The 70,761-nt window shown below is 47.0% G+C and overlaps 2 protein-coding genes across 2 annotated transcripts; both read right to left on the bottom strand.

The window, feature by feature from the left end:
* Positions 1-25,310: 25,310 nt before the first annotated feature.
* Positions 25,311-53,021, bottom strand: LOC141929259 (E3 ubiquitin-protein ligase RBBP6-like). Its single transcript, XM_074838457.1, has 18 exons — positions 52,856-53,021; positions 45,541-45,640; positions 43,552-43,590; positions 42,840-42,876; positions 40,713-40,757; positions 38,293-38,381; positions 38,080-38,176; positions 37,089-37,228; positions 36,005-36,180; positions 35,141-35,244; positions 34,365-34,693; positions 33,170-33,272; positions 33,013-33,091; positions 32,862-32,919; positions 31,332-31,694; positions 30,874-30,975; positions 28,191-29,471; positions 25,311-27,055 (listed from the first exon to the last, which is right to left on the bottom strand). Exons 1-18 carry the CDS (start codon positions 53,019-53,021, stop codon positions 25,516-25,518), a joined length of 4,848 nt encoding a protein of 1,615 aa, XP_074694558.1. The 3' UTR covers positions 25,311-25,515.
* An 11,061-nt stretch (positions 53,022-64,082) lies between these two features.
* LOC141929225 (uncharacterized) lies at positions 64,083-66,612 on the bottom strand. The gene is made up of 4 exons (XM_074838408.1): positions 65,752-66,612; positions 65,318-65,660; positions 65,062-65,241; positions 64,083-64,920 (listed from the first exon to the last, which is right to left on the bottom strand). Exons 1-4 carry the CDS (start codon positions 66,308-66,310, stop codon positions 64,083-64,085), a joined length of 1,920 nt encoding a protein of 639 aa, XP_074694509.1. The 5' UTR covers positions 66,311-66,612.
* Positions 66,613-70,761: the final 4,149 nt, after the last annotated feature.

The raw sequence follows: 70,761 nt of genomic DNA, 5'->3' as shown, positions 1-70,761 counted from the left end.
TGCACTGAGGGATGTTCCAGGCAGAGATTTGGTTCACCCAGCAAGTGGGAATTCCTCCTTTTAAAACACTCGCTTTGTTCTGGATGGCTGAAGGAATTTTTCTCCTGCAAAGGTGGCACCAGCCCCAGCCCCAGCACTAGTGGTGGTGTCCCCGGCCTAGCAGTGGGTGAGCGCAGGGCCTGGGGCCGATTTCCCTGGAGGGTGGGATCGCCAGGGAAGGGGAAAGCTTTTGTCTAAGAACCCAATTAATTTTTCATGGTTCTGAATTTTTTTTCAAAAAAAAGATTTGTTGTCACAGTTTGGGCTGTTCAGACATTCTGATGTGTGACTGTGCTTGTCCTTTTACCTTGAACTTGGTGGGTTTTGCTGTCTGTAAGGGTCTGTTGTGTCTGCGGGGTTTATCTGTCAGGTTACCCCAGGGAAAGTGAATTTTAGCCCTTTATTTTTACTTCAAGTGTGAAAGAAGTGATGCATTTAATATTTTCTGCTCTCTGTGGTGATTTGGGCTGGGTGGGTTCACTCTGCTGAAACCCCTCAGAGTGGTGCTTCAGAGGGTGCCAGTCACCAGAGCCAACAGGTGCTGATCACAAACCGGCATTAAGCCCGAGGGCGAGAGCTGGCCCAGGCGGGCTCTTGCCTTCTGGCTGTGGGACAGTTTTTCCCAGCTCGGAGGTGCTGGGAGAGATGTGGGGGGGTGAGCAGAGGGGTGTGCTGGGGCCCAGCCCCTTTGCAGAGCCCTGCTGCTCCTCTGGCTTTCTGGACAAAGTTCAGTTTCTGAGATGAGCTTCTAATTTGCACCTTTGCCAAAAGACACATCCTGTTTTTTTCAAGTGGGAACAACCTGCTCCGCTTTCAGAAAAGAATCTCTTGACATCTGCAGACAGAGCAGAAACCTCACACAATGAAGGTACAAGAAGTAATTGAAAAGTAATTAAAGGACAAGTTTCTGTGTGCTGGGATCCTGGGAGTGCTTCTGGTTGGGAAATCCGGCAGCACCACTTGCTCTGAGACTGCAAACAGCTGGCAGAGCTCCTGCTGTGGGTGGCACTGCTTCAGCCTCCCCCGTCAGCTGCTCCTTCATCTCCACCTCTCTGCTCTGCACCAGCTCTGCATAAAATAGTCGCTTTTCTCTGCATGTGGCTGTGGATTGCTGTAAACGTGATGTAACCGGTTGCCATCGTGTTTCTTTGCAAGCTTGTCCTGTCTGATGTGCTGTCAGTCTGCAGATCATCACCTCATTCCTAGGTGAGTGTTGGGGCTTCTCCTGGGGTCTCCGGTGCATCCATTGCATTTTTGCATCCTTGGTCTGGGCACAGTGCAGTGACAGGTGTTTGCATCTGGGGGAGGGAAACTTGTCCAAGGGCTGTCAGGGCTTGTGGTCCTTGGTGGAGCTGTTATGCCCTTGGGGTAGTTTTACTTGTGTGGTGCTTCTCATTCCCCTCTCAGGTTTTCCCATTCATGTTTGCTCTTTGGTTAATTTGTCTTTACAGTATTTTGTAAATGTTCTCAATTCATAGCTGGAGTACATTTGTTTGGTTTTGGTTTTTAAATGGCAGGTGAAGGACATTTTCTTTTCTTTGAAAATCCATAAACAGCTCTGGAGTTTTCCTTGGGAGCTCAGAAAATGGGGATCCCTTAGAGTAGAGAAGAGAATTTAATATGAGAAGCACTTCAGTGATATGCTTCATGTGAGGATAAAAGTACCTGCTATAATTTTTTTGGTTGCTTCTGCATTATTTAGCAATAACTACTTAAAAGTCTACTTGCTTCAGCAAAGGAAGAAGAGATCGTTGCTGATTTCTGTGTCTGACTATAAAAGAACTAACCTGAACATAGAGAAAACTGATGTGAAGAGATGTATTTTGTCATTATTGGGTCCAATGTCTGAATTGTAGTTCTCCCAACAAGAAGGGAGAAGGAGGGGTGTTCCTGCATCCATTGCTGCTCTCTGCTCTGGGATGCTGGGTCCACATCCCTGCCAGTCACCAGGTGCAAGGCAAAAGGTCTGTCTTTATTAAAATGACTTGTCTAATTTCAGAAACTGTCCACATAGAGTTCAGAGTTAAACTTTTCATATTCTGTTTGCACACTAGTAGAGAAGCAGTGGGGTTTTTTTTCAGGGCTGTGCCTGTGAAAGAGGCTTTAGGAGATTCATGATCCTTGACTCTCAGATGGGGCGATGAAGAGTTTGAGAAAGTCATGGATATTTTTGGTGTTCCCCAAAGCAGTTTGCTTTTATGTAGCTTCTAGCCAGAGGTTGAATAGTCGCAGTCTGATTTTCCATCAGCCTAGAAGCCTTTTTTTTTCCTGTATGATCTTTGTGCACAGGAGCTGTCTGTTCCATTGTCACGGTTCTCTCTGTAGGTAAATGCTGAACACGTTTGTACAGATGCTGGACAGACTAGAAGCTGTAGTGCCAGCACGCAACGGCAGCTGGATGCTGGGATCCTACTGTAGCTCTCACAAGTAAGGAGATTTTTGTTTGTTGGTTATTGATGTGTTAGAGGAATTTCCCAGGTTTGGTATCTAATGGGAAACCCCGGGGATCCTTCAGTGTGTCAGATCTGGTCCATATTAGAGTGGCTGCCTGAGTCTGGGGGTTTCAGTCCACTCTCACTGAATTGCTCGGGGGCAAGTAGCACCCTGTGGGGGAGTAATGCAGTTCAGGCTGTGCTGGATCTGTGCAAGGGTCTACAGCTGCAGCAGAGCCAGGATGCTCAAGCCTTAGGTGTAAACCCTGAGTAAGAACAAAGTAGGGGGAACAAGGGTCTTCAGAGGCTGTAGTCTGGGTCAGATTTCTTCCCAGGGACCCTGGTGCTTTGTGGGCAGAAAACTCTCCCTGGAACTCGTCTTCCTGAAAGGGCTGTTCTGCACTGTACCTCCTGCTGCCTTTTGGACTTTCTTTAAAAGACTATTGGTTTTTTTTAGTTTTGGGTGGTTTCCCCCCTCTCTAGGATGTGACATGCTTCTGTTTTGGAGAAAAGCAAGTAAAAGAGCAGAAGCTGGGGCAGGACTAGGTAAGTAGGAGGAGTGGTAGAATATTATGGGCAAAAGTGGGTTTGGATTTTGATCTGCTTCAAAATTTTCATACCAGCCTTCAAATTCACTTGTATTAATGTGAAGGTGATAGTGAATGAAGGGGGGGGAGGATGAGGCAAGGAAATGGAGGGAGTGGGAAAGGCTCAGAGAATTTGCAACACCGCGTGCTGTGTAATCCATTCAGCAAGAGATCCTCTCCCCTGCTCCCACAGCTTTAATGTGCTGCTCCTCCAGTGTCAGAAGTGACTTGTCAGTGACACAGTTGTCACTCCTCATCCCTGGCTTCGTAATTCCCTTGAAAGATAGGGCTGCAGCCTTTCTCTTAAGAAGGCACGTTAGAGGTACGAGTGCACAGGGGCAGCGATGTGAACAGTGGGCAGTGAGAACAGGCAATGTCTCAGTCCATGGACAGGGAGCTTGTTATTCCTGTCTTCTGATAGTGGGATGTGGTGGGCTTTAGCATCGTGTGGAAGGTTGTTCTTGAGAGGGTGAGAAACAGGGAACTGCTTGTCTCTCTTCCTAAGATGCGGCATTAGGGAGATACAGTTGGGTCCCCAGTGCATGGGAGAATCTGCTTTCATACTAATTAGTTAGTATGTGTTAAAACTGAATAACTTCATTTGCCCATGGAAAATCAAAGTGGGCAGGTCCCCACGTGGAGCTATTCCAGGCAATGTTGTGGCAGCCTATGACTTCATCACCAAGGCTTTTCCTTATTTAGCTTTTTGGTTCAGACTTCCCACCTTGTTTCCTGAAGTGTAAGACCCTCCCAAGTCCATGTTGCCATAACAGTGGTTTGACGAATACCTGGTGTTCTTGCAAGTGGTTGCAGAAATTGTTGATGCAGTGCCACGCTTCCTTGTTCAGTGCTGGAGTAGAGGTGGGGAAGATGACTATTCCTGTCCTGGAGTTTTCCTGGGGAAACTTTTCAAAACCCCACATATTAAGTTTGAATATTTTCATGGTGGAAATTAATTTAGAAATAATCTGGTTCTCCTGAAATCAAAGCACTTTGTGTTATTCCTCAGTTTTGATGTCTTTCAATGTGGGTGAGTCACTACAATGTTAAAGACATATTTTGGTTTGTGGCACACTTGCTGCCCTCTCACGCTTTCCCCCTCCTGGTCCCAGGCTGTGCCTTCCTCCCTGTTACCACCTGCATGAGGGTCCCTGCAGCAACGTCCGACAGAAATGGTGTGCGGGTTTGTGTGTTGCAACGCCTCTGGCTAGCCTGGCCCACAGTGGTGTGTATGAGCCAAAACTCTAATTTTCATAGGGCAGTGGAGGTGATTTGGGAAAAAATTTCCGCTTTTTCATGAAACCTGATATGAAATTTTCCAAGCTGTTTCAGGAAAGGAAATCTGATTTGGAGCTACTGTGTCAAGTATTTCTGATTGGTGAACGTCTAATGATTTGCTCTCAAATTTAAAACTTCCTCATGAAAAGCTTAAGCTTTGCAGAAAAATCTCTTGTCAGGAGGATTACTGGTTGGTAATCTGCTCCCATACTCTGCATGTACATGCTCGTAGCACAAATTGGTTTATTCTATCATTCTGCATCCACTAGTTGAGCATTCTAATCTCATTTCAAGTGCAACCAAGCATGTGTTCATAAGATGCATAAGTGAGAGTATCACATTTGTGACAGCAAATAACCCTGTCCTGGCCCTACTGCTCAGAGGTGGGCCTGTTTGCAGAGAGGTGCAATTTGAAATGGTAGACACCCTGCTTCAGAACAGGAGTAGACACCTGGTGCATGGTGGAAATGGTGGCAAGCTTTGTTTACTTATTCATGTCTAAGCCCTGCAGTGAGTTCCTACTTTAGGGATGGCAATTTCAGTCCCAGCAATAAATGCAGGACAAGGTTCTTGTTCTGGAGGTGCAGCAAGGTCAGTGAGGGACCCAGGCGAGAAGTGTCTCTGGCTGTCTGGGCTGTTGTTCCTCAGCTGACGGTAGGCCTTTGGCAGATCTGGAGTTGTTGTTGGAAATCCCTACCTATTCTGCTCAAATGTCCAGGAGCAGGCAGCCTGCCCCTGTTACAGTCCCAGGTGGAGCAGGTCTTTGCAGCCGAGCAGCAGTGCTGTAACTCCGCCTCTACCTCCTGCCCAGCCTGTCTGGCCATGGTCTTGTCTGGGGCAGGAGCCTCAGTTCACATTTGGGGGTTGGACAACTGGGTGCAGGCTTTCTGTCCTTGCTTTGGGTGAGACGTGACATGCAGGAGGCTTCAGCCACTCTGTTTGTCTTGGTGGCTGCATCCCTGCGAGGAAGCCTCATCTGAGGGCAAAGGTGTGCAGGTCCATGCATCTGGACCCCGCTCTCCTCACCTGTCCTCTTGCGCTTGGAGGAAGGCTACATTTTTAGAGTGAGAACTGAAATTCTGCATTATCTTTAATCAATAAAAGGAGAATTCTGTAATTACAGGATTTTGGAATATTTCGCATCCTTGAGATAAGGACATGGATCACCACGTTAGAGGATTTCTGCCTCTGTTCTGTGGATCGTGCAGTCTTAAAATAGCCCTTTTATATCTTAATTTTTCCAAGTTATGTCCAGGTCGTGTGTGCGACATGTGATGCAATCCTCTAACGGGCGGCTGGGTGCCATTTGTGTGCTCTGTGTGCTGTTGGGCTGCAGGTCCCTCCACGGGGCTCCTGCCCCGCCTGCCCTGCTGTGGGACGTTGCACCCGAGGCAGGTCTGTGGCTGCCGACCCTGCAGCGGGGCCATGTCCTGCCCTCGGCTGCAGCCCCGGTCCTGTGGAGAACTGGACCCCGTGTGCAGTGGGGATGGCCATCACGTGCATCCTGCAAATCGACAGCATGGCCAGGGGACCAGAAACATCTGCTTCTGCAGTTGGTGCGCTGCTGTGGTGGTGGGGTTGCACCGAGTCAGGCTGGAGAGGGGGTTGTGTTACTGGGGACCTGCTTCCGGGGGTGCACTGCCTGCTGCGCTGCTTTTTTGCCATTCAGCCCTGCTGAGCAGGAAGACCTAGAAGATGGGGAGTTGATTCTTACCTTTTTGCACCATCACACATAATTGTTCAATTTGTGCTTCTGTCTGCTGTGGAAGGGAGTGAAGGCATCGCATAGGAAAAGCAGCAGCACCCTCCTGGCTGCAGGGTACACACCACGGTGGGATTGTCTCTTTTCTCCAGAGCTTGCCAGTGTGTGGCATTAGACAGAGCTTTAGTATGGGACAGCTTCCTGTGCTGAGGAGAGAGGGAAGAGGAACTGAATCCATTGCTGGGATTGCTCTGACCTGCCCCAGCGCTCAGAGGTGTTGATGTTGGAGGAACTTGTACCAGACACCACATGCAGGATGCAGAAACTCAGCATTTCTGACCGCTGTTCACACTGAAAGCGTAGGGGGGAAAACCTGTGTGATCCCCGCCTACCTCCTTTTTTTTTAATTCCCCTTGTCCTCTTTTGTCTGAAGCATTTTTAGTCACTGATTTATTTCCCACTTTCCCCTTGCCTTCTCTCAGAGGCTTTGAAGCAGCATGGTGGCAGATGAAGCAAGACTGGTGGCTTCTTCTTTCCTGTATGTGACCACCTTTTTGTGCTGGCTGTTTCCCTGGCAGACGGTGTCATACACAGGGCGCCTTCTTGCTCGGGGCAGAGCTTACTCTAAGGCTTTACTGTGGAGGGAATTCACTCCTTAGTGGCACACGCCTGTTGCGTGCAGCTGCTGCTTGTGAAAGGCCATTCGGTTTTGTAGGATCCTCTAGTTCTGCTCCTTAGGTATGGACTGCAGTGCACGCTTCTGTCTCTGCTTTCCTCACGACCATTTAACCAGCAGCCTTACCTGAGCATGGATCAAAAGCTGGGGGCACTACAAAACTGAATTCATCTCCTCTCTGACTTTAAATTTCAGCAGCGTCCTGTTTGGTGCAGGTAGTGCCCAGGCTGAGGACCCTGATGCTTCCAGCACTGAGTGCCGCTTGCTCCCGTGGTGGGTGCCTGGGATAACCAGGGGCAGGAGTGCAGGCAGGATGCCTGCTGTGACTTTTGGGCTAGCACGCAGGCCATGAATGATTGCTGACTCTTGCTTTGTTTCTCCCACCAGCTGGGATGATTCCCCAGTACGAGGGTAAAGAAGGGAAGGGAAAAGTCCGATGCAGGTCTGAGCACCTCCTCTACCCATACGGGCGTCTCTGCCTGGGGACAGACACATCGGAAAGCACAAGGGGGACGTGTGCTGGCGGTCTGTGAGCAGAGGCTGGTAAGCTGATGTCGTATTCCCTCTCCATGCACTAGTCTTACCCGCTTTCTGCGGCAAATTCTCTGCAGCAAGTTGAGGAATGGAGATGATTTCTGAAGTCTTCCAAAGGCCTGCTTCACCTCTTCTGCTTGCATGTGCCTCTTCTTTGAGGAGACTCTGCTTTTATCGTTTGGCCTGCTCTTTCTCAGATCAGAATGAGCTCTTCACCAGTGGCTTGCTTGGGACATTTCTGGTTCTCCAGGCTGGATTCTTCAATCTGCACTTGATTTGCTTGGGGCAGTATTTAGGGAGTGGGGAAGAGTAAACTTGCCTCAAAAGGCTGGAAGCAGGTTTTGGTTAGAGCTGCATCTCTGGTTCTCTTCTAGTGGATTTTAGCTTTCTAATGAGACTAAAATCCAAATAATATTGAATGAGCTTAATAGCAGTCGTATTTGCCATGACCATATTTTTGTAATAATCCATGCTCTAAGTGTTCAATGTGTTTTGCTTGCTGAGCACTGCTCTGAGAATAAGGGTGTTAAAAAGCTGGTGTGCTTTTCTTCAACAGCTGGATACGAACATAAGCAAGGAGAAGCAGCCATCTCTGAGGGAGAAGGACATTACAATCAAGAGGGAGATGGTGTCCTGTTACCTGCACACATCCAGTGCTGTGAGTATTTCTGACCCTCGTTGCTGCCTTCGGTGGTGGGGTCATTGGGAGGAGGCACTACAGGCTCTGCAGTGGCTCCAGCACAAAAACTCCAGCCTGGCTTCTAAATCAACATTTCAGGAGTTTCTTGAGTTAAAGTATGACCTAAAATGGAGTCCCTTTGATATGTCAAAAGAAATGTGCACACATGTTAAGTATTGCTGGCAGTAGTATATAACACCACAGTTACTCATTTGGTTGGTTACTGAAGACTTGCAGGAAGCTTTCAGCAAAGTGGTTGATGCTGCAGTAATTAAACCAATCTTAAATGGTGATAAAGATTCAGTTGTTAGGCATTTCATCACTTGGCCAACTTTCATAGCTTGGTTTTTACAGGAACAGAGGGAACCATGGTGTTCTGTAGCCAGTGGTGGCATCTTTGCTTTGAATACAACGTTTTACAAGTTCCTGAAAATTCACTTTGTTATTCAGACTAAGGTTTTTACTGCAAAGAAAACATTGATGTTTTATGAATGCTTTTGATATCACTTGATATGCTCAAAAATCTCTCTTTGCAAGAGAGAAAACTCGTGGAGAATCAGTACATTATACCTCAAAGATATGTCAAAATCTGAAGAAATAAAAGACAATTTTGCAGGACGACCTTATTGCCAGATACTGGGCTGGAGAACTCTGCTTTGCTAAAAGGAACTTTCAAAATTGGAAACACACTGCTTTCTGTTCTGCTGGCTATTTCACCCCCACACCCCCCAAAAAAGGTGAGATAAGGCAAGCTAATTTAATTCAGGTTCTTCTAATTCTGTTTCTTGAAACTCAAGTTTCAGATTTTAAATTTTTTTGTTAAGATAATAAGTAACTTTTTTATATTAAAAAAAAAGTAAAATTCAAATTCCAATGACAAGCCCACTGGCACAGGTTTTTACTTGGGGTGAAGCCATCTGCTGTCTGCATGAAATACCTTATGCCATAAACCTGGATTAAGCCTTGACTGTTGAGATATGCTTTCAAAACTGGAGATCATTTTTAGAGGCCAGGAGGAAAAAAGGTGTCTTGGGACAAGATTTCTGGTGTAATTCTCAAGTATTGTTAAGTTGAGGACTAAGCTATTGGGTGTATCCTCTCTGAAATTTAACTTGATGGTTTTTCTGACAGTCTGAGCAGTTTGCATTGAGGTGTTGCATTTGAGAGTGAAGTATTTGTATGCTGCCGGATGAAATACCTGTTTGCTTGACCCTCTCTGCTTACTTGACTGTTTTCAACTCGCCCACCCCCCTCTTTACTCTCTTCCTCTATAAACTCTGTTTTAACAGGTTACAGCTCAGCTCTTTGGTCCCGCTCTTGAGTTCAGCAGACAGTCCCTGCCTTGGATATAATCTTGGTTCCTGCAAGTGCTCCTCTCCTCTGGCTGCTCCTGCTGCCCCATCCCTTGGGCTGTTTGCTTTTTAATGGCAGCTGGTGACATTCATACCTCCTCTGTCCTGCAGTTCTTGGGGATGACTTGCTGTCTTGGGATCCCATCATTTTTTCTCCACAAGATTTCTGGAAATTACTAAGATTTGCAATTTCCGTGTGGTGCTCTGTTCATGAAGAGAATGCACCTTTTTTCTTCCCACCCCTGTCTTTTTGTGGCATAAGTGTGCTCAGTTAATTAAACCTGCCCATCCGACTTCTGGACCCCCAGTTTCTGAAGGTGGGACAGGGAAATTGAGGTTCCAGGATATGAGCCCTGACTCTTCACTTTGAGATCCATGTAAAAAGTCACAGGGCCCACAAAGCTTTGTGCAGTTTTGTTTTTTGCCCACCTGCCTTCATCTGTGAAGGCGCTTCTGATTTCCCTTAGTGGCAGAAGGCGACGCAAAGTTAGTGGCAGTTTCCCATAGTGCAGGGCCTATGCAATTGGAGCTGTGAGCTTTGGCGAGGTGTTGCCAAGGCTGGGTGAGGTGAGGGTCAGGAAGCAGGACTTGCAGATACCTGCCCCTGGAGAAGCGAGAGCTCTCTGCAGTGTTACTGGAGCAAAATATTATATGTGTCGGAACAGTCAATTCTGACAGCGTGGTTATATCCTGTTATGGAGGAGGCAGGACGAGAGCTGACTGAACGCCATGGCTGGTGGAGTCCTGGCCGTCCTCTGTGTATTGTTTCTTTGCAGACCTGGCTCCTGACTTCCCAGCTTTAAAAGTGACCGCAGGTAGGTTTTTTGTGTGTCAGTGCCATACTGCCTCCTCCCTGGCTCACCGTGCTGGCTGTCCTGGGCTAAACTTGAGCAAACGCCCTGCTATCGGTGAGCTCTCTGGGATGAGGAAGAGCACAAGAGGAAGCAGAGGCTTAAATGGCAAAGCTGATTATGGACCTCTTGTTTGTGGAGCGAGGGAGTACATTGCTGGATGTGTGTTTTGCTGATTAGGGATATCAATTAAACTCAGACACCAGAGTGAAAAGAGCAGGCGTATTTTACTAGAAATAACTAAATAATATAACAGAGTAATACAGAAAACATACAGTAAGAAAAGACAGAATAGTGCACTTAAACAAATAGGAAAATACAGGGTAATGCATCAAATCATTACTACCTGAGAGAGAGAATAGTGATTAAGAAAGATACCTCACCACTTGCATACGCTACCATCATCCAGATCCGCAGGTGCTGGGCAGCCCCGGTTACAGCGAGGATTTGTTGAGCCTTTCCCTGCAAGTGGGAAATCCTACGCGGTGCGTGCACCCATAGGTGAGGCATCCAAAGTCGCTGTGAGCGGGGCCAGCCTTATATACCTGAAATCAGTAAGCCAGAATAGCTGGCACCTTTCGTTTTAAGTGGAAATATCTGGAGTCAGTCTCACGTTAGATTTTCCCAGAGTCTGGCTGGGGCTCAGGAAAAAAATAAGGGAGTTTTCCCAGCTTATCGAGGTGATTTATGAGCAAGGTCACACACCAGGTCGCAGGGCCAGACAACTGTCTCTGTGGCCCTGTTATTGTGGTCTTGTTATCTTGTTTACACACACAAAGAAGGATACATGTCTTATGATGTTTAAGTTACATTTTCTATACATATTTCACTAATGACTACATACTGAATTAGCAATTTTGGTTCAAGACCTATTGTTCAGGTTTCAATATTCCCACCTTTTACATCAGGATAGGTGGTTTGTTATAATTTAGTACAATACCTATTGATACAATGCTTGTCAGTTATAAAACATACAGGATTCATCTATAGGTCAACTCTGGCTTGGGCTTATTGTCCAAGCCTTAGCACTTCAATGTGGCATGTTGCAGCCATCCAAGGGTGTTGGAAATGTTGAACACACCTTTCTAAACCCGGTGCAAACAGCTACTGCTGGCCCCAGCACCTGCACCAATAGTCAGGTCTGAAGCGGCTCTGGAGCAATCTGAGGGCTGCTTCTGGCTCATAGTGTCTACAGGATGAGAAAAGCCCCTGCAAGCAGCTCTCTGGTTCGTGTCCTTGTCCCAGGATCCCCTTCAGGGCCATGTGTTGGAGATCTGGCACAGCCTAGTTTCAAAACACCCTGTGTGTCACATTCGTGGGGCTTGCTGCTTCACAGCAAAAGTGACTGAAAAAGGCCTGCCTGCCAGGGACTTGGGATTGGGGAGGGTTTGAGTTATTGGCTAGAGGGGGGGTTTGTCTGGGGCTTTGTCTTGAAATGTCCTGTAAAACAGTGACAGACATGGCTCTGCTCCTTCTTTCAGTACCCCTGACATAGACCTGCAGACAGCCCCTGTAAAGAGCCCCTTGGAGCACCGCCTGCCTTGCAGACCCCAGAGCAGGCACTGGCTGAAACACGGGCAAGTTGCCTGTTGTATTTAGTGCCCATTAAAATTCCTCGTTACAGCTCTCTCCCAGTGTGCAGGCACTGCAGCCGCAGTTTGCTGACGTAGGACCTTTCTTCCTCCCCGGTGCAGGGCACGAGCCAGGCAGAGAGCTGGAAGCCAGCGGTGGTGTGTGTCCAGGAGGTGAAATGGGACGTGGGTGTGCAGTTGCTTGGCTGTAGGGAGCAAGCAGCTTTTATTTTAATGCGGTTGAAGAAATCTCTGGTAAGGCCTCCTGAACACTGCTTCAGGGTTCAGTAGACCCCTGTAGACCAAATTAAATGTTCAGAGCTACCAACACAGAACAGGGAAATGAAGAGGCTATTACATAAAATACTATTTGTACAAGGAAACAACACACATACGAGATCTAATGATGTAAACATTCAGCCTTTTCATGTTTATCACAACTGTGATGTTTCATTCAGAAGAACATGGGAATGAGGAACAGAAAGTTACCTAGGCTGAAGGTAGAGCAGGACCAGTTAGTGAATGACCAGGGGTTGCTTAGTCCAGACAGGCCAGGAAAGAAATCCCAGGATTAGGATGAACTGCACTTCTGATGAAACAGCATCAACACCCTGGCAGTGTGAAAGCTGCAAAAGACTGAGAAGACTGCAGTCCTGGCTTTGTGTGGGACTGTTATCTTGAAATGGGCTTTGCCTTGGCAAAGCGATGGCAAATCAAACATTGCCATTGAGCGCTCTAACTACAACATCATGAGCCCGTGGGACTCTGTTCTGTAGGACTTGGAAAGATTTAGTTGGAATATGAGTCCAGCTGAACAGTATCTCCAGGAGACAGAGATCATGGTCTGAGCACAACACTACACTATGAGCTTTGCTGACTGAACCTCTGCTTTTCTACACAAATGCTAGTGATCTCCATCGAGAGAAGGCTGTTTTAGCCAGTCCTCCTGCAAAGCCCTTACACTGGTTAAATACAAACAAACAGGAGGGCCCTGCTGCAGATAGCCACAGCAAGCAGAAAGGCAATCGTTTGTTAAAGCCATCTGGAAACCCGTTCCAGCAGAAAACGAAATCCTTACCAGACTGTTGCCAAAACTTCCCACATCTCCAGGCCAGGGGGCCATCAGCAACATATCCACACCGCTGACATTTGGGGTCCACAACAAAGATGGTTTCCAGCCTATCACATCCTCTGAGCTAAAACTCTCAGCAGGAGCTGGCTCATCCCAGGACTCAGCACCAGTCAGGCACACAACCTGCAGTTCAGAAGTACCCCTGAAAAGACCCTGACAGCCTGCATTAAACACAGGCATGCATTTGAGATGTAGGCCCTGCCCAGTAATCTCTTCTTTGCATCAGATACAGAGGTGCAAATTTAGCCTTACTTCTACTGAAACTTTCCTTACAGATAGCTCATTTTCTGTGTTCATGAACTGCAGTAAGGCCCTGGTTAGCAGGTGGCCTGGACCCTGCCTACAGTGAAGAAATCATTCAGACAAGCTGCAGTTTTCTTTCCCCACTGCTGTCTTGCCTTCCAGAAATCGGTCAATATCAAAAGCTCCCCTATGAAGACTGCCTAAAAAAGCCAGCTACAAGTGCCTTACTTGCTGCTCTTTTTGTCAGACATCATGCAGTCAGTCTGGCTTCATTCAAGTGCATTAGGACAAGTTCAGTTCATATTTACAAGGAATCACAGCAGGCCCCACCTGTCCCTCCAGCCCCCAACACCACTCCTGTGCAGCCTCCCTGGGAGCAATAAGCACAGAATAAGATCCACAGCCTGCGGCTTCAACAAGATGCATAGAGCACCAGCTGGGAACAAGCTCTGCTTTAACTACACCTCGCTCTGCCGTCTACGTAAGGAGATCAGCTCCCAAATGATCCCTAGCCCTAAAGCCACGGATCTTCCCTAGGGCAGTGCTAGGTAAATACCAGAGCACAGGGACACCTGGGCATTCAGGCTAAGCTGATGGGAAGAAGGGCAGAGGACTAGAAACAGGAAAATAAGATAAGGGAGAAGACTGAGGAGCAGAAAGAGGAAGAAAGGTGCAGGGAAAAGGCTAGACAGATGGAGAAACCAAGAAAAATTAATGTAGTGCTCGAAGGCAGTTTGAACGAAGGTTTTTAACAGGAAAATCCCCACTCCTCTCAGGAGGGGACCCGGGCATCTGGGACCAGCGTAGGACCCCCATTGTCCCCTGGAACCCTGGTGCCCGGGCTCCACCTAGGAACCCTGCTGTTGCCTGGACACCCAGGCATCTGGGTGCTGTGCTTTGGGGCCATGGCGTGGTGGGTGCTCCTGATGCTGGTGCTGGCCCCTGGCTCCCTGGGGTGCACACCTGCCTGTTCTGCTTTGGGCCCGCCATTCAGTGGTCACGGCTCTGCCATGACATTACTGGGGCCCCCGTCAGTGACCCCCGATATCGACAGTGCCTTGAGGCCCTTGTCCAGGCTGCTGTGCCACTTGCCTCTGTCACCGTGGGTGCGTCATGGAACCCCAGTGTCCTGGTTTAACCAGGATAGGGTTAAGTTTCCCCAGCAGTGGGGGGGGAGCTCTAGCCGGGTTATTCAGATACCATGCAGACGTCACATCCTGGCAGGTCACATTTTTCCTGGCGCGGGAGCGCGGTGCACTCGTGGTTTTGTACATCGTGCTTCAAACTGCTGTATTTGGTAGCTATTTTGCTCTGTTCATTGCTATCACTATTACTGTTATTGTTGTTGTTTGTTGTGTTGCTATTGCATTGTTGTATTAGACCTCTCCTTATTTCAGTCTTGGGGCTTTGTATTTTCACTCCCTTTGTGGGGGAGGGGCAGTGGCCGCGTGGTCTCAGACCCCGGCAGGGGCTAAACCATCACACCCAGGGACACCCAACCCAATGGGACCCTGCCCAAGGAGCCCCATCCTGACTGGCACCTCCATCCCACCAGGGACCTCCATCCCAAGAGTCTCCCACCCTGAGCAGGACCCCTGAGAACGCTCTGGGGTTCCCCACTTCAGCCAAGGCCCTCATCCTGATGCCAGCCAGGATTCCAGGCAGTTGGGGACCCCTTTCCTAAACAGGGACCCCAGGGACCTACCCCAGACAAGCACCCTAGGGACTCCCAACCATGCCACGGTCTCCCCACTCCTAACCTGGACCCCAGGGACCTCTGTGAATCCCAACCTTTCCTGAGACTCTGAGAATCACCCAACCCTGGCCAGGGACACCCTGGGGACTTCCTGGGACCCTCTGGCCCTACTTAGGACCTCAGGAATCCCCAGGGATACCTGACCCTTCCCAGTATCCCTAAGCCCTGATCAGGACTCCAGAAACCCCTGGAAACCCCCAGTCCTTACTGGTCCCAGGGTCGAGGCAGTGTGAGGCACTTCGGGAGATCATCATGGATGCCCTGCATTTTCTGGAGAAGCAGAGGAACATGAGTGAGCAGGGGACATGGGACATGTGAGGGGGTAGGGCCAGGGCATGGGGCACAGGGGATGGAACGTGGAGGCCTTGAATGGGGAGGGTGGTGAAATACAGGCTATGTGGAGGTCTGGGGGCTGTAAGGGGATATTTGGGGAATCTGAGAGTATATGGCCTTCAAGGTATACAGCTTCTGGGGGGTTTTGAGGGGGTATTTGGGGATATATGGGACTCCAGGATGGATATATGGGGTCGAGGTGAGTTGTACAGTTGTACAGGGGTCCAGGGAGGGTTTATGGGGATTGGGAGGAGCGCACATTGTCTCACCTGGACATGTGCCCTTTGCCACCCGCTCCGACCTGCCCGTTACCTGGATGTTTGCCAAGGATGTGAGTTGCACAGGCGTGGGCAAGGGTGTATGTAGACATTCGTGAGAGGACTGAGCATGGGTAACAAGGCTTGCGTGCACACAGCTGTGCGCTTGGCGCGAGGACTATCGATAGATACGGGTATTGCTTGTACAGGAGATACGTGTGCTGTCAGCAGCACGTGTGTAAGCACGCACAGGATGCAAGCAAGTGCCCGCCCACGTGCAGGGTGCACTCAAGCAGGAGGCGGGTCACTCGTGTGTTTGCAGATTCATGTGCGCTTGTGTGCACTTGTGTGTGAAGGAAGCGACTTTTCCCTGTGCTCTGCTTGTGCTGAGCATGCGTGTGCATGAGCAAAGGGTACAGGAAGGATGAAGGGGGCATGATGGGCATGTGCAGGACACGGGTGCCTTTGTGTGCACATGTATGCTGTCTTGTGTACCTGGTGGACCAGGCTGCAGTGATGTGTTCCCCCGTCCCCAGCTGTGCACACAGGATCTGGCAGTGTTTGATGAGCTGCAGGAGAGTGTGGAGGGACCTCTCAGTCTGACCCTCCAGGACCCCGTTCCAGGAACCAGGCAGGATAAACAGACTGTTACATGGGTTGAACATCTGCTGGACCACCAGGCTCAAAAACCGACTGACAGCAGGACAACTGGCCAGCGGCTGTAACACGCGGGGCACCCTGAGGACAGGTACTGGGGCCCACACGGCTCAGCATTTTCAGGAGTTGCTGGCTTGGTGACACACAGCACAGCCAGAGCAAACTGACAGGTGACACTGCACTGGTTAAACTGGCTCGTACAAGAAACCACAGGACCTTAACAGAGACCTCTGTGCCCTGGAGGGTGAGGCAGAACCCAGCTCATGAAGCTCAGCAAGGAGCTGTGCCACGTTCTGCAGCAAGGATAAAACAAACCCAGGCACTGGTGCTGTTCCCTGAAAAGCGGCTTTGTGCCCGGCGTGCAGTGACGCCTCGGAACACGCTCAGCAGAGAGGGTGTATTTATTCAGGCCCGGGTGCTCCATGGACTTTTCCACAAATCAAGCACCCCACCAGCAGGTTTTCATGCTCCTTTTATACACAAAAATCAGAAGTTAGTACTTTTCCATAACACGCCTACTAGGTACTGATTGGTTAGTAATTAACATACAATTATAATACAGCTTACCTAACACTTCTAATACTACTAATGCTCAGGGGAAGGGTCTTAACCCGGGCAGGGTCTTTTTGACCTGTGGGTGTGTTTTTTAGTATTATAATGAAGACAGTTCACTTTCAGGGCACTTAAAAGTTGGTTTCATTGCCAAGTTAACTGATCCATTAATCACTGTCCTGGTTTCGACCAGGATGGAGTTAATTTTCATTGCAGTATTTCATACCATGTGATGTCATGCTCAGGTGGGCGGGCTCTCTCTCTCCCTCTCTCTCTCCTGCATGCCCTCTGCTCATCCGGCTGTGTTGGGGGTGTGTGTGTGTGTGTGTGTGTGTGCGCGTGCGTGTGTGTGTGTGTGTGTGTGTGTGTGTGTGTCCGCACTCGGTAAGCCACTGTTGCATTTTACCTGTTTCTTTTTGGACTCACTATGTTTATATTTATATATTTTGTATTTTATATTTAGTAAATTATTTCTTTTTATTCAACCCATGAATTCTCTTCTTTTGTCCCTCCCCTATCTTATCAGAGGGGGGAGGGGGAGGTGAATGGCTGGCCACGTGGCGTCTGGCTGCCGGCTCCACATCTTCTTCATTCAAACGTTCCAGGGCACCGAATCTGTTGTGAAGAGACACCATGGAGGGTGAGGGAGGTCAGGAGAGGATTTTCCTGCCTCCCTGAGTGGGGACCTGTTTCCAGCCTCCCCCATCTCTTAGGTCCCCTCCTTCTCTGCCTGGTAGCAAGAGGATGAGGGATTACCTGCCTTGTTTGGAGCCTCCCATTTGCTCCCGTTGCATTAGGGGTGCTAGGGTGTTCCACCACCAATCAATCTCCATTTCACACTCCCTAATACTTCTTAGTCTCTCGACCTCTTCTCTCAGCTCCACCACCAGGCTGAGCAGGTCATCCACTTGATTGCAGCGCACACAGGTGGTGTCACTGCTGCTCAGGGACGCCCTGCAGTCCGGGACCTGGACTGCTGCATGTTTGCGTGGCAGCTCCATCTGCTGCATCTTTGCCGGCATCTCTCCTGGGGTGCCCGGCTCCAGGTGGAAGGCGTGCCCATGGGGGGGCACGAGCAGGCAGTAGACAGCGTCGTCCTCACAGGGACTCCAACCTTCAAAGGTGCTGCCCACCCCGATCGGTGGCTGCTCCTGCTGCTCCTCCTCCCGCTCTGTGTCCCTGCTGGAGCTCTCCTCTTTGCTGCTGCTGTCCACCTCAGGGCTCCTTTTCCTGAGCCACCAGCAGAGACCAAGGAACAGGACCAGGAGCCCAGCAGTGGCCCAGAACTGCCACTGCTGCCAGGCAGCAAAGAGCAGGGCCGGCCAGCCAAAGCCGCTCTGCTTGGGGCTCCTCTGCTCCAGCTCATTCACCTCCTGCAGCAGCCGCGTCATCTCCTGGCTCAGCCGCGCCGCACGCTGCTGCATGTCGTCACCCACGGCCTCATCCACCTTGTCACCAACCAGCTGCGTGTGCTGGATGATGCTTTTCAGCAACTGGACGAGTAACGTTATGACAGCCATGGCCTGCAGGAGGAAGGGGAGAAGGGTTTCAGTGGGGCTGGCAGGCAGGGAGCCGGTGGCGGGGGGAGAGGGGAGGGCAGCCGTAGGGCACTGGGGGCAGGTAGGAGAGGGGGCGAGGCAGCTGCGAGGCAGCAAGGCCTACGCCCAGCCTTGGCGGGGGCGTCACCGGGCCCTGCCAAAGGTGCTTCCGCAAGCAGCTGGGCCCTGCGGAGGGGGCTGCGTTTCTACCCCGTCCCTCGCCCAGCCCAGCCCAGCCTCCCTCCCGACGCGTGTGCACTCACCGTTGGCCCAGGGCGCACTGGGGCAGCACTGCCTCTTGTAACCATCCCCACCGTGGCTCAGCCGTTGTGATGTCACAGTGGCCAGAGCGCATCACAGCCATGGCCTCTGCACAGCCCCGGCCTTCAGCCCCAGCCCGCTTCCCCGGGCGGCCAAAGACCCCACACCCACAAAGTACAGACCCACCCCACAGACGGCGCTGCCGGGGGCTCCTTTACAAAGCCCTTAGCAAGCGTACGGTCAGGTGACGTGACTCGGGGATGCTTCGCTCCTTGAGATCCCATCCCGGGAGATGGAGGCAGCTGGTGGTTGTGGGTGTCTCTGGTGCCTTCATGACACTGATGGGTGCGGGTGGTGCGTATCCTGGGGGTGGGAGAGATGCAGAATGGGAGCAAGGGAACAGCTAGGGAGGTCCCCTTGCTATCCCCCCAGGAAAGAGCAAAGGGCAGGAAAAGCAGGGAAAGAGCAACACACTCCACAGCCAAGCTCTGCAGTGATACCAACCTCCCTTGTTTCTCTGCCGGCCCTCCTAAGAAACCACATCTTTGAGGGAGAAAGCTCCTATGCTTAGCCCAACCTCCAGCACCAGAATTCTACTTCAGAAGTTCAGAGCCATGCTGGAAGAGACCGAGTGTTTTTCACCAGTGTTCTTTGTGATAGAGAACGTAGTTTCCTCAGAAATATGCTTCACTTAGAGGAAAAAGGGATTTTGTTGCATCATTAAAATACTTATGAAAATCCAAATAAATGTTTCATTTTGGGTGGAAAAGAACTCAGTCTGGGTTTTCCAGTGCTGCTGTAGTGTTAGGTAGCGTGGGACATTCGTGAGGGAGAACTAACACTTCCACAGGCCTTGTGAGGGGTCCGACAGATGTAGTCACTCACGTCACCCCAAAGTTAAGTGTTTCAGTACTTTTCAAACAAATTCAATAAGAAATTTTCATTTTGAGATGAACACGCAGTATCAATGTTAATCAGATGTTGACATCCTACTGAAATTAAGCAGGAAATACACTGGCCTTAAAAGTTTGATCAACATAATTGAAATGTGCTGTGCTCAGCAGCACCCAGCCACTCGCTCACTCCCCCCCTGGTTGGGGGTGGAGAGGGGGGGGAAGGAGAATTGGAAGGGTAAAAGTGTGGAAACTCGTCGGATGAGACAGTTTAATAGGTACATCAAAAGCTGCTTGCACAAGCAAAACGAAATGAGTTCCTTCACCACTCCCTGTGGGCAGGCAGCCATCTCCAGGAGAGCAGGGCTCCATCACACGTAACGGTGACTTGGGAAGACAAACGCCGTAACTCTGAACGTCCCCTCCTTCCTCCTCCTTTCCCAGCTTTCATTGCTGATCACGACATCATACGGTATGGAATATCCCTTTGGTCAGTTGGGGTCACCTGTTCTGGCTGGGTCCCCTCCCAAATTCTTGACCACCCCAGCCTGCTCCCCGGCTGGGCAGCATGAGACACAGGGAAGGCCTGGCCGCTGGGCAAGCACCGCTCGGCAACAGCTACAGCATCGGAGTGTTATCCACGCTGGTGTGGTCACAAATCCAAAAGACAGCGCCATACAAGCTACTGTGAAGGAAATTAACTATCCCAGCCAAACCAGTACACTCTGTTAGCGTGGTTCCATTTTGAGTAAAAAGAATCAGGTGAAGTCTTGTATTTCTGTATGTGTATCTTAACTTTATAAGCTGGGCAGAGGTTATAAAGTTAAGCAGAGGCAGAAGATGGGCAGAGGCAGCGCTGGCTGTGAAGGCGATGGCGAGGGCTGGCAGCTGGGCTGGCACTGGACAGTAACTGGGCTGCCTGCTGACAGAAGGGCAGCAGGATGCGAGCTCAAAGCTTTATACAAAAAGTTATTTAGTGATTGTTTCCTCCAGTAGGTACCATTAAAGCATCTTGGCAAGACCCTGCCCTGCAGGCCCAAACATGGCTTCTCTCTCCTGGCCAGCTTTGCCTTGAAGAAACCTGCAGTAACGACATCCCCAGAGCTCTCGGGGCCTGAGAAGATTCACTCTGCCAAGGGCAGCTCTGAGTAGCCCCCGAGATCCAGTGCAGAGGGAAGAACAGTCCCAGGGTGCAGGGCTGAGGCAGACGGGGGCTTCTCTTCAGGGCAGCTCCTCTTCCCCCGACAGACTGTCACCCTCCTCCTGCAGGTCAAAGCTCTGGGAAGGAGCAGGACAAAGAGCTGATGAGAAGTACGAAAGCAACAGCTGCACTCTGCTGTGGGTCTGTCAGATTGGGTCTGGGGCAGCGTGCGCTCTTCAGAGGGTCCCCACCTCAGCCCTTCCACCCCAGACACCAGCAGCACACAAACCCCGTGGGTCACCAGCACAAGGCCAAGCTTCCCACCCCTGCAGAGTTTTACCCTCTGCCCCAGGCTCTGCTTTTCCCGAGGGAAAAAAAGAGCAGAGCTGCGAATGACTCCGGAGCAGCGCAGGAAGTGGAGCCTTTCTTACCTCCAGTTCTCCCGCGACCTGGCCCAGGAAATGCTCAGTGATAGGGGAAGGCTGTGCCTGTTTATGTCCTTCATAGCTACTACGCCAGTCACACCACCAGCTGTTCATCACAGGCAGACAGAAGGACACAGACAATTCCAAGGAGAGCAATGGTTGTGGAAAAATACCTCTGGATCTCAGAAAGCCCCCAAATATTTGATGGACAGTGGTAGTTGATCGAGAAGAGATGTCCAAGCTGGAAGTAAATGGTAAGGCAGAGAGTTAGCTCCTCCAAGAGTTTTGCTTTGTCTGAAAGCCCTGGGTGTAGGGTTTCCTTGATGGGAGTGCATCAAGGTGTCCAGGGGGCTCAGGAACATTGGAGAAGTAATTTGTTTGTGCTTACTCACTGCTCCCACTCAGACAAGCTCTCTGCATGGCATCGGCAGCGCAGCGTAAGAATTCATGGGCGTCTTCCTGCATGCCAGGCTCAAAATGTCGTCTTATTCCTTAAGAAAGAAGTTCTGACCTACAAGAACAGCAGAAAACCTGTAAAAGCACCTCAAATGTCTTACATGTGAGAACACTGACAACAGCCCAAGGCTGGATGGCACTGCCTGAGGATTGCAGGACCTTGTTAACGTGCGCTTCTGTTCTGCACATCATGCAGAAGCCTTGCTGACAACCTGAAGAGGGAGGGAGGGAAGCAAGCTTCTCCGGTTAGCAAAATACCCGTAGTGATGGGAAACTTAATGGAGATCTTGAAGTTATAAGAACAGTCTCCACTCTTCTTCTCCCAAGCTGCCAATGTCCCAACAATCCCGGGACGTTTTAGTACGTAGAAAATGTTCTTCAGAGGGATGCTAAACTGTCATAAGTTTTCTGTGCAATAAGCAAAGAGACTTTAACTTGCAGGAATGGGGTCTAAGACCCGGGGCTAGAAAGAGGTGTCCTTCTGAAGATGAACACATCGAGATACAAGTGGCTTCTAGGCTTGAGCGTTCAGAGAACACCAACACAGGGGCTTGTCAAAGAAGGGCTGCTTTTCTCCTAAATCAAATGCCAGATTCTGGGAATCCTTGTGAAGTGCCCAACAGACTTACAGGGAGATGTTCATGAAAGCACTCACACGAGTGTTGTGCTCCCAAGAGCACTCTGGTAGTTGGCCAGAGGTGGGGTGTACGTCAGGCACTGCAGGACGGAGTTGAGGAAGCACGTATTGCCCAGGTTGTGGAGTCCCGCTCCAGCTCTCCATTGCTGCTGCCATTCCATGCAAATCTTCTCCAGGGGAAAGAGGATCCTTTGTGGCAGAGCCATTCCCTCAGCAATGACTGCAGGGAAATGACATTTGAAAAGAGATGACACAATATTATTGCATGAAAACATATTTAAAAGTCGAGTTCTCTACAGGAGCACCCAGTACAACCAGCTCTACATCCAACCCAGAAGCACTGGAAGAAGCCTAATGCTGCCACTGAAATTTACTGGTCAGGAAACAGTTTGCCAAAAGTCCAACAAACCCACACTCTGATTTCTGTGCCTCAGGCTACCTTCCTTTCCCTCTAGAGTCTTGAATTGAATTATCAGGTCAAGTCTTCCTGTTCCTGACTGTAACTTGGTGAAAAAAGCAAGTATCTAGCCCAGAAGGTAACCCTACTGATGTCAGATCTTTCCACGAGCAATGACATCTTTCCAAGTCTTGTACTAGTGATAGCGGAGTGACGAAACGCATTTTCCTGTGTTTAATGGAAAATGTGGTTAAGTCTGGCTGCGATGAGGAAAGGCCCCAGAATTCACTCTAGGTTGTCAACACAGCAACACTCAGGGCTGGAGCACCAGCCACGTCTGTTGCCTTTGGGCAGTCACACAATCCCAACCTGCTGGGGAAGCCGTTACTCACGGGAGTCATTCCCCATTGTGGCCATCGCTCCTCTCAGGAACAGAGCGGGAAGCTTTGGGTGGCAAAGGATGTCAGGGTGCTCTCCAGAGAGAGACGATCAGCACAAATCCCTGATCACAAAAAAATAATTGTAGCTCAACAAAATGTTTAAAAAACCCCAAATGCAACCCCCAGAACAGCATCCCCCATCAAAAGTGTTTCAGTGGTACCTGTAGCTGCTGCAGAGCTGCAGGCTGATGGCCCCGCTGTCCCTGTCCCAGGACCCAACTGACAGCCCTTGCGAGGCCCTTCTGAAGGACTGCATTGCTGGCACCTTCTCCGAAGAGGACCTGCTGCTTCCCTGTGGCTAGCGTTAGCAGCAGAGCCCTCTGGCTCTCCAGCCCACACTTGCTCTCCTTGTACGCAGGAGTGACCAGCTTTCAGCCGCTCCTTTAACAGCTGCCTTTGTCGTCCTCCTGTTCTGTCCCCCTTCCCACCACGTCAGCCAGGGTGGGCTTCTTGTCATTCTAGGCTGAGCCCAACGCCTCAGACTACACGGCCACCCTGCTACTTACCTATCCTAGGATATGGTAAAGAAATAAGAATTACAAGCAGGAACTGCACCCATAGCCCGTCTCTGGCCAGCAGCTACACCAGTGCCGGGTTCAGCTCCCAGACCCCTGGTGTAAGCCTGCCTTCTGCTCGGCGCAGGAGGTGCTGCAGCCACCAGCAGAATCCAGCCCAGCCCTTTATCATCCTTACTGAGCATCAGTCTTGATGTCTACCCCAGGCTTCCCTTCCTGCACAGCAGCTATTACGTAAAGAAACATCCAAAATTTTACTTCATTGCAAGTTTACTAATTATTCTGATAATAAAGCATACTTAACACATTCCAACTCAAGTGAGAATCCTATTTCAGAGTCCTAAATTTTCTGTATTTCCTTAGACCAAAGTATGTTCAGAGAATGGTGCAGAAGAAATCTGTTTTCAATGGCCTCATCGTCATGAGCACAGACGATGCAAAGGGAGAGTCTAAGGCTGCCTTAAATCCCCACACATGGACATGTTTACTCTGGTGACACCAGTTCCCCGGAGCACGCTTAGGAAACGCTAGATGAGCACATTTAATGACTATGATGGACCTGTGCTCTTTGATTCTGGGAAGTAAACATCTGAGTGGCTTCCTGGAAAGCGTGTTTTACCTTGTGCAGAAAACACCTGAAGTCCCCCAAGAATGCCTTGACATGAAAAGGCACAAACTACAGGAAGTGAAATCCAGTACTAATTCTGACTTGTTCTTGTTTTCACCACCAGAAATACAGGATGCTCAATGTTTAACCCAATATTTAAAATGTGATAATCACCTCCACTGAGAAGCAAGATGAATTATTACTATTTACTATTTCTGCACTGTTATATACCCCAGTAACAGTGCCTATAAACAATGACACCTTTTGAACAAAATGGTCTTTGCAAGCAGGAAGCTCTAAAAGGCTGCTTTAATCTATAGTGCTTTCAACCAGAACTCTTTGGGGGCAGATCCCATAGCCAAACAGTCCAGGGCTTTCACTACTGAGTTCAGTCGTTACCGGGTGTTCTGCCTTTAATGCACAACGAGAATATTTCTCACCATGCTGCCTTTCTGACAGTTGAGCAATACCAACACTGCCACCTTTGTTTCTTTTAATTTTTTTTTTTAACATCCATCTTAAAATTATCAAGTTAATTGAATTTACATTTTCTAGATTTCCTGTCATTGTTCAAAGTAGTTTAAAGCAGAAGCCTGCTTTTCTAGTGGGCTTTCTTCTTGTACCAAACTCACCTGCTGAACCCCACGTTTAATGGAAGGGGTAGTTCTGTATCATGGCATCGCCACAGGAAAATGCTAAAAGCTTCAGTTTAAAAAATACAAACATCTTGGTGGTCAGCATAGTTATGAGAGGAAATACAGTTTAAAGGGCATCTTAAAGTATATGTGTAAATGTTTGCTGGCAAATGACAACAGCTGTCTAACCGAACTGGAACAGTGTTGAAACGTGACAGCTTCATATAGAACGTTATTTTAAAACAGTCAGTACCAGCCGTTAATAGTGGCTGTATGTTTGGGGCCATATATTATCTTTTCAATGTAAAACCAAGTCCACTTGGCAAATGAAAAAAGTGCACCTCTTGGAGTACCTCCCCACATTGCAGCAGTTCCAAAGATTTAGTCCTACCCGTCTTTTCAAAATTAAACCCACGGACACGTTATTTTCCATACACGTTAGCTGTCAGCGAGCTTTTACTGGGAGCTGTTTTCTGTCACTGGTCTTTGCTAATGTTCAGCTGTCACTCAAAGTCTCATCACATTGGATATTTCACTGAAAACTTTTTATTGTAACCAAAAAGTGACATAACTGGGCCGTAATGTATTCTGCAAATCATTCTGCTGATACTTTATATCTGATACCAGCTTCTTCTGCCAGGCAACTAAAAAAAATATTCAACTGTGAAAATTTTCACAGTACAGTGAACTCTACCCAAACTAATTAACGGTGATTAAAAATAAGATGCCCCAGCAAAAACTTTCATGTTACACGGCCACAACTCACAATCCTGTACAAAATGTTCACTTTTATAAAGCTCCAATGTAAAAATCAAAGAATCAAGCAGCGCTAGAACAGCACAGGGTATTTCATGTTATTATTTGCAACACTTGAATTCATTTACATTTTAACAAAATTTAATACTTGGGAATTCAGTAATTTTTTTATAGTCTTTCATTCTATGTAGGGACAGATTTCATGTTTTGGCCATTTTTCTCTTTATCTTTGCTCTTCTTCGATTTTTTCTTCTTGTGTTTGTGTTTTTCCAATTCCTTTTTGTTCTCAATGTGCTTCTTATGCTTCTTGTGCTTCTTATGCTTCTTGTGCTTCTTGTGCTTCTTCTTCTCTTCTTTCTTTTTCTTTTTCTTGCTGTCTTGACTCTCTCCTGCACTGGCAATGCTGCTGTGGCTTTGAGTCTGACTAACTCTGTGGCTAACACTCGGACTGCTTTGACTTTGGCTTCTGCTTGCTTCAGGCTGGTCAGCTGCAGCAGGTGCTGCCATATCCTCTTTGGCCTTATCAACAGCCTTTTCTTCTGGCTCTGTAAGATTTTTTCCTGCAGCTTCCTCATCTTTTGCAGATACATTACTCTCACTCTCACTTTCACTGTAGTCTGGTACAAGTGCAGCCTCATCGGTCTCTTGAGTTAGATCAGAAGAAAGCCACGAGGAGCTGCTTACCTGAGGCTTGGGCTTGACATTTTGTCCAGCCACGTTCTCTTTCTCATTTTTTACGTCTGGTGATTCTTGTCTCAAAGGTGGTTTATTACCACCTGGCTCTTTCTCTTTATTGCTTTTTACTTCTGGTACGTGCTTCTCTTTCTCTCTTCCCGAATTCTTACCTAGAGGTTTGTGTTCCCTCAATGTATGCTTGGAATCACGAGCAGCTTTGTGATCAGACTGCTTCTGCTCACACGGAGGACTGTAGCTGCTCCTTTTGGCATCTCCTGTGCCCTTTTTGGATGGCTCTGCTCGTTTGTCTCTTGTCTTACTCTTCTTTACTAATGTAGATTCTTTATTTTGAGAAGGGGAGTCTTTTCTCCTTGCTAATTCACTCTTTTCATTTCTACACTTGGAACTAGAATGATCTCTGTTGCCATCATGGTCAGATTTTTTGTCTCGGTTAGGAATATAGTCTTTAGCAGCAGATCCACAGCCAGTACCGTGTTTCTCTGAAGATCTGCTGTCTTTGGAAGATTGAGAAATAATTTTTCCATTTCCTTTTCCAGTTGCATGTTCTGAGTGGTCTTTTTCTCTCTGAACACTGCTCTTTCTCTTCTCAGAAGTGTCCTTGTCTGACAAAGAATGATCCCAGTCTTTTGTTTTGTCTTTTTCATTCAACATCAAACTTTCTGAACTTTTTGCATCCTGCTGGGAGTTTTCATAACTCGCCTCTTTTGTAGTTTTCTGTGTTTCCTCCAGAGGCTCTGTCTCTTTTTTACTGTGTTTCACAGGGTTTGATGGTTTAGCATTCACATTTTTTACAACAGTCGCAGGTTTTCCTATGTTTGTGGACAGTTGGGTAGATTTAAAGTCTTTCTCTTCAGACTGAAAGCCATTTTTGTTCTGCTTTGACTGAGGGACCTGGACCATAATAATGACGTCTTCAGCAGGGGCTGCTATATCATTATTATGCTTCTCCATGGTCTTAATGACAGTTCCTTTTGTATCTGGCTTTATTTCAGTCTTTCTAATGGGGCTTCCCCCAGCAGAACTAGCACTATGAGCAAAAAAGCATACATTAATAATGGGTGAGATACACGCACTGCCATCTTTTGTAACACTTCATAAAATGGCTTGTGTTTCAATTTTAAATCTTCAGTATTTTTTCAAAAGATGTTCAATTCAGAGAACAGACAAGAGAAAGGAAGAGTCCACTAGCTAAGAATATGAGCTATCAATTAATTTAGTATCTTCCTACTCTACATTTAATTAACACAAACACAAGAATATCAGATTGGGCACTGTGTGATCTGCTAACTCCTTCATGTCCTACTTCTACCAATGGTAGATAAATTAGATACACATTCTTGTTTCAACATGTAAGCAAGCAGTTATGAAGAGGTATACACAACCAAAGTTTTATCCTCATGCCTCAGTGTTTGTCTCTAGAAAAATGTACATTTTTAAAACTGCAAGACATTATCTTAAGTCTCCAGTGATGTCTTAAATGTTTTAATTTTGCTCTGTCCTGCTTCTTTAGATGTTGAAATGTAATAACAGCTGCACACTAGACCACTTTTCTTTTTTCCACATGTCAGACAATGGAATCTAGAAGAGAGATCTCCAAGGTAAGTGCCAAAAAAGCTGGCACTGAGCTGGAAGCAGTGTGACTGTGTCAACATGGCACTGTGCTCAAAGCTACAATCAGTACAGTGTATTGGCAACCAAGCTGCTATTTCCACAGGGTATAATTTCATGTCGTACTGACAAAAGTAGATCATTACATTACCTTGCAATTTTAAAAATGAAAAATATTGCATGATATAGACATGTCTGTTATCCTTGCCTTTAGCAGTAAGCTGGATTTGAAGGAAGACATAGAGGGAACTCCTCAAAGAGTCAGCGTGGAATGAACAAGAAGAGAGGAAAAAAAAATTCCCAGAAGTAAGGGTCAAACAACATGTCACCAATGAATTAACCTTGTTAGCTTTCTGTGCAGTACAGACTGCTTGTTTTCTTTAACAAAATTTGATTTTGACCCAAGTACAATTTAACAGGAAAGATCACAGATTCTTCACTCATTTAACATGAATTTAGTTGTTCCTTTCATTAGTCACCATAAAGAATTTTACATCTCTGGGGAGGTGCAGGGGGAGGAGGAAAGAAACAATACGAAAAGAAATATGAGGTACCTGGTGTAATCTACAGGAGCTGAACTAGATCCATCAGCTGCTGTTACTTTTCTTCTCATTTTTCCCTTTACTGCTTCTTGTTTAACTTTGCTGCTGCTTGGCTCAGGTTTCTCAACAGGTTCAATTGCAGGTGGCACATTTTCTCCACTCACAATCTCATTGCCAGTTTCCTGGATAAGTTTAATCTTTTTGGCGGGGTTGTTAAGAAAAGCAGATTTATTCTTTTCCAGAGTTTGCTCTCCTTTTTCACCATCAGGTTCAGTCTTCCCCTTTGGTGATGTTTTTGATTCAGCAGTTTCTGGTTTAGATGCCTTTATGGAAGTGGCTTCATGTTCTTTATCAACCTTTTCCTCTACTTTTCTTTTTTCAGGTTCTACATTAGAAGGTTTGCTTTTTTCCGCAGGTTTTTTTGACTTGTCCTTTTTGTTGGAGGGCTTCTCTGACTTGGTTTCTTTTGGATGGTCTTTCTTTGCCTTTTTCTCCTTGGCTGGTCTGGTTTCTGAGTGATCTTTTGTCACTTTTGGGTGACCTTTCCGTGGACTACCAAGATACTTTTGAGAAGATGTTTTAACATTGTCTGTCTTTTGTAACTCCTCCTTCACTTTTTTTACAGGAGGTTCTGTTTGAGGAGATATTTCATGATCAGTGTCCACCTTCTCTTGGGAAGCTTTATCTGGTTTTATTATACTGTCTTTCTTAGGAGGAACAGCCACTTCTACTTTCTGCTTTGTCTTGCCAGTTTTTGCTTTTGGCTTACCCTCCTTTTTTTTCTCCTTTTCAGACACTGGTTTGACAGCAATAGAATCTGCTTTCATAGGCTCATCTCTCACAGGGGTGGCATCATCTCTGCTTGGGAGCAGGAATAGAGAGTCCATTTTAACATCTGCTACTGTAACTGGCTCTCTTCGTTTTCTCATGCCTTCTAACAATTCAGCATTGGGAACTCCTTCATTCTCATTCCCTTTTCTTCTCTTCTGGTGTTTTTTATGTTTAGTGGGAGACTGGCCTCTACATACTGAAGACCTTGAATGTGAATGGTACCTTCTGTATGGGGGTGATCTTGACCTTGAACGGTGATAACCATGTGACCTTGACCTAGAACGATTGTGATGACTCTTCCCTTTGCCTCTTCTGGGATATGGTGGCGATGGCAAGTCAGAACGAGAATGGGAGTGACTAAACGATCGAGAGTAGGAGCAAGTGCGAGAAGAACCCAGTCTTGACTTTGAGTAGGTATATGAACTTCTAGAGTAAGAAGAAGCACTATAGGGAGACTGGGACCTTAAAGAAAACAGAAAACACACTCGCACACACTCAGAGGAATTTAATTCAGAACAGTAATTTCTTCCTAAATTTGGTTTGGTTTGTTTTTTCCTCTCCATATGCTTATGTCAAAGCTTCTTTCACTGCTGACAAAATGGTACTGCAGATTGAAGAACCTGATCACATGTAAAAGTTTCTGCTTACAAGACAGAACAGCTGCTGCTTTGTTAGTTTAAAACATGCAGGAAGGGAACCTCTATTTCCATTCCCTTCTATTGCATGAACTACCATAGCTATTGCCTGATTTAAGGTGGTGTATACTGGCCTCTACTGGTATGTGAACATTTCTCACTGCACAACTGCATGCAGTGCAAATCATTTTTGTTGCAGTAAGGTGCAAAAAGAGCAAGTCTTAATGGCTACAGCACAGTATCAAACGTCAAGAAAAGACAGTAAAGCTCAATTTTACAATGCCGCCTTAGTCGATTTAACTTCACTACTTATTTGGCCATAGGTACAGGATGCAAAATACTTGTACTGCACCCTTACATACAGGCCTATTTAATCCACACTTCTAGGCAGATGTCCTAGCAAGATCTTGCACATACCTCTAGCTCTAACCAAGGATAGTGACCACATTTCAAGAAAAATCATATCTAAAAGCTTCTAAACTCAGCCTCTAGTAACTTGACTCAAGGCCATTACTCTAGGAAAGATGCTGACAGCATTACTAAGAGAGAGCTATTCAGACTCCTGCCCAAGTGAATTCTGGGGACAGAAAACATCAGCTACCCCAAGTTTTTTCTTCACAAGTTTTCCTTTTATTATTTTTTAAAGAACCATTTCACGTTATTCCGCATATGTTCATTAGCATCATTCCTCCTCTCAAAGTCCTTCACCAATTTAAGATTTCCTTACAAACAAGTCTGGTCTTTTCATCCCTAAGACAAATTTAACAATGTCAACAAAATACTAGTGAAAGCCACCAGTTTGCACTCCAGGTTAAAATCTCTCTGTGTATCCACAAGAGATAAAAGAGGAGGTGAAGACAATTTCTCTCCCATACCTCCTCTGAAAGTGCTTTGAGGTAATGGTTACATTCAGAATAGGGAGACGCAGAAAACCCAGGCACTAGACCTCTTCAGGTTCTGGCCTCCTCACGGCTGTCAGGAGGTGAAGGGTGTCACTGCAGAGAAGCTTTAGTCAAAGAGACACCTGCTCCTCAGCAGCTGCTGCCACACTGCAACTCTCAGTCAACTGTAATCTCTGCCGTAGCTGAGCTAGTAACCTTCACATGAAACACCTCTCACTGCTAACCCCTTCAATCATCCAATCCATCTAACAATAGAGAGCTTGAGTGGAACTCCTCCTGATTCTTCTAGACAATCTGCTTCTTCATTACAATATGTAAAGCAGTTACCTGGAAAACAAACGTCTACGATCCTTTTGAATCTTTTTATATTCCATCAGTTCCTTAGCAAAATCATTTGTAAACTCATCAAGTCTGGACTTTTTCTTTCCCCTGTTAAAAAAGGTTTGACTTCTGTTACAATTATAGTTTGACCTTTATTACAAAAAGACACCAACAAACAAAACATGACCAACATGAGAAAATGTATACTGCATGCAAATGCAAAAGGTGAACATCTTATTTAAGCAAAACCAGTTCAGAATTCCTACAGTTTTAGGGAAAGTTTTGGAATGACATTCATCTTGTTTTAGTTTTGCATGTTTACCATCTGCAACGAAAAAGTCTATTGGACAAAACACTATGTCACTTTTGCTTATGTCAGATGCACTTGAGTGTAACTGCAGTCCAATCTGCTGTGGAAATACAAACATGAAAAACAACACAACTTCATTGAGCCAAATACTTACTCCTCTTTAAGCCTCTGTTGCTCTCTGTAAAACTCCTCCCTAGGTAAAGGGGGTGCTTGTGTCCTTGGGATGGTATTTGGATGAGCCACTGGTACTGCTCTTGGTCCCCGAGCTGATGACGTGTTTGCAGGAGCTGGTGGATATCCTGGAGGGGCGGCAGTGCACCCAGCAGACGGAGGCTGCCCAGATGGAAACTGAGGAGGAAGCAGTGGTGGTGGTACCACCTGTGGAAGAGGAAGTGCATGTGGTGGTGGAAGGTACAAGGGAGGTGGAGGCACAGGCACAAAGACCGGTGTTGATGTGGGTAGTGTTGGGGCCTGAGTCCTTTGGGTACATTCATCCCGTGGGCGTCCTCGACTTGAACTTCTAAAGAAACCCAAAACACAAGTCACTATTTGTTACACTCTGCCCTGATTTTAAAGAAGGAGGCGAATGAAGGAGGAGCATGGTGGCGAGCATTTCTTGTTCTCAACTTAAGCATTTTTCTCCCTGCTTTCTGTTCATTTGAGACTACACTCATTTCTCAATCCTCATACTTGCCTTCCACACCCTCAGCCCCAACAGTTCCCTCCATCTTCTCTCCTTATACTCAGCTTTGCAACTGTGGATGGAGGCTGCCCGTGTCTAAAAGAGACTCCCACCTCCCATCTGTCAAGTGCCCACTGTTCCTCTGCCACTCCTTGGTACACTTAATACTTCACACTTCTGATCTTCAGAGTATCTTCAGAGATAGATCTTAACTCATCTTCTCTCGAACTTCTTTTAACTTCTTCTCCATACACTTCCTATGTTGTTGCCTCATGATGATCTTTGGCCCATTCTTGTCCCTGAAGCATTATTGTCTTGCTTACTGAATCTGAGGTTTTAGACAATCTGTGGGGTGGATCCTGGTTTTTGTTTTGACTCATCTTTAAGATTTTATAAGCACAATGCACCCTTACAATCTATCCATAACTAATACATACCAAAAGGAAGGAATAACTTGACACTGCAATAATAGACAAAACAGACTCTCTCCAACTGAGAGAGAGCAGCTTGGCTATTTGAGATGACTAAATTGAAGAAATTCAGAATTGTCATAAAATGACAGCCTTGACTTTTCCAATAATTTCCTCAATCAGTATCAACTGAGTTGTGAAAAAAAAAAAAAAAGAATGCTGGAGGCTAATTTCTATTGGGAAATTAATTTCTTCAGCCCCATTCTGCCAGTAATCAAAAGGGTGGCTTTCCACCTGATCCTTTATTTCATTTTTATATGTAATTACGGTTTCCTCAAAAAATGTTCATTTTTCAGAGTCCTGAAAAAGAGTCATGTACTGGAGTTTAAGTTTAAATATTCTTACTGCAAGCACAGATCCCTTTGTTAAGGCCAATTCAAATTAAGCCATTTAAAAATTAATTACACTTGTATTCTCCACAACTACCTGTGCATGCTTATTTCATTATAAATCACCTTGTACAAGTTCTGTGTTACGGCCTCATTTAACAAGTTATAAGTAGCAGTATGTTGCATTTCTGTAGAATACCTACAGTTCCCAGCCTGGTCTGCCACGTGCTGAGCGAATTGGACTGGCTCTCATTGGATGACCTTTTGGAGTGGGGAGAGGAAAGAGAAAAAAAACCCATTCAGTTTATTTGAAGATAAGTTTTTAAAATAAATTCTGAAGTTACAGTTATTTACCAGTTGTGGGTATTGATTGTCCTTGGGGGCCAAGAAGACTTGGTAATGCTGGCTGTCTTAGTGGAGGCACATGATAGCCCTTGTGATAAAACACTAACAGTTAGAAAATAAGCTACTAAAATACAAGAATCACTGCAGATATTGAAATAAAATTTACCTCCTGTTCCAACTCCAACAAACTGATGATTGACAGAGGGGAAGATTTAGGAAGTTCAGCAGCAGTGACCAGAGCAGCAAGAGGTAGAACTACATCAACATCACTACAAAAAACCCCAGATTTTTATTATTCAAACAATGTTTTGAAGTGCCACTTGAAATATAAAGTCCAAGGTGAGAAAAGGCTGGCTACTGTAATTGGAAAAAAAAAATAAAATATCTTCACCAGATTTACAAATGTGAATTTGGCTGATTCCAAAGGAAGCACTGCCGAGAAGTCTGTTTGAACTACCAGCATTTAAAGAGAAAGCTCACGGGGAAAATATTTTATGAAGCTAGCTGCACATGAAAGGATTAGAGTACATGTAACCCACACACTGAATCTCAGCTTTGGAAGATGCAAGAACTGAAATTCTATTAAGAAATATTTATGTGCTAGTTCAGCCCTTAAAGGTTCTTTCCAATTGTGATCCTTTGTATTCAACGGTACAGCTGAGCCTGACAGCCTTCTGGGCAGAGTGGCTGTTTGCATTCAAGGCATAAAGTTGGAAGGACATAAGCCCTAAACAAAAGTACAGACTTCTAATGTTTTTTCATGGCTTCACTGGCTTGCAAACTTAGACTGTCATGTTTGTAAATATTTCAAATTTACAGTGTTTCAATGTTAATTATCCAAAACTGTATGCATCACTGACTACACGGTGTATTGCCAAGGATGACTCTGAGTTATTGTCATATTGATGGTAGAAATACTGTAGAAAAGAAAACACATGGTCAATTTTACCTCTAATTGTGCTTTTACACTTTTGATGAAAAGATCATTTCCTCAGTACTAAGGAGAAATGAATGCACTCCAGAAGGTCTGACATAACTAATTGGTTACTGTAGGAATTCCTAGTTGCTTAAAATCAAAGGGCTCCCGGGGAAAAAAACTTCCTCTTTCAGGGTAAACCTGTACTGAATGACTGATAAGGGAACCAAATAAAAAATACTTCTGAGAAAATTCTTGCATGAGGCACACTTCCAGCTTATGAAAGTGTCCTCATTCAAAGTAAATACAAAAACCAGAACGGACACAATTGTCTGGAACTGTCACTAATGATACACAGATTGCTAGCAGAGAAGCTCAAGAAGAAGAATCAAACTTCAGCATTTTGGTGTCTTTTATAGTCACGTTGATCTATAGATTTACTTACTGAAAAGGTCCACCTGGCTTTTCAGCATGGAGAGATAGGGACACTGCTGGAGGGAGGTCAGAGACAACAGCAGGAGATTGACTGACTGGCAGCCCAGCTGCCCCAGGCCACTGACCAGGGGCCAGTGATGAGGAAGCAGCAGCAGAACGAGGAGCCAAAGAAGCCGGTGGAATCATGAGTGGATCCTGCTCTCTGGAAACTGTTGGCCGGAGCAGAGGCTGCAGGTTGCATGTTACTGTTTGTCTCATGAGGGGTGGTGGAGGTGGTGGCTGCTGCTGCTGCTCCATCTGACTGCCGTAGCCAGTTCCATTTTTGAAGCTGTTCACAGCCTAGAGGCAGGAAAACATTTCTGCAAAGGGACTATGAGACTTCAGTATATATACCAACAAAAGCCTCCACAGAGTAAAATTACTTGTGTATTCCTGTAAATGCTATCAATCCTAAACTAAATCAACATACAGATGTATGAACACATCACATTAAACACTGATATTAATGACTGGTAACTCAGAGTGTTTGTATTTAAAGTAGTTCAGTGTTAACACCAAATGTGAAAGTGAAGCCATCATGTTAAGCAGAAGTATGACCCGAATTTGCCAGATTGTCTCTCAAGAGTTGTAACCTTCTGTAACGACAGATAATGTATTTGAGAAGTAAATTTAGCCTTATTCCATTTAGCCTTGCTTAAGGACATGTAAAATAATATTTTCTTCCCTTTCAGCTTTTTACAAATAGACTTTTCCTACAAACAGTTTATGTAAAAGTCATCACGTTACCTGCTGTAGGAGCTTGTTGGCAATTAAAGCATCGGGAGAAACGCCTGTCTGATGACATGTTGGGCATGTATGTTCCCCAGATTCTAGTAATGCTGTTCTAATACCTGTGAATAATTAGAATCATCAAAATAGTTTTTTAGCCAAAATAAGGAAATTTTTGGATTTATAATCAATTCTAAAAGCACGTATATGCTTAATGGGTGAATATGGTCTTGAATTAAGAACATGAAGCTATCAACAGCATAAAAAATTATACTGTTTCAACAGTGTAAAAAATTTCTAGTATGCAGCACATAACTACCCAGTTTTGATATTTCACTGTGTTAACATTTGAGGATGTAGAGTAGGCTGCTTCTTGATGTTTGGATGCGTCTTTTATCCACTATCTAGTACAGTGAGGAGTCACCAACCTCAAGGTTAATGAATAAAACACATCTCAAAAAGCCATTAGTAGGTTCGAGTTCTGAAAGTTTTAACTAACTCTCCTGTGGAGAAGAATGTGGATTAAATGCCTAAATATGCATTTGTTGCAGACCACAGTAAGTCACCAGCGTTGGCTCTATAGTTTTGTATGGGGGAAAGGGCTGTGAACAGACTAAATGCATTTGATAACTAACACTGTAATCACCTACACAATTAAGCACTTTCCTCATACTTGTCCTTCTGCATGTAAAGAGAGTTTAACTAGATACGTAAAAAGGGAAAAAAGCTTTCTGCCTTTTTTTTTCCTTTCTAAGAGAAGAGTCCTTTCCTGTTCAGGATATACTTAAGTATTAAATGGAGCTGGTAACAAAGTAATTGCGTTATCTCCTATTTCTACTTTCAGAAGATCAAATGTGATGGTTTGAATTAACAAACACTTACATTCATCACAGTAACTGCTTCCACAGCAGGCAATATCAACTGCATCAGTCATTATATCTTTACAAATGAGACATAACAACTCGTCTGGAATAGGATTATCATCATCATCTGAAGATGAGGATGGCTCCTCTGGTAAAAAGGGAGGCTTTTCCTTCTTTCCTCTGGCATAAGCATCCCTGGAGGGGGAATGGGGAAGGAAAAAAAAAAAAAGTTAAAGATGGGTAAAGGAGAACTTTCCCAAGCTTTGGATTTTATCAAAGGAAGGTAATAGATGGAATTCTTCTCACTCCACATTAGCCTTCAAAAACATAGGCATTTAGTTTAAACTACTTTTCTATAGCCACAAAACCAGAAGAGAGATGGGGGAACAATGTTCTTTCCACGGAACTCTCCCATTCTTTGGATCAATTAAGAAATTAGCTCAGACTAGAAAAGCCATTTTTTGACAGCTAGAAATCAGATTTAATGAATCCCACCTCTCCTTTGCCAGAGGGTAAATGTAAATTGCAGGCTCGGTATAAAGTTAGTCTTCAAGTAATTACATTTTATGAATGAAAGTCTGTGTTACAGCTTCTACAGAAGGAGATCCATGACAGAAAAACAGAGGTGCTACCAAGTGCATTTTAAAACAGCCACTCTTGTCAGCACACAGCAGGATTTTCTTGGGTTACAGCAACAGGAAAACGTCACTCTGCTTCACACATGGGATTTGATAAATGTCAGGGAGAGGAAATCTCACTCCAACAGCTATTTGTTAAATTTTTCAAGAAGTCTTTGAAACAGAAAACAGAAGCAAAAGGAGCTTTCAAAGAGAACAACTCCACTGTAAACACAACTGAAATGTTTTGTAGAAATACAGATTCTTAGCATAACACAGGTTTAACCAACTTCCAGGGGCATGAACAGTGGGACCACTCTATTTTAATATTAGAAATCACCACAGGTTTTAAGGTTAAGATACAATGACAATGCTTCTTCCCCCGTAATTACAGATGCTGGCCAGCTTGGTGGCATTGCCACTCAGACACTGACACGTGGCTTCTCTCCTTCACTTTTTGGTCAGACCAGCTAATTCCATACTCACGCATTAATAATTGGTATTGCATATTTTCCAGTCTTTGTCAACATTGCACCCTTTGTACTGGGATCTTCCACCTCCACCATGAAACTCCTGGGAATTCCTGTGCTCTTTTTAAGTCTGGGAACAGACTCAAAATTTCTGTCCTGTTAAGAAAAGAATTGCAGACATATCTCATCTTAAGATGTTAAATGAATTTCAATTATTATTTTAAGCAGGAAAAGCCTCTAACCCTCTCCTTTTACCTAGACTAAGGGTTGCTGGACTGAAATACTCGTTTTCCTAAATGAATATAGCCAGGATGCTCCAAAGGCTCAAGCAGTGTTCTGAACTCATTCAACATTCTTTGGCTTAACTTCAGGGTCCTTAAGGGTGAAATATCCCTCAGCTCCCCATCCCCTCAGAGGAGAGGCACAAACCCCCTCCTCCTCTAAAGTGCAGTTCAGAGGGAGAGCTTAATGCAGGGCTCTGGATCGGCCACTGGGGACACTGATATTCACCACCTACGGATGAAGGTTGAATTTACGCCTCATGCCTATACATTCCGTGACTAACGTTAAATGGCATGAATTAAGTGATTAAATGACATGAATATTCAACCAGAGACTTGTGTAATTAAAACATACAATTTTCAATAGATGGGGTCAAGAGAAACATCTTTTTATGCAAAGTACTAAAAACTGTGAACTGTCATTAAAAAGAGTTAAAACCAGAAATATTTCCAATAATATTGAAATAGATGAAAATATACATGAAAGTGCACAGAGAAAGATCTATGGACATATTTAATGTCCATGAGCTAGAACAAAGAGAATGTCACATTTATAATTCCAGATTTCCCTTAAATTTTGAAGGGGTTTGCACTGTTGCCATATAACCTCTGTGTTTCACCCCAAGAGAAACAGTTCTTAACATGAGTATTCATGTATTTGTTACGTAACTGCCAAGGTAAAAAAATTTAAAATTAAGTAACACTAGAAGTCCCCCACAATCTTACCTCATTTGTGGGGCAGTTCTTCCTATAGTGGCCAGGTTTTCCACAATGAAAGCAAGTATATGATGGTGGAAGTGGACCCACGGGTTTCTTCATGTAACTAAAAGTTTTTTGGGAAAAAAGAAAAGGTATGCACGTGTCTCTCTTGTTCAAACAACCATCTCTACAATTTTTCCATAATCTTCAAAGAACGGATTTGACCTTATCAACACTTACTTGACTGGATCATACTGATGACAAGACTGTATCATCATAGCTTTTATTTTATCTTCTTCAGAAGCGTTGGCTTCAGCCAGATTGGAAGTCTGTTTAACAGGTAATTAATTATTTGACACGCACATCAGAATCACATTTAAGTCCACACAGCCAAAGACAACACCGCCCACCCAGTCCTGTAAAGAGCAGCACCACGCTAGCCGAGGTTGCTTGGAAACAGCTGCTTATATGAAATAGAGTTGTCCTGAAGATGTTCTGGGGAGTCCTTAGGCCATTACATGGTGTTTATGTGCCTGTTAACCTGCTTGAAAAGAGCATTCCTGGGCACTCAAAACCTTAGCCTCTGTCTGTACCTTACACAAAGACCTATGTAACCGATCCAGTTTTCCTCCAAGTGGACTGAAGCTGTGTGTAGAAAAAATTATACTATCCAGTATTTTCAAGCTGATTTTTAAGCTCCTGACTATTTGAAGGAGGAGATCTCTACTGTACATTTAACTGAGAGAGATGTATGCAAGTATGATTTACATTTTGCAGCATTAAAAGGACACACAACTTTATAGAGTCAGGGAAGTTGTTTTAGCTTGCTGAAATTCAGCTTCAGACACAGAAGCATTAAAAGCAATCAAGCTTTTATAATAGTGCAGCAAGGCAAAAGATTCTTTTCAGTACAATTTTGACCATCATGTGCTGTAGGCAGCCCAAACTGCATGTCCCCTGCCTACTAACTTCTTCATATTAAGTGATTTAACTACAGTCAGCACTACCTGCATTTTTTTTTCCCATCTGACTCTGTCCTTTTAGCATACAAATTGTAACAGAAACCTTACACAGAACTAGATCTTCAAATTATGGAAGCCATCTGCTTTTTTTTTTAAGTAGTATTTGTTCAAATGCCTTTATTATTACACACTAGTCCAGATACAAGCAGGGCCTAAGGGAGTGTTTGTGAATGATGTGGACCTTCAAGCAGCTATCATTCAGATCAACCACTCATGGTTTTGGTTTTATATGCATTCATTCACAAAAGCAACCAAGTATTTTCAACATCCTATGAAATCATTCCTGTTAACATTTACAGAAAACTTTACAGATACTTGACTAATTTGCGTGAACCCAAACAGTTTACAAAACACATCCAGAACCCACAAAGCATCACTAGGAATAGACCAAAATTCAACTATGGCATTCAATACACAGTAATAATCAAACAGAAAGCGCCCAACACATTGCCTCCATGCTAAGCCAGCCTGCACATCAGGGGTTAGAGTAAGTAACAGTTCTGAGCTGCCTTATGTTATGTCCCTGCATTTTTCTGACGTACTTGAATTTTCTCAAAGGCTTAAGTGTGTACGTCACTTGGGCAGTTTTTCACATGTTAGAGTAAAACTTCACATGAGTTTACAAAACCAAGGATGCGTTTAGGGACAGCACTAATGGAGACCAATTTCTTTTGGTGGCTACCTTCCAAACTTTGTGAGGGTTTTTTGGCCAAACGTACACAATTTAATTTCTACAGTGAGAGAGGGAAGAAGTTACTAGTGGGACAAGGTTTGTCTGTCTTAGAAATTAACTCCAGCCTTTATTTTCAGAAGAAAGAACTAGCTCCTCTGTGTTAGGCCCTGCCTTCTCTAATCTTCACAGATTTAAAGACTAGTAACTTAATTGGCTAGCACTAGTCCTTTTCACAAAGTGCAATCGCTAGTGCTTTCCCAGACAAAGTTACACATTACTGAGCAAAAAAGCAAGCAGTTCCATAGCAAACCATGGCATTACAGCAGTTTCAGAAGGTCACATCTGCTAATATGCCACACATACACGTTGGTATATTCCTGCAAACAGGTACATTTGCACGATTTACACAGTCTGAATTCAAATCAATTAGATTCTGTTGTCCACTGTATATATACTACAATTTATGAAACTGTGTAACATTTGAAGCATGGATCTATAACTATAGTGACTAAAAACTCAAAAATAGCCATGCAATTGTCCATGTTACAGAAAGGCTCCTATTTTGGCTCTTGCAAACACTCCTGAAATGTCCATAACTTGCAGCCAATTAAATTCTTCTGTAAAAATTGTGTTACTTTCCAATGCAAAATTAATAAACCATATGAAAAATGGTAAGCAGCTTCTGAAGTGCTGCTTCTTTGTGTCTTGAAGATGAGTAATACTGCAACATAATGTTGAGGCTAGTAAGGTACTCCCCCCTTCTATCTTCCCAAACTGGGGACTACTCTTTACAGGATAGTATCAAAATAGACACACATTCTAAAGTTAAAATAAATCCGCTGAATTATTTAAAATTAAAGTTTTGTTCACATTACAACAGTTATCCAGATATAGGTCACAGTGGAACGTTTAAAAATATGAAGCAAACATTCTTCTTGAAGTGTTTGACAAGAATATATATATACCTTAGTAAGCTGGGCCAGAGAAATAGATGTAGATGAGTCCTCAATCTGTTCACAAAAAATTAAACACATATTCAAGTTCTACAGCCAAAACATAGCAAGAGTTAACCTCTACTGTAGTCTGAAAGTCTGCACTATACCCTCTGAATGTCACTGAAAGAGGTGTTTCCAACCTAGTTATTGTATTTTTCAAAATAAAGTCCAAACCTATGACAACTTAAGAGTGCCTATGTGGTGAATGAGAAGAAACTAAAATAACCAAACCTGCTTGAGATCAACTTATTGCTCCAGAATATCTGAGACGGACCGTTGTCAAAAGCTCACAACTGCTTAAAACTCAAAGGTGTAACGAAGCTGTCAATTTTCAGTTAAAAAGGATTTTAAAAAATATTTATTTGAGGAGGAAGCGTCACTACAGGAAATTTATTTTCAGTGTAGTTTGTAAATTAATCAGTTAATGTTTCATCATTTATAAATGCACATGGTTATGCTTTTACGAACATTAATTTTTTTTGAGGCATCTATGTTAGCTTATGGTAAGATGCCAGGGAACACGTGAAGCTAAAAGAACGTTAACCTTATTTATGAACATGTGATTTGTGTTTATACACATGCTAGTAAGAAAAAGGGAAAAGAACTCTTTTCAAGTAACAAAAACCCGTCTGATTTAAATCAAATATATCAACATGGTTCGTGTAAATGCGTTACACTCACTACTAGGGTGACTGGGCCAGTTAAACTCACAATGAAAGGCATTCATGTCCAAAAAGGAACTCTAACCAATCAGTGATAGAATTGCAGATCTCAGATTAGTGGTTTTAGACCTACATTCAAAAAGTTTTCAATTTAAAGTTGATTGCATACTATTCCACAAGAATCAGAGACTGTATTCTTTACAGAACACACAGATAGAGTTCATAAATTTCTAGATTAAGTTATCCTAACAGCTTATCAGTGATCAGATCCAATGATCCAGGGTTAGTGTAATGCCTCACATCATTCTCATGAGCAGTTATAGTTGAAATAAAGACGGAAAATAAAAAACACTACATAGTAATTTGTGTACCATAAGGACTACTTTGAAATGTGTAGTTACACATAGTGTTTGACCCAAGTGGGAAATCAGGATCTAGACCACTAGCAGTCAAGTATTTCCTTGTGTTAGTTGTTTACATTTTAACAGCTGAATGACAGTGTTTTCAAACGCAAATAAAAATGCTGCCCCTTTCCCAAATGTAAATTCCAAGTGGTGGTATACTAAAGAAAATCTTTAACTTTTGGGAAACTAAAACAGCAGTCAACCCGCAAGTCACCCAGGTTAAAAAATGTACTGCAGGCAGAAGTTAAGAAAAAGAACAGGTATTATCCACAAATGCACCAGGCTCTAACCTTGTGCCAAAGTTTGCACACTGTGTTAGAGACAGTGACGTACTCAGAGGGGCCCAAACAATATCACTTCACTTATACAGTTCTAGGAACAAATACCCAAGTACTTCAGAGCATGAAAAGGAATCATTTAGCTGCACAGAACTGTCCTCAAAACATATGGGATATGTTGGGTTTGGTATTTGTTTGAACACCCAAGTCAGAAGTAATAAACAGCACCAAGTTAAACAACAATGGTTTCTCAGTGGGTTTTGATAACATTTTCTGAAACCATTAGGCAAAGAAAGTATTTAAAAACAAAAGCCAAGTGATACAAAGTGAAAATGGCAAAAAATACATTCCAAACAATTTTAATTGCAAGAAAGAAAAAGCACACAACCACGTATACTAACATACATATTACTACCTATAGAGAGGCAGATGTAGAACATGGAACCAAGTTCAAATGTGCAAACCCTGAACCTACCTGATCTGACATGAGGTCATTCAGGAAATATTCCAGCATATTCAATATGAAACACAATGCATCACTAGGCACAAATACCAACATTCACATCAGACCTGTGCAAATGGTGGCATTACTCAGTCTTTACTATGTTGAATCAAATACATTGTCTTTACAATGTATACTATATTTTACTGGAAAATATATTAACATAATGTTTAGAAAATTAATGCAAGGCTACATGGTTTAGAAATAAGTGCAGTATGTAGAAAAAAGTGTGAGATTGTGTTTTTACATACTGCTTTTGATGTTCCACTCACTGGCTCAGTCTGACTTCTAGAAGAAAATAAAGAAGAGGAATAAAGGTGATCAGAACTTAAAATAAAGCACTTTTACCCAGCATAAAGCAGTGAAAACAGATTACAAAATTTGAACATTAAAATATTATGTTCTGATAGTCTAGTGAATGTGGAAATTTATTCATCTGCATAAACTGTTCTCTCTTGGTACATTCAGTGCAACTAAAAAAAAACCCCAAAATTACATCTCTACTTTGTCACCAATTACTCTGAGACTTACAGCTATAGAACACAACAGTGCAAGAGGGACTCCTCAGATATTTTGTCTCTGCTACATGAGTATCAAAAAGATGAAATCTGTACTGCAGTTTTGTGTTTTTAAATAATTAACCATCAAAATAGGAAGGCAACTTCAGCCAATCTGTATATCCCTAGTAATACAAATAGGTACCAAATACCAGGTACCAGTACTTTAGCTTCTTAGAAAGAACAGTGATAGTCTAGACAGTCCAAAGTGCAAGTTTACTTAAGTGAAAACAGTCATCTGACAAAGAAATAATAAAACAGTCAGCATCATAGTCCTTGGAATAGTGTTTCTTTGTGGAAGCCCAAGCACTGTGTTCAGATATCTACCATACTTAGCCATGAAAGTGCCAAAATACTAAATGTGTTACACAGGCTATATTGACTAAAAATAGAGTAGAAATGTCACCTGAAAGCAGTTTCTAAGATTTTGTGTGATTTAGGAGCCCTGTGACAAAAAAAAAAAAAAAAAAAAAGAAAAAGGTGTTAATTGCCAGAATTTGCTTTAAAATAATCTTGAAAATGCTGCAGTATTTCAGGAAATACTTATTACATTTGAAAACTTGCTGAGGTTCCCCATGCTCATTGATCTGTATCTGCATACAACTCATCATGTCATGAATCAGACATGCAACCACTGATACAGTTAACAAACAATTCATGCATCAAAGTGTCCCATGAGCAGGGACAATTCAAAGGCTGCTGTGGAATTTATGTACAAGTAGAAAGGCTCATGCTTCCTGCCACTGCTGGAACACCCCCAGCCTCACGAACACAGCCACTCCCTGAGGATGAGGAAGTCCAAGGAAATCCTTTAGATTACCACACAGTAGTTTCTTCATCCATTTACCTTGAAGAACATACTACAAGGCGAGTTATGCATTTTTGAAGGCCCCTCCACCATTACAGCACACATTCATCATTCCCAAGCATTCACCACTCTCCCAGTTGTTTCTGCAATGTTTCCAGCTGCAGGAACACAAAGCCAATCAGCCTGGTTAATTTTCAATGCTGGAACAGCAGTGCCATTCTCTCCTTATCCCCACGTATAGGTATTCATTTGATCTCTGATGCTAGCAGCACCTATCCTCTCATTTTAGGGCAGCATTACAACACGAGGAGAGGCTGCCATCCAACCAGAAATAGAAGATGCAGTGACAAGACAGCACTAAGCAGACATATTTAAATAAACCCCCCAAGCAAAGCCATGCTTATAAGCACAACGCTGGGGCATCCAGAATTACTAGGCAGTTGCCTGAAAGCACTGCAGCAACTACTGCAGTAATATGCCCAAAGTTTACATGCAGAGCCACATAAATGCAGGGTTTTTTGCTTACAAATGCTTCATGGGTACCAGGATGCTGCTGTACTGTTTCTTCAAGATACTCGGTAGCTCATCAGTCTACTTTATTTATTGAGAACCAACATTAGAAAGACATGGAAAAACCACAAGCTAATAATATCTACTAATTGTGGTGGAGAGGCATCTCTTTAAGAAAACACGACCATTCACACAATGCTAATGTAGCTGATACAGAACTGAACTGTATGAATACATAAATGACAGCAATAGTCCTGTAGTCAGGATTGCATTTGAATAGCTGTAATTTGAATCAGTACGCTCAATTCTCTGTCATCCATAAATCTCAGGAATACAGAATTAAAACCTGGAGCATGGGTATCAGCTTAGGGTAAAATCAGACTTAGGAAGATGACTAGTAACATTTGGTAACATGCTAAACTGCTTACTGAGCTTCAAGTTTGTAAAGATTTAACTATTCCTTCATCATACTCACACAAAGACAATACACTTCAGGATATTGTTCTTCTCTTGCCTGAAACGGATATCATCTTCAGGAAACTAACAGGTCTCACTTATGAATGACACTTCTTGTTTGCATGGTTCGCCGGCTGACAACCCTTCGTCTTGCCTCTATAGCTAGTATGCAACATACCCAGATCTGAGGCGTAAGAATACCTGCCATATCCTGCCCCTCCTTCCCCAAATGCAACAAATAGTCAACACTGAGAATCAGACTCTTCTGAGGTGGGAACAAATTATATGTTTATACTACAATGCGTATCTGTCTTTACTATAAAAGCAATAAAAGCAAACATATATAATAAGGAATCTCTCCCCGTAGAGGCTACAGGATCTACAACTTGACTCTCAGAAAACTATCAACCCAAGAACAAACCAAACAGAATCAGTCCCAGCAGGACTAAAAATGTAACTCTACTGTGGGACAGACACATCAAAATCTACCCCATGACAACCAAAAGGAACAGCAGCTTTAGCAAGAAAGATACGATTCCAATGCCCCTGTAAACTAACCTCCATAAAAAAAGCTAACATACTGCAACCCCTCACAGACTACAGTGCTTTATGGGTACTTACATAACATGTGTTCTGCTGGCAGCTTTAACTCCTCCAACAGGGACTCTTCTAACAATTACCAATGAGTTCTTAGGAATCAGGGCGTTATCATCTGTGTATTCTGAAAACAACACCAATACAGAAGAAAACATTAGTCAGTTCGTAAGAATGTGTATTAATCTGTAATTACATAGCACTTGAGAGAACCCCTTCACAGACATCAAAGAAAAATTTTATACGTAACATCGTGCTTTTATTGTCTCAACACACTAACAGTACCTTTCAGGAAATCTTCAGGTTTGAATATCAAACACAAGCAGCAAAATCTTTTTCATTTTTTTAATAGTTTGAATGCAAAATGGTCTCAGACGTCACTAAAGGAGAGTCTGCTAATGCATGAGGTTCTTTCCTGATCTAGCTTAAGTTGCTTTTGCTTCTGTCAGGCTACAAAACCCAATAGATCTTTAGAGAAAAACAAACCACAGCAAAGTCTCACCTGCATAAACCAGATTCTAAAGTCTGACCAGCTTGCCCTGCAACAAAACTGCACTCGGCTAAAGCATGAAAACTCTGTGCCGCTGCTTTCTGACCTGTTCACTAAAAACAATTCCCCTGTGCTGCGAGTGCTGGGGACTGACAGAACACAGAAAAGAGCCGCCAGCTCTGTTTCTTGGAGCTTCATCCATCGACAGCCACACTTGGCAAGCTCAGTGCTTTACATTTAAATGGAAACGAAACTGGCAGTGCTAGAACTTGGATCACAGAAATTTAGGGGGGGCGGGGGTTGAGCTTGCTTTCACTAGTAGGGCAGAACTGGCCCAAACTAAAGTGATATTTCCCCTCACAAGCTAATCATCTGGTTTGAATTAACCAAAGGGACATGAATTTTTTCAATTCATTTTTTGCAGAGCAGAGAGACTCAAACTAAATTACTCATGAAGACAGCCTTGGAAAGCCTTTTGAAAACAGTGTGTGCCTGAAGCTCTCCATGCTTTGCCTCGGCTTACACCATGTTAGTCTTTTGAAGAGGAGCAAAGCCTTCTGACCTTTTACATGAGGCCCAAACAGAAAACCCAACTACCTGAGACAGAGTAAACTAAAATGCAAAGACATCTCCATGACAAGGGTTTTCATATTGTACTTACACAATCTGGATATAACTAAATATTTTAAAGCACTATCAGCAGCCATTCCCTGTAATCCGCTACGGTTTTAAGCATTAAAAGCCTTTATCTTTGCAGACCAAATCAGAATGATGGTCTGAAAACCAAAGATGCTAGATATCAAGTCAAGCTCTGTCAGGGTGGCTTTGCTCCGTGATCTCCCACAAAATAGGTGCATTTCACAATTTACACTTCATTTATCAGTATATTATTCCTGTGGGCAGGAACCTCTCTTAGACCAAAACGTACTTAACCAGAAGACATTATTTCAATAATGACATGAAAATTTTACTTCCATTTCCAAATGACAGAATGCTTCTTCAGAAAACTGAGAAATCATATAGCTGAAACTAATTCCTGATCTTCCCCCTTAGGGAACTGAACAGCAGGCTTCCTCTGGACTTCAGAGTAGTTTCAAACTGCAGGAGAAAGGGCTACTAATGACAAAACCAGAAGCTTTTACAGAAGTCATATCCTGAAACCAGCCCCTAGAGCTCTTCTCAAAAGGAAAATCTAACCTTATACAGCCAGCCATCAAGAGAGGCCTCCACTGGGACTTTCTGATGGCACAAGAGTTCAAGCAGTAGTGATGCCCAAACTGGGTGATCATGCCAGCGGCAGCTCTGGGAGCCCAAAGCAGCTGTTGCCACCTGCTGAACAGAGTCATACAGAGTGTTCTTTCTGGTCCAGATCACAAACCACTGGACTGAGATTTCAGACATACAGGGTAAGCATCAGTGGCTTCACAAAAGACAGGAGTTTGCTACGCCTGTGCCCAGCTGAGGGTTGTGGTAGTTCCACAGAAGATTACAAGTGGCAGCACCTCTCATAGAAAGAGACTGTAGGTATGCAGACAGCAACCAGTGCTTTACTCACAAATTGACCAATTGAGCTCCAGCCTGCAGAGGTCAATTGGAACACGCACAACAGGTGTACAATGCAAAAAGAGGAATAAGTCCTCTTTTCATATTTCATGGCAAATCATTGACCTTTAGAAGAGAAACATTGACATCTGCCTTCTGAATACACTATCCTTGCATGTAGAGAGAGAGACATATCCTTGTTTTCAATCTGCTTGTTAAGCACACAGTGAAGAGAGCTCCAGCCATTTAATAACAGACTGATAGAAAAATTAATTCACCTTAAAAGTCAATCAGTATACTTCTAAATGGATGAACTGAAGAGTGACAACAGCTTGGTGAAGTAAAGGCTTTATTTGTATAGGACACATCACTGCACATACTTGTATTTGGTACTTGAAGTATCCCACCAGCTTGGTCACCGAGTCAGAGAATTTGTGGAAGAGGGTTTACATACAGCAGAGTACATTGCTGAGTTTAGTTCTGTGAAGGGACCTCATAGCAGTTGGCTTTAGTATTATTTTTCCTTCACCTCAATTAATTGAATTCGTTTTGGTTATTAAATGTTATTAAAGGTGACGTCAAACAATGTAGACTAAAAAGTTAACTTTTTTGTTTTAAATAGGAAAGGACTAAAGCTGAGCATTATTCCTGCAGTCCCCAGAAATTTTTGTTTGCTCCATGTGAATTTAACAGATGCCAGCTTAGTCTAACAGCTCTCAGACTAAACTGGAATCTCCCAGCAGGAGCCTGTTCCCCAGACTTGGCAACTACCAGGAGCTGTGAAGCAGTGTCACTCTGCCTTGCCACGACTCCACATCTGCAAAGTGAGCAGTGACATCACGCTCAACAAGTTGACTTTTCACAGTTGTCCAAGCAGAGTTCCAACAGAAATGATCAACAAAGATGGAGATAACAACATTGCTGATTCCTATTCCCTTACAGCACAAAACTTGTTTTACTGCCAGTGATGGCCAGGAAGTGGCTACTGGGCTTTTGTCAATCTGACAATCTGTCGATCTGCAATTAAAAATAAGGATTCGGTTAACTCAAAAAACATGCAAAAGTAAAGGAATACTTGGATGGTATATTAAAGTCAAGAGCAGAAGAGAGATAACAGTCTAAAACTTGCTATCTATTCTACATGCAACAATATGCTTGAAAGAGCCAAGGGAAAGAAGTATTTCAAGGAATGGATGGAGGCAGACGAGTTAAACAATGGCTACTCTGACTGCTGCCTCATACTGACTTAGAAATCTTAACAATTGCATTAGTGTCCACAACCTTATTCCTGCAAAAAAGTACAAACAACTCAGGTTGTGCTCTGAAGTTTGTACTGCTTCACATTTAATGAACAATTAAAAAATCCCATTTTTAAATTAATCTATAATTCTGAAAATCTATATCTATATATTATCATCTATAATTCTGAAAATTTAATAATTTGTGCCATATGTACACTATAAACAAGTTACAGCAAAACATTCCTACTTTATATTTTATGGTCTGCTTTAATCCACTGGTTTGAGTCTGACAACATGACAAAAGCATCTCTCTGAGCACTACCTAGAAAAGTATTTTCACCCAGGTTAAGTACAGAAGTTCATCAGAAGGCAAGCCTGTATGTGAAACAATGCAAAGCCTTTATTAGGCCAACCAGCTGTTACGCCGCTGGTGGAAGGATTTGCAGAGTAAGAGATGAAAATGACTATCAATGTGCCAGAGAACAGGGGAACTCCCGAGAACACATTTCTCCCTAGCACTTAAAAATGTGCTTTCTCATTATGTCATTTTTTTAACTCTGCTCTAATCAACACCACTTGCACTCTTTGCAACAAAAATCATCTATGGAGCTGGCACTGAAAGCGCTGCCTCAAAACATCCTGATTAATAGACGACTATTATTTCTGCATTTTCAGCTTCCACTAGAATGATCAGTGATCTCATCTCCACCTGGCGTATCATCATTTCTTGAATTAGCTAGTTCAGTAGGCTACACAGTTCATTTGTGTTACTATCATACAGTGCTGTGCTCCAAAAGAGCACCTCTCTGGCTTTGAAAGGATGAGTCGACAAAATCTAACATACTTTCAATCATAAATCTGATTATACAGACCATCCGCTGCCTGAATGTCTTACTGGCCCTGCTTGCCACTTCAGCATGTGACTGGGAAAGCAAAAGCAATGCTGGAGACAACATGGTAATGAACCAAACTGAGCCTGGCCTGAGCACCTGGCCAGGGGACGCGACCCGAGCTGACAGCACAGCCCGGAGAGGTCCCAGACTGCTGGTGACAGAGCCAAAGCAGCCGACTCCCAGACAGGCAGGGCATGAGCTCCACCGTGACATCACGTTTTGGGACCTCAGCCAGGGAAACAGGGAACTCCATCGCCTCTCTGACAGCTCCATAATGCTGCACGGCTCCGAGGTGTAATCAAAGCAACTCCCCCACACGAGCACTGCAACAGAAAACGGCCAAGGTTTAAAAGTTGCTTAAATGTTTTCTCTAAAAGACTACGTTTGCAGAGTGTTGAAGACTTTCCAGTAGACAGACAGACATCAGCTGTGAGGCCAAATGATGTCACTCAGAGTTAGCATGAGTCTGTTTTGAAGACATCACACCGTGGCATTACTAAAACTGCCAAGTGCATGCTGCAACACTGAACTCGGGCAAGTTCTGAGTTCAGGAGACAGTCTTAAAGAGCATTATTCTTCCTTAAAACTATTCATCTAAGACCAGCTCAGAGTCCTGTTTTTGGTTTTAGATTTTTCTGTATTTAGCCTGATAAGCAGAATTGCACATTCTCCAAGTGTTTGGGTCAGGATGTTACAGGGCAGGAAAGAGTACTCAAGAAACCAGAGTTTTGGAGTTTGCAGTTCTCCCACAATATTGTGAGAACATCTGTTATAAGAGACAGGTCAAGAATTTCAGATCAAATTAAAAGGAGGCAAGTTTAAATGCATCATTCCTGGGCACAGGCTTTTTGAAGGGAATTCTGCCTCTGAGAACATGCCTCTGCAATAAGCATGGAAGAGGACACACACACATTCCCTCTCCCTTTTTAAAATAGGTCCCAACCATCCATTTTGCCTTCCTAGCATCTTAAAAAGAGTCCATCCTATAATTTTTTTCTACGGATATTTAAAATCCTGTTTACTTTTAGCTTATATTAGCATTGCTTCTATTACTAGAAGCACTAGAACCATTACTATGAAAAGTAACAGTTACTGAGCTGTAAAAAGTCAGAGTACTTGGACAAATCTGAACAAGTAGGCCACCTTCACTTTGTTCTTTCCAAGATCATTGCAACACGTAGTCAGGGCTCCTGCACAAAGCTGTAAAAAACCAGTGTGTCCACATGTAAGAATTCCAAACATCCCATTTAGGCAGAATATCCTGGTCTAGTTTTTTCCTTTACTTTCTGAAGGGGAGTTTAAGCATGTACATCTGAATAATAAAAACTGAAATTCATGGTTATGCATATAAACCAAAAATTTGACATGCACATATATTACACCAAAATATATTCTTTAGCTTTGCTCTAAAAGCCACTGAAGGGTTCTTGCATTTTCACATGGAAAACACCCTTACGAAAGCTTCAATAAGCATCTGTGACACTAATATAACAAGTTTAAAATTTTAGACTCATTTTACAAAAGTCAAAGTGCAACACAACCCACCTAGAGGAGCACTTGTCACTGGCTCCATCACAGTTTATTACCACACAAGGTTCTGGTTTTAGGGCTCTGTTTTACACAGACCCAACTATTACAGGAGTGACGTCAGCCAGCTGGCTACTCAGCCTGCTAGCATTTGTGAAGCTGAAAGTACATTAGCAGCTGAAGACAAAATTCAGAGACCCTTCTGCAGCAAAGCCCTTAAAGCTAATTAAATGATTTTCAAAAGCTCTTGACAAATTTATTCAATACTACTAGAAAAATAAAAGACTTCTGAAATGCATCTCTACCTACACATGTCAAAAAATCCAACAGCATCCCTAAGACCCCTAACACTGTGCCGTTAAGTGTCTTCACAGACATCCTCCTGGAAATAATTTAAATATCTGTAGATAAACAGCAAGCTGGAGGTCCAACCACTTTAAAGGCTAGGACTGAAATTACAGTTACTGCAGCGAACATTTTATTCTATTAAGTTTTAATACATAAAACTGGAAGAGGAAAAAAACCACTAGTGCACATTTTAAAGAAAAGACTGTTGTAAGAGTGCCACAGAACCACAGGAAAAAATAAAAAGAAATGTAATGTTTAAGGAATGAAAACACTTCACAGTTCTTTTTATTTCTGAAAAGTCACATGTCAAATTCTTTAATCATGTTCAGACATCAAGATGGCAGATTACCAAACTGTAATATCATACTAAGTAATATAAAATCATGATCATCTCCGAGAATCAAGCACTATTTGTTAGATTTAAATAAGAACATTTCTTATGCATAGTCACCATAAATAATCTGCCATAAAACTTCAGTGCTGCCCTGATGTGGATAACACTTAGTACCAGGAAAAAAAAAAAAAAAGGTTAGAAATGAATGATGAAATGATGCTCAAGAGCATCTGAATGACAACATCTTTGGTGTAGAAAAGAAGTTATATTAACAACCAATTCCAAAGTATGATTTAGATACAGAGAACACTCGTGCGAGATGGCTTTAAAGGGTCTGCATAGATTATAACTCACAGAGACACTCTTGGTCCAAAATGCTGCTAGTGAGCAGTTTCTGCAACAGCCACAAAAGCAGTTTTCCAATGCAGTGGAGTAAAACAAGTTGAAGACAAAATTAAGTTACCAAACCCACTTTTTTTTCTTCAAATTAGCCACCTATTCTATTTCCATCACTTTCTGCTTTCTCCACCAGATTTCAAAGAAATCTGGCAAGTTTGTTATTATAAGAAATCCTCCCACATTTCCTTATCATTTTACCTAGAAAATTCCAGGAAACGAAAGCTTTTGTGAGCCTTACATGTCACACATCAACCACATTCTTCTACGCCCAGCTCCATGTCTAACAGACAGATGTGAGGGCAGCTGTCAGAACAGCAAGAGAACAGCTCTGTGAGGTCTCCACACAAGCCTCAGCTACCGATGGTGGCCGAATCGCACTGTCCCTTCCCGCCCCACTGAATCGCTGGTGCCACTTGCCCTCCCGGTTCCCCGCACGCCGGCGGGACGGGCCCCAGGCTGACTCACGCCCCGTGGGGACAAGCCACAGAGAGCAGAGTGTGGCTCCCGCAGGCCGCGGCCGCCGCCAGCCGGGCAGTGCCCGAGGCCCCGTGCCCACCGCCCCACGCACCTTCTCCGGTCTGGGCGTTGCTGATCCGCAGGTCGCAGGTGGCCGCCTTCAGCTTCTGGCGGCCCATGATCTGGCGCTTGAGGTCGCTGAGGGAGATGTGGAGGCCGCTGAAGGTGACCGTGTCGTAGCTCACCTTGGAGAAGAACTTGTAGTGGACGCTTGGCATGGCTGGGCCAGGCGATGCCCGCTCTGTGATGGCGCCTGCTGTGGCAGATGGTGTTGCAGCCTCCGTGCCAGGTTAGGGCCTGTGATAGCCCAAGGAAGGGCCCACCCAGGGGCCGGGGCAAGCAGCGCAGGCTGAGCCCAGGCAGGCTGGCAGCGCCTGCCACAGCCACACCCTGTGGGCTCGGGCAGACTCGGCTGGCGGAGGCCTCAGGGCTCCATCGTGGTGGCCCTGCCGCAGCCCGGCCCCCACTCCTGCAACGAATATAAAGTAAAATGAATTTTGGGAATATAAAGTAAAATAAATTTTGTAACTGGTAAATTAGAACGAGGCATAGAGGGGGAGATGTCAGTACCTACAGGTGAATGTAGCTGCTGACAGGTTACCAGAAAGCGTGCGCACTGCCGGCTCCTGAGCAGATCTGGAGTAGGAATGTCAAGGTTTGGTCAGAGCTTTAAAACTCTCCAAAGCGCCGTCGGAGGCAGGAGCCGGCAGGAATTCTGTCAGACCGACACCGGGGAGGATGGGCCGGGAGCGCTGCCCATGGATAACCGGGATACCCGCAGCCCCCGCCAGAAGTCCCCCCCGGGGAGCGAATTGCTGCGCCCCCGCGGGGCCCTTCCCGGCTGTGTGGGGGGAAGGAGGAGGAGGAGGGAGCCGCGGCGGAGGAAGGAGGAGGCGGGCGCTGCCGGGCCGGGTGACAGGAGCCGTGGGGAGGCGGCGGGCCCTCCCGGCGTACCGAGGCCCCCCCCACGGGGCTCCCAGCCGCTCCCCGCCCCGCGCGGAGGCGGAGCCGGGCGGCGCCGGGCGGCGGGGGGAGGCACGGGCGGGCCGGTCCCTCCTCGCTCCGCGCCGCGGGCAGCGCCGCTGCGGCGCACGGGGGGGGCAGCGCCGCGCAGGCACCCCCCGAGGTGGCCACGGCCCGTCGCCGGGGGCGGCCCCGCCGCCCCGATGGACCCCGCCGCGGCGGCGCCGCCCCTCCCCCCCCCCCCCCCCCCCCCGCCATCGCCGGCCGCGGCGGCCCCGGGGTCCGTGTGCCGGAGGCTCCGTGTGCCGGGAGCGGCCGCACACCGCGGCCGAGCCGCTGCCGCGCCCGCGCCCCTTCGGCCGCCGCTGCCGGGAGAGCGGCGCCCGCTCCGGCCACGGGCTGCGCCGCCCCGAGCGCCGCGTCCCGGGGGCTGCGGCGGGGACGAGCTGCCCGACACCGTCCTCCTCGTCCCCTCCCGGGCGGCGCCCGCCAGCGGCCCCCGCGCACCCCCCGCCCGCCGCCGGCCCGCGGCAGCTGGGAAAGGTGGGGGCCGGGCCGGGGGCGGGGGGGGGGGCGTGTGCGCGTCCCCGCGGGGCGCCGGGCGGTCCCGGTTTGCCGGCGGCACGTCCCGGGGGGGCGGAGGCTGCTCCCGGCGGGGCCCCGCGGCTGGAGCCGCTCCCGCGCTGGGGGCCGGTGGCGGCGGTTCCCCCCCTCCCGATGTTCAGATGGGAGAGGGGGAGGCTCGGTCGGGGGCGTCCGCGAAATGCTCCGGGCGGCCCGAGGGAACGTGGTTTCATTTTCCTGCACGAGGTGGGTGATTTCCTGACCGGGAGAACGGCAGCAGCTGCATTTCTTTATTGTCAAAGTGCCCGATATTGCTCCTTTTCCGATCCCTGGCGGGGGTGTCACTGCCCCGGAGGGGACAAGATCAATTCCTCCCCATGTTCTGGGTGACTCTACCTCGGTCTGATAAACTTGACCATAGCACCTCTTTGGGGACTGTGGAATGGAGACACGCTGAGGACTCGGAGCTGCCCCTGATCTCTGATGTCCTGTATCCAGTGGATATATTGGATGTCTTGGATCTTTCGGGAAGTCTGCTTGAGCTGTAGTTCAATGTACAGGCGTTTGATTTGGAAAGATCAACGCAGAGATTGCTTGCGTCATTGCATCATTATCATAAATGTTTCAATTAATTAATTTCCTATTTTTTTTCTGAGAAAAAGCAATAGACCTCTACTGGGGTTTTGAAGTTTTGCCTGCTGGAAATGGTTGCAAATGCCAAACATGTTGCACAAAATTCACTTCTGGAGTCTGAAGTGAAATACGCTTGGCAGTATTTCTGGAAGGGTAAATCCGTTATTACTGAGCTGTGGAGCACAATGATCTTCAGGTATTTAATAATGACTTGTAAAATGTAAAGAAGAAAAAAGGCAGTGGGATTCTGCCCTCTGCTTTTTTGCTTATTCGTTTTCCAACCATGCTGAGGGTTGCGCCTTTTCGTAGCAGACAGCTCCTGTCATCTCGAGTTTCAGCATCACCAGAAGGGACATTTGCCTTCATGAGGGAGTTTAAAGTGCGGTGTCCGCATGCTCTGCTTTGGTGTCCGGAGTCGTCTGGCACAGGAGGGGTCTGCATGGAAGGCTTCTTGCACCCGCAGGGCTCACGTTGCTGAGACAGGCGCTCACACCCCGACTGAGCTTTTGTGACCATCCAGCAGGAAGAAAATCTCTGGGTTTCATATCTTCAAACCCTCGTCAAGCTGGGATGGTACAGGGGGGGACGCATGTAAAGAAACACTTGATGGGGAAAGTTACTTGACAGTAATTTTTGATCTTAATGCAAATTTTTAGAGAAGTTGACTTTTCATTATTTTGCCATAAATGGGCAGATTTTTAGGAAGTTATGGCAGATATCATGTAGTAACTAAAGACACATCGTGTTCTATCATTTTCCAGCTCTGACTGACCAGCAGTGGGGTGAGCATCTTCAGTGCTGTTGTCTGTTGCTGTGTGGGTTGTTCCTCATCTGAACTGGATAGAAAGCAAAGTTACCCATGACCTGAGAATCCCATTTGGGCTTTTATGGTTAACAGCTGCAGTTTTTTTGCCCTTGCTGGGTCTAACAGGTGGTTCTGGGGCTGTGGGTCTGCTGGGGCAGAGTGGGTCTGTGAAAGTGCTTGGCCTTGTGGCTGACTGCACAGTTTTATCCAGAAAATCAAGGCAATGTGCTTGATCCTTAGAAGGTTCGTTACAGTGAAAGTCTGTCCTAACCTTAAAAACAGCATCAGGGGGGAATAATCCTCCTTGGAGCTGCCGATACAGCTGATTGCTGAGCTCTCCTGGAGACAAGAGTACAGCACCTCTGTCTGGACTGAACAACAGATGGTACAAGAATGAGGCTTTTTGAGGCTGATGCGGAAGAGCAGAACTGCATCCCTTTCGCTCCTACATTGCTCTTTGACAGCTTAGCTGCCTTGGAGAGAGCTGAAGTGATTCTTTATAATATATACATTTTTTTTTTTTTTTAAATTTCAGAAATTGCTGTAGATTTGCTGTCTGGGGCTTAAATGCAAATTATTTTACTAATTAATACCTTTCATTTTAGGTAATATGGTATATAAAATGGGAAATACCATTATGGACTCTTCCATTTACGAAGGAAAATGGTAATTGTGAAATGCAATGGCAGAAAGCTGAGATCGCTTCTGTCAGACTTCAGTTTTGCCCAGATCCTCGGACCGCTGTGTTAGAATCACACAGGGATCTGTTTCTCTGAGGGTTTTAATTAACCTTAGAAGACAGAGCAGGGCCAGCTTCCTTGTTGCTATTACACCTGTGTTTTGCTTCTACACCTTATACTTCAGGGAAGCCTTCTTTACATAGGTGATATTTTCTACAATCAACAAATGTTTTTATCACTCTGGCAAAACTCTGGGGGTTTTGTATTTCTTCATCCCGTCTTTGCTCCTTCTTTTCCTATAGTTTATCGTAGACTTGGTCCATCCAGAATGCTAAAACCCAGCGTGTGAGGGGCTGCGCTGGGGATGAACTGGCACTGGGGCTGCTCCTAAAGCTGTCCAAGACCATCCTTCAGAAACCCTTCCGAAACACTGTAGGTGTTTTCAGGTAGGCGGTATACGTCTTCAGTACGAGAGATCTGGAAGTGGTTTTTACCTACTAATACATGCTTGAAAAATATTTGGGATTCTATTGATGTAGCGGTATGTGACCTTTGGTAAGCCAGTTAGTCTCCCAGTGCCTCTATTTCAGCCTGTAAAAAAACCCAATAAATTCTAAATTCTAAATGGTATAGCATATTTTGGGTTGTTCACATTCAAGATAAAAATATTAAATATTAATATAAATATTTAGAATATTTTTCACCTATGATGAACTGAGTCTATGAACTCAAAGGGAAGCATAATATTTATTAAACATAGTTCACGTCATTTTGGCATTTGATATGCCAAGATTATGCATTTTTCCTGGGAGTTACGTTAACAATTTCAGCATGATAACTTTAATTTTAAAAAGGGCTTTTATTTGCTAAAAGGAGGGTTATCCATGCATGTGTACAAGGAAAACTTTAATTAAAATTTCTGTTCTCCATCGTTTCAGGAGTTTAAAATGCACTTTCTCCCCCCGTGAGACAAAAAGACTGTTTATATTTACAGGACTCCAAGGGTTAATGTGTGAAAATGAATCTTGTCATGATGTCATATTCAAGGTTCTATTGCTGACGGCTCCATTGTGTTGGCAAAGGAGAAAGATGAAGCACAACCTCAATTTACTTCTCTTGCTAAATCATACTTTGCTCTCCATATCTGGAGAAGATGGAGAACATGGAAATCCTGATACTGCCTCTGCTGACCTTAATACAACTTTTTTTTTTAACCATTTCTCCCCTCACCCTTGTGGAAAGCTTGAAAGAGAAACCACTCTTTCTGAGGAAGGTCTGAGGACTTGAAATGGGATCCTTCTTTTGGTGCCTACTGCAGCAGATAAAATACGGGGAAATCCATTGCTTCCCAAGGAGAGTCCATAGTAGGATGCTGAAAACACTTTAGAAGCCATTCTGGAAGCAGTTCCCAGCGGCCTGTTGCAGATGCAGGTGTTCTGGTGATAATTCCCGGTTCCCACGTGAGGTACTCACTGATGGCCCCAGTTCAGCAGAGGCTTTAAGTGAATACTCGTGTTAAATCTCCATTAGAGCAGTTTTGCCAGTGGTTAACTAGAGCAGTGTGTTCTCAATTAAATGCGTGTCTGCTGTGTCCTCTGCAGAAATAAAGAGCTAACTGGAGGTTAGAGAAAATTTTCCCTGAGTAGCTGCTGAACTTTGTTTGGGCTGTACCTGTCTGCACGGTGGCTTGTGTCCTGTCAGGAATTGTTTAAGAACATGGCTGAAGTCGTTCACTTGACTGATTCCTAAGAGAGGAGCTGAAGGAGTTGGGAAAAAGCAGGACTATAAAATGTAATTTCAGGGTTACTGCTCTTTGTCAGCTGTTGCAGGGTGGGTGGGCACTGCAGGTGTCCCAGGTGTCTGTAACGGCCTTCCCGGGATATTCATAAGGAATGGGGATAGGAAGTGAACATTCTGCTTGGAACATATAAAGGTTATTCTTAAATATCAGCAAGGTGATTTCCCCTATCAGGTTCTCCATCTAGCCAAATGACTGTATTGCTGCATTTACAGAAAAAAAATGTCAAAGCTGTTCTTCCAGCCATGCGTCTTCTTTGCCTTGGTGAACCATCCCACAGTACCGAGCGCTGGAGATGTGTCGCCAGGCCCTAAGTGCTGCCGCTGTGAAAATCTCTTGGCTCCTGCTGAGCAGCCGGGCAGTGGAGACAGTGATTTCTAGGACAACGTCAATGTTGCAGAATTCAGAAGCAAGTGTACTCTTCAGTTTTAGGTTTGAGGAGTCCTGTGAGCCCTGCGGGACCGGGAAGTCTCGTAAAGCATATGGTTAGCAAATTGTGTGAATTCCAGTCTGAAACAAATGTAAAAAGAGAGGAACTGTTTTTAGCACTGCGTTTTTTACCGTCGGCGCTTACGTTAGGATTGTGTTAGAAATAGGAACACTAAACTTTTACAGCTGGCAGCAGGTGGAGGACGATGAACAGAAGGGTTGTTCTGGATGTGCAGGGGAAAGGCGAAATGCAGGCAATGGGACTTAGAGGGTCTGCTGTTTGAATAACATAACCCTTTAGGTGCAGCCAGCAGGAACCCCCACGGGCAATCATCATTCATTTCTGCTCCCCTGAGGCTGTCACCGGCTCAGCGTGTGTCCTGCTCCCAGCCCCTCACCCTGCTGCTGTCTTGGGGGGGGGGGCAGTGAAAGGGGAGGAAGGGTGGCGTTATCTTGGTGAACCAAACATCTGCCACGTCGCCCTAGTCCCCCCATCCCTGGGGAGTGCCTTTCACTGAATTTAATTTCTCATCTGTGCCAGCAGGGAACAACCTCTCCACGGTACAAACCTGCACTGGACACCAGCCCTGCAGACATGCCGGCATTTGCTTGAGCCCCTTCCCCTGCCCCATCTGCAGGTTGCTAACGCGTCTCTTCCTGAGACTGGCCAACGCAGACGTGACCCTGCGGTGCTTCCTCCTTCCTCTGCCTGGTGACGGTGTTCACTGCAGGTGTCCATAACCACGACACAGCTGCAGTCACACACGCCTCTTGATCTCCTCATATGGTATTTCGAGCCAAGTCATGGTTGTTTTTAGGAAAAGATCCCAAACTTGAGCCTTGCTTTAACCCGATGACTTCCTCAAAAATGTGCCTGCAGGACGCCCCGTGTGCAGGAATCCTACTGAGCAGGTGCTGCTGCCTGGCCGGTGAGCGCCTTGGGGCACGTGGTGCGTCGGATGGTCTCACGGACTGCTTCTGCCTCACGGGTGACACTGACACCGCCACCCAGCAGGGCCCCGATCACTTCTGGCACCTCCTGCTAACTGACGTGACCTTCTTGCTCTTAAAAGTTGGGTAAGACAGTAGAGCACTCTTGGCCCGTTTCCCAACACTATATACATAATTGGGACCACGTGGTCATTACCTTCAGCTTCCGCTTATGGGGGACAACTGTGCAAAAAAAGGGTCATTCTGGGAAGATCACGAACCACTGCCTCCCCATGGCCTGATTCAGCAGAGGCTACAAGTCACTTACCAGCATTTTTTTTATAAATGTAAGACCAAAAGTCAAAGCTAATACAGCAGGAAGGGCCCCACTAGTGTTTATAGATCCCTAGGATAGCATGGAAAAATGTCGATACAGTACACGAGATATCTGGGAAAGCATTCTCTGGCCGTGGGCTGTACTGGGCACACATCAGCCAGGCGAGGGCAGAGACGCTCGCCTGGGGTTGCTGAACCCCCATTATGTTGTTTCCCCACAGGTGTGGCCGTGCCAGTGGTGTTGATCTCAGCAGATGGCTCCTCGCTGTGCCCGTAGCTGGGGATGGAGGTTGGCAGAACTGACAGGGCTGAGGTACCGATTTCCCTGATGATTCTAAGGCTGGAGGTGTTGGTCTACAGAAGGGGCAGGCAGGGCAGGCGAGGGGAGGGCTGGCAGGCGATGTGAGGGAGAGGTGCGATGCTGCAGGGCTGACAGTCAGCGAGGACGTGGTTGGGAGCCTCGGGGTGAGGATGAGGGGGATGGAAACCAAAGCAGATGTCGTGGTGGGTGTCTCCTGCCGCTCGCCCAGCCGGGACGCCAGCACTGCGCAGTTCCTCTGGGGGCACTTGGAGAAATCTCTGGAGCGCTGACCCTGGCCCTTGTGGCAGCTGCCAACTCTTGTTTATGTTTCCCCCCCCGTCCGGTCTTGTGTCTGCCTGGGGTGCAGCCAGGCCAGGGGAGGAGGGTCCCAGCCTGGCCGGCAGCTCCCTCCCTGGCCGTTCCTGGGGTGATTTGGGGTTCTTTTGCTGCGGCAGTGAGGCGATGCCGGGCTGCGGAGCTGAGCGGGGTGGGAGGCGAGGAAGGGTGTGAACGTCTCGAGGCTGGGAAGGGCTTTGCAGCGAGCCCTGTCCCCGCGGGAGGGGACGCTGGCCGTGTTCAGGACGAAGGCCTTGCGGCCCTGGCTGGGGTGTGTGCCCGTGCCCCGCCCTGGCCCCCCAAGGTGTGTCCTGGTGCCGGGGGCTCCGTGCTGCCTTGGCTGTCTTGTGCCCATTGCACAGCTTGACGAGGGCCCCGCACTTCTCGTGGAACAGCAGCGCCTCATTGGACAGCGGCGCCCCTGGACCCGCCCACGCCACTCCTGCATAGGCCTCGCCCCCTCTGGGGACACACCCCCCGGGAGGGGCCGCACCCTCCAGAGAACACCCTGTCTGGTCATTATGGCCCGGGAGAGTGGGGAAAGGCCTGCCCCGAGGTGGGACACACCCCCTGGAGAGGCCCCACCCTCCAAGACAAGCCCCACCCCTCGACCCCCCATTTATCCCCTGGTTTGGAAAAGGAAAGACAGTGAAGGCTCCGCCCTTGTGCTGTGACACCCCCAGGAGAGGCCCCGCCCCCGGGAAGGGTCCACCCAGGAGGCTTTAACCCATGAGGGGTTAAGGGAGAAATGGGGCAGAAATGGGGGGGGGATGGGGGTCCCCACTGCTGGTGTCTGTGTCCCCCCGACAGCGGGGGCTCCAGTGCTGGGGGGCCCTGATCAGGGGAGTCCCAATGCTGGGGGCTGTGTCACCTTGAGGGGGGGTGTATGGGGGACCCAGTTCTGGGGGGCTGCATCACCCCAGTGTTGGGGGACCCCAGTAAGGGGGGTTGGGGGACACCATGCTGGGGGCTGCATTGCCCGGATCTTGGCATTCCCAATGCAGGGGGTCCCCATGCTGGGGGGCTGCAGCACCCCCATACTGGGGCTCCCAATGCAGGGGGGGCGATGCTGGGGATCCATGTTGAGGTGTCCCTGCCCCACTTACACCCATGCACCCAGTTACCTCCTGCCCTTCCCCAGGAACCCCCAGCCCCCTGCTTCCCCAGTCCCCTGTCCAGTCCTCCCTTTCCAGTCTCCCCCAGTTCTCCCAGTTAACCCCAGCCTGCTCTTCCCCAGTCCCCCTGATACCAGGGGACTGGAACCACGGGATCATCTGTAAAACAACTCGCTTATCTATAGATAACAAAATGTACGCCTCTCAGTTTAGACCCCTAACAGTAGATAACAGGATGCTCCAGTGTCCGCAGAGTGAAAATTGTGGCTGTGAACAAGCCCAGGCCAGACTCTATTTCGGCAAAGAGCCTCCAGGAGAAGCGAGCATGCGCGGAGTAAAGGCTCATCAAACGGACACAGTGAGGAAGACTCTAATTAGCCACTAGAGACCACCAGAGGAGCACCGACTCATTTAGATCAACGGAAGTGAGCATGTGCAAAGTACTAATGCATATGTTACCTAGTTCTGGGAAAAGTATGAATATGCTCATGGCTTTGTGGAAATTTAGTGCCTATGACCGAATTGCTTTCACTCTAAGCTGTGCAGCGTTAGGAGTCGGTGCGCTCACCTCTGCGAAATTATTCACGTGTGCGCCCAGCGCTGCAATACAGAATGCCTGCTTTCTGACCCTCCAAATGAGTCTGAGAGAGTTTCCTCGACCGCTTTTTGGGTATCAGTTGAATAGAGCACAAGTGCTCTGGGGAGGAACAGCCCCACACACCGGTATATCCTGGGGCTGCCCAGCTGGAAAGCGGCGTTGCAGAAGAGGGGGACCTGGGGGACACCAAGTTGAACGTGAGCCAATAATGTACCGCTGCTGCAAAGAAGGGCAACGGCATCGCGGGCTGCGTCAGGAGGAGAGCTGCCGGCAGGTCAGGGGAGATGCTCCCACCCCTTCGTTCAGCGCTGGTGAGTGCTGCGAGAGCTGGAGTGCTGGGTCCAGTTCTGAGCTCCCCAGTGCGGGAGAGACATGGACAGAGAGTCCAGCAAAGGGCCACAAAGATGATGAAGGGACGGGAGCATCTCACATGAGGAAAGGTGAGAGAGCTGGGCCTGTTCAGCCTGGGGAAGGCTCAGGGGGATCCTGGCAGTGTCTGTAAATACCTACAGGGAGGGTGCAGAGAAGCCCTATTGGCTTCCAGAGTGGAAACAAAAAAGGGGTAACGAGGCATGATTGTCTTCACAGACATCAAACAAATCTGGAGAGTTAGTTTCTAAGGCAAGTCACTGGCATGTAAACAAAACGATGGATCATACCCTGAGCTGCTTCCCACCGAGGCCTGTCGGCTCTGCACTGGCTGCACCAGGTCCTGCCTCTGAAGCTGCCAGGACCATCTATCCCAACCCCACCTTGCTGCGCTCCTGGCCCCTGGCACGTGATGGTGCTGCAGCTCCCAGCTCGGCTCCCGCCCAGGGGTGCCCCGCACGCCTCCAGCTGAGCTGGGATCTCTGGGCACTGGGGCGGGCCCTTTGCTTCTGGACCATGGCTTGAAGGGAGCTGTCCTGGCTCTGGAGATGATGCTGTGTCACGGTCCCACCAAGTCCAGGTTTCTGTCAAGAGGCCTCGGCTTGGACACCCAGCACGGAGCCCAGGCCGCACTGAGCTGCCCTCCGAGCAGGGCTGGTCATCTCCCCAGCCCACAGCTGGCTGCCCCAGCGCCCCGTTAGCCAGAGGGGTCACTGGGACAGAGCTGCGGGGTAGCTCTAGGGCTGAGCTGGGTTAGCTGGGGGCAGGGGGGGTCTGGTGGGTTTGGGACAGGGTTCCAGTGTGGAGCAACCGAAGGCGATGGAGCAGCGAGAGGCTGGGAGCAGTGGCAGCAGGAGGCTGAGGAGTCCATGGGAGTGTGTGTGCTGGTGTGCAGTCAGGGAGTGTGTGTGTGTGTGTGTGTGTGTGCGCTGGTGTGCAGTCAGGGAGTGTCTGTGTGTGTGTGTGTGTGTGCTGGTGTGCAGTCAGGGAGTGTCTGTGTCTGTGTGTGTGTGTGCTGGTGTGCAGTCAGGGGGCTGTGTGTTGTCCCAAAAGCGGGTTCTTTCACCCGGTGCACAATCACCCCTTCAACACACTGATTGTTGCTTCCAGACAATTTTCGTTCGTATCAGCTCATGGGGCAGGGGCTGCATTAACCCCCCACCTCCCGCTGCACGAATGACCACTGGCAGGGTCGCTGTGAAACAAACACTGAAACTTTAATGAATTAAGAAATAGTTGGAGATATGGGAGAGGGCTGGGGCTGGAGCGGGCGGCACGCTGTCCCGTGGTGTCCCTCAGGGTTCTGGCTCCCTTGGCGGGCACGTTGTTGCCATCAGGTGCTCTCCACTTGCTGCTGCCCGCCACCACGCCGTCCCTGTCCGGCTTCACCTCCTGCGAGGTTTTTGAGTGTTTTCCCACCCGTCACACCACCATCTTCCTCCTCTTGGGTGGGATGTTGTCCCGCAGGGAGGTCTCTCGTTTCTTGGCACTCCTGGCCGGGGCGGGGCACTTGGCCCCCTTGCCCCCCGCCCGGCCCGATCCGGGCACCCCCCGGCCAGAGACAGCGCCCAAGGGCAGCGGCAGGCGGGTCAGAAGCACCCGGGGCTGCCTCCGCAGCACCTCCTCCATCAGCCGGGCTGTGTGGGCTGGGTGATTCCGGGAGGGACGTGAGCGGCTGGGCAGAGGGGTCTCCTGAGGACCCTTCAGCGCATTCTCCAGGGGCAGGCGAGTCAGAAGCACCCGGGGCTGCCTCCGCAGCACCTCCTCCATCAGCCGGGCCGTGCGGGGCGGGTGACGCCGGGAAGGACGCGAGGGGCTGGGCAGGGGACTCAGCAGCGGGATCCCCTGTGGGCTCAGCAGGTGACTGTCTGGAAGAGCCTTCAGGGGACCCTTCTGGGGTCTCTTCGCAGGACTGTCCTCGGAGCTCTCATCCGAGCTCTCATCTGAGCTCTCCTCCGAGCTCTCCTCAGATGTCTCCGAAGGACTCGGTGGCAGCCAGGTGGGCAGTTCTGCCGCCATCCTGCCCTGCTGCCCTGTGGGGTCCTGCGAGGGGGAGGCTGGCACCCCCCAGAAGGGGTCGGCGTCCCCCAGCATCGCTGCTGACAGGTGGTCCTTGGCCCAGTTGCCCTGCGTCCCGTACCCCAAGAAGTTGGGGGCTTCATTGGAGGAGACGGTGCTGGAGAGGCTGTCAGGGAAGATGTTTTCACCGTCCACCAGCATCACCACCGCCACTTGCTCATTGTCGCAGCCGCCCTCTGCCCTGTACTCCGAGAGGTGGGGGAGCTCATTAAGGGAGGTGCTCAAGTTGGAGACGTGGGGGACACTGGGGACGGTGTCCTTGCCATCCCCCAGCCCTGCCGCCACGGCTCGCTCCTTGGGGCAGCCGCCCTCCGTCACGTACCTGCAGAGGTCAGGGAGCTCCTTGAGGACCTCAGCAGGCAAGTTGGGGACACTGGCGGTCAAGACGGTGTCCCCACTGTCCCCTAGATGTGCCACCATCGCTCGGTCCTGGGGGCAGTCACCGTCCACCACGTACACAGAGAGGTCGGGGAGCTCATCACAGCACATGGTGCTGGTGAGGCTGTTGGGGAAATCAAGGACATCAGGGACAGTGTCCTCACTGTTCCCCACTCCCACCACCACCCGCTTCCACATACCTGGAGAGGTCCGGGAGCTCACCGAGGAGGGCCGTCAGCTCTGGGACATCGGAGACAGCGTCCTCACTGTCCCCCAGCCTTGCCGCCACTGCCTGCTCCTTGGGGCTGCTGCCCTCCGCCACGTAGGCAGAGACGTCAGGGAGCTGCTGGAGGAAGGCAGTCACGCTGGGGCTGTCGAGGACGTCGGGGATGGTGTCCTCGCCATCCACGGTGTTAAGCCAAGCGAGGATCTGTTGGGCAGTGGTGTCCTCTGCCTCCTCACGAAAGGCCTCCGCGAAGGCGTCCAGCCCCTGCTCGGGCAGGTCTGCGGGCTTCCCCGGGGCTGCCAGGGCGGTCACTGCTGCTGCAAAAGCAAAGCCAACCCAAGTCCAGGCGATGCAACCTTTCCTCAGCTTGGCTGTCTGCCTGTGGGCTCTGCCAGCCCCTAAACTCACCTTTGGGCTTTATGGTGGCTCTGCCAGTCAGCGGAGCCAGGGCGGGCTGGTGGGCGCTGGCAGCAGGGACGCTGTCCTCGACGGCCACTGCCTCCATGTTGGAGGCCTCCGGCAGCTTCTGGGCGCTGCCGGGCGTGTTGTGGAGCAGAGGGGGGCCCTGCACCCAGCGCTGAGCTGCGGGGTGGCAGGGTGACGGGGGGCTGGGGCGGGCAGGGACGTGCAGCAGGCAGGAGCCCGTGGGGTACAGGGGCTCCTCCTGGACCACGGCCCCCGGCCCCAGCCCCATCGGCTGGGGGGGCACCAGCGTCCTCCCCACCACCTGCTGTCCCCAGCCATGGGCAGGGGGACAGGGAGCAGCCATGGAGCAGAACTGCACCCCTGGGGGGAGCTGCACCATGGGAGGGAGCCACATGCCGGGGTGGAGCTGCACCAGCTGCCCCGGGGCCCCCATGGGCCCTGGCCCCCCCTGCCAGACACTGGCCTGGGGCAGCTGGTAGGTGATGGGGGGCAGCTGGGCAGGCTCAGAGGCCGCCGGCAGACCCGGGACAGAGCGCAGCATGTCTGCTGTGACCGGTGGCGGCGCGGCTGCAGCACTGACGCTCTGACACCCTGTCGTCGGGTGGTTTGGATCTGCCCCATTATGACATCACCCCTAACGACACCCCGTAACCGGGGACCGGCTGTGAGCCGCTCCGCAGGCAATGGGGTCCTGGACACTCCGGCCCCTCGCTCCATGGCTGCCCTCAGCCTTTGCTTACCCACAGCCCAGACGACACTGGGCCCTGTACCTACACCCTGTCGATGGCTGCTCTGAGCAAAACCAGCCTGTGACTCCCCTGCAACTTTTCAGTGTTATCTGGCCTGGTGTAAAGCTCCCCAGATGTGGGCACCAGCTGCCCTGGTACCAGCTCACGCAGGAGGAAGCTGAGGCACAGGCTGGCTAACGCCAGTGATGAAGCCGCAACTACTCTGTCCCTGCCGTATCTGCTGCCGGTTTGGAGGGGTGGAAGGCGCCACCCAGGGCACAGGAGAGGAGAGCGGGGGGACAGGGAGCCCCGTCCTGACTCCTCACTGGCTTCACTCCTGGCCAGCTGCTTTTCCTCTGTGCCAGGACGGAGAGCACAGCGGGGGCTGGGGGGCGTTGGTCCCCCAGGAGCTGTGTGGGATCCCGGGGTGTCGCTGAACAGGGGGTCTCTGCCCGCAGGTGCCTGTGGGAATTAAGAATTGGTAGTTAGCAAAATGTAAACTGGCCTTGAGGTTAGAAGAATGATTGTGGATACCTGAGGCAGCATTATGGAACACCCTGTTGTGTGAAAAACAGCGGGAAAAAGCACCACCTGCAGAGTGTGGTGAGCATGTAAGTTATAAACAGGCAAAACCTGAAGGTCAGTAGGATGTAAAAGTGAAAATGAACCTATGTAAACAGGTGGTCATAAATTGGGAGCGGGCACACAGTGCAGCAGCATTTGCTCTTGGCAATGCCCCCCCTTCAACAAACTGCGCGTCGCCCCGATCCCAGCTGGACCGAGACCAACAAATATTCATGTAATTTCCGAGCAGTGCACACCTATTTCCAGAGGATCTAATGCATCTGTTAATACATTGCACAAGTGTACTAAAATTTGGGGAAGGGTCTCTGAGGGGCTTCCATGGGGGTTTTCGGTGGTCTGTGGTGGTCCCTAGTGGTGGCTGAAGAGGTGTCTTAGTGTCCTTTCCATGAACTCTGAGGTTTTTTTCATATAAGACCTCATCTTGGCTCATTGCTCTGTCTGTAAAGTTTCTCAGCTTTCTTACCTTCAGCTCCCACAGGTGTCTGTTGGCTTCTCTGCCCTCCCCGGGATGGACCCATCACAGTGGCAAAAATTATGCCCTTGGGTGCATTCTCGTCTGAGGCCCCTTACAGCCAGTAGCACCAACTGCTTGCAGGCATCAGCTACAGGCAGCAACTCCCCCTTTTCTTGAGACTTTGGACTCATAAATCCAAGGTCTCAATACTTAATACCTCATTTTCATGCAGATTTGTCTACAACAACACTGAATCATAATGCAAGCTAAGATATAGATGCAGACCATTACTATTACCACTAGAAACAGATTTCTTAACCATACCCAATTCAGTAGCCATGAGCTAAGTTTGTGCCACAATTCTTCAAAGCCCCAGGACGTATCATCCTTGGTGGCCTGAGGCAGGACTTTGGTCTGTTCCCAAATTTCTGCCAAACCCGTGGAAATTCTGCCATTCTGATCTACGTATACACAACAGCTTGTGTTAATCACGGTGCAGACACCCCCTTGCGAGGCCAAGGGCCATTCGATTTTGTTACACTACCTGAGACAAACTGGACACTTCAATTTGCAACGCTTGTGTGGCGTCCATAGTTCTGTTTTCTATGTTCTCGATTATGGTGGATATATTTACAGTTGTCTTTTCCAATTCACTTACTCCAAGCCGAGAGAGAAACCATCTAACGAAACTGTGGAATGCCTAAGGACAGTCTGCTATAGCACTGTGAGTCCTTCTGCTTCGTTTAAGGAGGGTCCTCGCCCATCCACTCTGTTCATGCAGCTTATTAACTGCTGTCGTGCTCGGGGCGAGGGCTCCTGGTGCACACTCCTTCCCATCCTAGGGGCAGTATTTTCCGAGCTCGGTTACCGCATAGCCAGTACCATCCTGTTCCTTCTGCTCGGGGTACAGGCCACCTAACTGAGGGTTTAAATCTATGTAACAGGGCTAGATCAAATTGGCTGTCTACAGAATTCATGTAACTGTTACAGCCCTTGGCTAGTCCTACAGCTATAGTATTGTTGTTTGTGCAGTCTGGAGTTGCATCATTCAGATGACATCGCTGTATGCAAGCACAGTTATAGGATACCTGTGGTGGTTCTTCCATTTGGATTTCTTGTTGAGTAGTCATCTTAGCACTGCCCCGCTGAAAGGCTGCGCTCACTGTAATCTGTCCATAGCTCTGGCCTCCAGCAATGGTGATATCGTATAAGGGGGTACCATCAGGCGTTGGAATCCCCATGTACTTTGCTGTTCCAGTTAACAATGTGTCTGGGTTTGCCACTACAGGATGAATATCCTGGGTTATCTGATTTATTGCCCTCAGGTCCTGGACCAACCAGCAATCCTTACCATTGGCCTTTTTAACCAGCAAAATGGGGGGGGGGGGGGGGGGGGTGTTTTGACTCACACTCCACTAGTAACTTATACTTTAAGAATTTCTCAATTATTGGCACCAACCCCTTTCCAGCTTCTAGCTTTAGAGGACACTGTTTAATTCTTACTACCGGGGATGATCTTGGTTTAAGGTCAATTCTTACTGGGTCTGCTCTTTTGGATTTTCCCGGGACTCCTCCGGCCCATACAATAGGAATCACAGCACCTTCTACTCCTGCAGGTACCTGCTGTAACTCGGCTTGCCTCTGGAACATAAAGACCTGGGCATCCAAAGCTTTACTTTCAGGAACATGGATTGGGATTTTCCCTGCTGGGCGCAGGCGCCCTTTGGGCAGCCGGGCCTGACTGGAGGCTGGGCGCAGGCTGCTCCCTGCAGCGCTGGAGCCTGGGGCAGCCCGGCCACCTGCCAGTCGCTGCCTGAAACCCGGGTGTCCAGGGGAGCCTTTCCCGGGGGGCAGAGGGGGTCGGGTCCCACCAGCCCCGCTCCTCCCGGCTGCGGGCGTGCAGGGGGTCGCAGCACAAGTCCTGGGGGGAGAGAGGTTGCTAAGGCCTGAGGATACAAACTCCGGCTGGAGCCGAGCTGCAGACGGACGGAGGGATGGACAAAAAATACTCTTACCATAAATGACATCTCACCTTTTTATAAGGTCTTTTGTCTTTTTGCGCAAGACTGTTCCACTGCAGCACTCCAACACTCTGCTTCAAACTCATGAGCATCTGTTTCTATTTCACTCTGGAGGGATACAGAATATGCATCTAGACCACAAGCACATTCAATTGCAATTCTTATTAAATTGTCTCCCTGGAATTGTGTTGCTTCTGCCGCTGCTTTTTGAATTTGTATTCCCCATGCTCACTCCCGGCTGCCCTCAGACTGGGCACACTGAAGTGGCCCCAGAGATGCACTGTTTATATACTACCTGTGATCCTTCTAGAAATGTAAAGCTGCCACTTCACTTGCCGTATTGGCTAAATCAGCAGGTCTGAAGGGCAGGAAATTGGTCCCTACTGTGCCCATTTAGTGTGGAAATTGCAAAGTAGCTGCTCCTTTAGTACAACACCAGAACCTACACGCAATTATTCACACCCTACCGTACAAGGACATTTCATGGCAAACAAGAAAAATCTGAGATCACATAAAACCCCCAAGTTCTTTGCAATGCTCATTGCTACACAGTGATTGATATCTGCATGCACACACACTGAACATAACAGATACCACGGCTAAGTTTCATTTTAATACAGCAGCTTTAAATGCTTTTTAAATCTAGACAGTCTGTGAACTGGAAAGATATTTAAAACTTTAATCACTATTACACAATACATGGAAGCCTGTAATAGACTTCTGAAAAAGGGATACAATTATTTAGCACTAATGTCTGTAATGAATGATAAGGAGCAGGAGACAAAACACATCCTTTTAAAAAAGGAACTTCAGGGAAGTCAAAGATGAAGAATCAGCCAGACGATCTTTAAAACTTATCACTGACAAGGTCTGCAGCTGCCCCTTTTGCAAAGTGCTTTTAAGGACATGGGAGTGGACAAGATCTCACGGACCCCTGAGCCCAGGACCCTCCACTGCACGCAAGCTTTGTCTTCCACCCCGACCAAACTCCTCTTCCAGCACAGTGTCTGGGAGGCTGCTTCAGGACCACGCTGCTGCAGCAGTTCAAGAGGGTCTCCAGTTCCCAGCCAAGGTTTATGCATCGCTAATTTACAACTTTTCTTGTAAAAGCACTGGTGTCTACTCACCCCCAGAAGTTCCCCTTTCTTAGTCTGTACCTCCACTAACAATTATCTCTCCTTCCACTTCCACCTTGCTCAATGAA

The sequence above is a fragment of the Strix aluco genome, chromosome 13 (assembly GCF_031877795.1).
Source record: "Strix aluco isolate bStrAlu1 chromosome 13, bStrAlu1.hap1, whole genome shotgun sequence".
Classification (NCBI taxonomy): Eukaryota; Metazoa; Chordata; class Aves; order Strigiformes; family Strigidae; genus Strix; species Strix aluco.
This window is presented reverse-complemented; position numbering and strand designations above follow the sequence as displayed.

What these genes read in the sequence shown, in the direction of transcription:
- LOC141929259 (XM_074838457.1), bottom strand. Translation starts at nt 53,021, where the DNA reads ATGCCAAGCGTCCACTACAAGTTCTTCTCCAAGGTGAGCTACGACACG. An exon ending in CCAACAAGCTCCTACAGCAG is followed by an intron (nt 34,694 to 35,140) that starts GTAACGTGATGA and finishes TCCTGCCTCTAG; the next exon opens with GCTGTGAACAGCTTCAAAAA. An exon ending in AAGCCAGGTGGACCTTTTCA is followed by an intron (nt 33,273 to 34,364) that starts GTAAGTAAATCT and finishes GGTTTTTTGTAG; the next exon opens with TGATGTTGATGTAGTTCTAC.
- LOC141929225 (XM_074838408.1), bottom strand. Translation starts at nt 66,310, where the DNA reads ATGCTGCGCTCTGTCCCGGGTCTGCCGGCGGCCTCTGAGCCTGCCCAG. An exon ending in AGCCACCATAAAGCCCAAAG is followed by an intron (nt 65,661 to 65,751) that starts GTGAGTTTAGGG and finishes TTGCTTTTGCAG; the next exon opens with CAGCAGTGACCGCCCTGGCA. An exon ending in GAGCTCCCGGACCTCTCCAG is followed by an intron (nt 65,242 to 65,317) that starts GTATGTGGAAGC and finishes TTTCCCCAACAG; the next exon opens with CCTCACCAGCACCATGTGCT.